At 43.5% G+C, this 56,167-nt stretch overlaps 1 protein-coding gene across 5 annotated transcripts; it reads right to left on the bottom strand.

Annotated features, from left to right (window-relative positions):
* Positions 1 to 23,987: 23,987 nt before the first annotated feature.
* Positions 23,988 to 55,083, bottom strand: LOC136848050 (myosin heavy chain, clone 203-like). 5 transcript variants are annotated; one of them, XM_067120175.1, is made up of 8 exons: positions 54,778 to 55,083; positions 44,713 to 44,821; positions 44,413 to 44,517; positions 42,763 to 42,907; positions 41,473 to 41,539; positions 40,979 to 41,121; positions 33,272 to 33,437; positions 25,264 to 25,406 (listed from the first exon to the last, which is right to left on the bottom strand). In XM_067120175.1, exons 1-8 carry the CDS (start codon positions 54,868 to 54,870, stop codon positions 25,401 to 25,403), a joined length of 834 nt encoding a protein of 277 aa, XP_066976276.1. In that variant the 5' UTR covers positions 54,871 to 55,083; the 3' UTR covers positions 25,264 to 25,400. The 5 variants fall into 5 exon arrangements, with proteins under 5 accessions (XP_066976277.1, XP_066976281.1, XP_066976276.1 ...); XM_067120179.1 differs by having other exon boundaries at positions 33,380 to 33,437; positions 54,778 to 55,080; XM_067120176.1 differs by lacking the exon at positions 33,272 to 33,437 and having other exon boundaries at positions 23,988 to 25,406; positions 54,778 to 55,078.
* Between the last annotated feature and the right edge of the window lie 1,084 nt (positions 55,084 to 56,167).

Consider the following 56,167-nt stretch of genomic DNA (forward strand, 5'->3'; position numbering starts at 1 on the left):
TCGGAGACACCTCGTGACCCAGGAATTCTGCTTTCTGGACGCCGAAGGTACACTTGTCGAAACGGACGACGAGGCCGTTCTCTTGGAGGCGCTGGAGGACTGCTTTGATGTGTCTCTGGTGTTCGCTGTGAGACCTGGAAAATATGAGAATGTCGCCGACGTAGCAGACGCAGAATTTTAGGTCCCCAGGATGCTGTCCATGAGCCGCTGGAAGGTGGCCCGGCGTTCCTCAGCCCGAAGGTGGAGAAGGCGAACACATAGGACCCGAAGGGCGTGATGATGGCTGTCTTTGGTATGTCCTCTGGCGCAACAGGTACCTGGAAATAAGATTTAAGAAGGTCCAATTTAGTGAATATTTTGGCCCCGTGAAAGGAGGCCGTGAGGTCTTGCATGTTGGGTAGAGGGTAGTGGTCGGGCTCTGTTGCAATGTTGAGCCGCCTGTAGTCGCCGCAGGGTCTCCAGGAGCCGTCCGGTTTCTGCACCATGTGGAGGGGGAGGCCCATGGACTGGAGGCTTTCCTGCAGATGCCCATCTGTTCCATCTCCTTGAACGCTTTTTTCGCCTCCTGAAGGCGCTGAGGGGGAAGCCTCATGAACTGCATGTGTCGGGGGCCCTTTAGTCACTATATGGTGGTATATGCCGTGCTTGGCTGGGGCCCCGGGACTTGGCGGCTCGGGCTTAAATACCTCAGGGAACTCCGACAGTAGGTGTGCATACTGGTGGGGCGACGGCGCTGATGGTGGGTCTGGGTCCCGCCGTTAACGGAGAGACCGGCAGGAGTCGGTATCGAGGAGGCGCTGCGCCCCACGCCGACTAGCAGGCCGGTGTGCCAGAAAATCGGCCCCAGGAGTGGGGTTCCTACGCCCGCGACGATGAAGTCCCAGGAGTAACTCTGGCCAAGGATGGAGATCGACAGGAGCCTGGTGCCGTGGGAGAGGATGGGGGTTCCGTTGGCGGCCGTCAGAAAGCGGCCGGGTCTGGTGTCTGGTTGCGGTCCTCTCTGGATGCTGGGAAGACCGATTTAAAGGCTCCTGTGTCGACCAGCATCATCCTGCCGGAGACGTTGTCGCGGACGTAAAAACCTACTGTTTTTGAGGCCCTGGGTTCTTCGGCTGCCATGGCAGCCTGTCCTGCTGGCTGGCCGCCACCCCCGTTTTTTGAACGGTTGAACGAGCAGGGCGGCAGGCAGTTTCGGGCGCCCTTTCCGAACCACTTGTGGTAGCGACAAAGCCCGGGGACCTCCATCTGCTGTGGTTCGGTGGACGTCTGTTGGCGATGGCGTTGACGGGCTGCTCTGCGTCCTCTTCAGGCTGGACGGAGCTGACCGGCTGTGTGGCCGGTTTTAGCCGCTGTGAAGCCTTGACGGAGTCTGTGAGGTGTTGCGCGCCGTCTCTGAGGTCCTCGACAGGCATGGTGTAGGGTGAGCGATCTGGTTGCGTGCCTCCGGGAGGAGTTGGCGAAGGTAGATTTCCGTGTGAGAAGCTTATCTCCTGCTGCTTGTTTGTGCCACCCAAGTCTGGTATTGACAGGAGATCTACGACCATGCCCCAAGCGTCTCTTGAATTGAGGTCGTGGCGTGGATTTATGGCAAGGTCGATAGCACAGGCGGCCCGCCGGCGATGGGCAGGGAGCAAGCTTCGAGGAGGAACTTTTTGTGGTGCTGTATGTGAGGGTGTGTGTTTCGGGTACTCGCGAGATGAGTTTTCTGTACACGTCCTCCGGAAGGGCGTTGAGCACTGTGTCGGCCTGTAGGATTTCGTCCGTGAGGTCCGCGATTCTGAAGTGGCTCTCCACCCTGCGCAGCCACATCGATGGGTTCCCCTGCGTAAACGGCGCAGCTTTACGGTAAGGGCGGCCCGCGATTGTGTTGCCCGGCCGCCGTGTGTTCGGGCGCTGGTGTGGAGTTGCGGGAGGGCCTCGGCGCGGGGGCGGTCGCGGCTGTGATGGGAGGTAGGTAAACCTCCGAGTCCGCTGGGTCCGCGTTTAACTGCATGAAGGAGGGGATATCCGCGTCCCATGCTCGCTCCCTTTGACCCCTTACTGGAGTGGGGTACTCGCGTCAGTACGCACTTTCGTGCGCCGTGTGGTTCCGCTAGTGACGCTGGTGGGGTACGCCGACGAGAGTCAGCACGCTCAAACGCTGGTTACAGCGCCGTGTTTAGGCCGCTAAGAGCGTTTTGGAGAAATCCTGGAGCCAAGACTGAGTCGCTGTGTGAGTCCGCTAATGGCTCCGGGATACTCCGGGGGTCACCACTGTAAGGTGTCAAAGAAACGAGCAGGTAAAAGTTACTGCTACTTTATTACAGATCCAGGCAGCTTATATTGCGGCCGACTGACGCCGGGCCGCGAGAGACAATGGAATTGACTGTGACCTGAGGTCGAAACAATAAACAATAATATGCAGTGAACGAGTACAAATTACAATACAAAACATACAGAGCTACAATATGGATACAGTCTTGATGCCTGTGAATGAAGAAACATGTGATACACAATGTGTGACATTCGTATAAATACCATAAAGTAAAAATGATTAAAATGCGTGACCTGGCACGTTTTAGGCGTGACTAATTGAGCTTGAAGAAAATGGAAGTCACCAAAGAAAACAAGCTCAGCGGAGACTTAATTAATGGCGCCACAAACACTATCCTGGCGCCGATGTGGTGACTTTACACTTGTGTTTAAACTATCAAAATGGGCAGTTCTCAGTGTTTTAGGTTTTTTTTTAAGTATTTGCAATTTTAGCTATTCGCGGGGGTGTGGTACGCATCCCCCGCGAATACGGGGGTTCACTTTAATTTTAAGTGTATGTGTAATAGTGCTTAAGTATCAGTCATCAGTTGTTTTGTTGGTTCAGTTGTTAGTCAGACTTTGGGTGTTGGTCAAATACTTTGTGAGAGGCAGTCGTGTTACAGCTCTGCTGCAGTTTAGCTGTACCTAGGAAGGACTCAGGAAATTCAGCCATAGTTGTGGGTGCCTCCAAATTCACTTGGGTATTCCTTTTCATTTTAAAGTTAATTTAGGGAGATTTCCTTTAGGAGATATGCATATCTAAATGTAAGGAGAATTTCTTGGAGGGTCCTTTGGATGAGGATTACGTAGTAAATATTGTTTTCATGCCTTTATGAAGTAAAAATTGTGCTCATGTAAATCTCAATTCAGGTTAAGAACATTGAATGCGCCATTTGAATCAACAGTAATTTTGTGCCATTTATGTCCTGGATAATATACACAATGTAATATGGTTTTGATTGTGAGTTAGAATAATATAGTTGAAGTAACCTGGGTGTCGTAGTGTAAAACTTAGGCTACAATTAGGAAGTACATTTCAAACTGTTTAGGCTATATGATTACTTAATGATTTGAAATGCTATACTTATTCTGGATGAGTCAGAATAAACTGGTGCCATGACCAGGATCGTAGTGATGGTTGTTATAGCAGTACTTATGAAAGTTTAAGGTTATTGACATTTGGCAATAAAGATAAAGTGTGGAAGGCTGATGGTGGCCATTTTTAGAACTAGCCACGTGTTAGCCTGAAATGAACAAGTAGTAAGATCAATCAGGTCAGTCACCACCTAGCTTAGGCAACAGATGCCTATGCTTTCAGTCAGGATTGGTAAATACCAGGTTGTGCTCACGCCAGCTCAGAAAATTAGGTTAGGTTAGGCGAATGATGGTTGACGCATTTCCACTTCGTGAATTGCTTATTTTTTCCTTCTTTGTAAATTGTAAGGTAATGAAGAGAGGAAATATTAACTTTTTTTTTTTTAATTTACGGTAAGTTAAGAGATACTTAAGTGAAATTTAATTTGAAGTGAAACTCTATGTTGTACATTGTATGTGTGTGCATGTGTGTGTAGTCAAGGGCACATAATATAATATAACATAACCGGTAATGATCTACCATTGATTAATTTGAAGAGGTATGGCCAACTTCTAAGTATTATATTTGCTAGTGCAGTATATATATTTTTATGGAGCTGGCAGTTTGTACACTTTTTTTAATATTAAGAAATTATACATTTTGGTGTTGGTAAATTATAGGCTAAGATGTCTGACATGGATGAATTAAAGAGATGATGTTGGTTGGGGGGTGGTTTGTCTGTGATAACTTAATGGTAAAAAAAGGTTGAAACCACTATTGATACTGGTGATATCAATAGTATTTCTTCATTAAGAGATTCCTTGAAGGAATATTTGCAGAAAATCCAGGAATTGGATAGTGAAATATTTTATCTAATGGATCCTGGAGGACAACCTGACCAAATTATGAATCAAGCAGAATATAGCTTAAATAGGCACTGAAGTTTATAAACTAAACTCCATCATGAGTCTTCTAGCTGTAAGGGGTGAACCTAGTGCACCGATATTACCTGTTAAAGCTAGTGTAAAGTTAAGTACATTAGACCTCAAAAATTTCGATGGTGATGTATCGGAACACCAATGTACTGATTTTTAGAAAATACAGAAGTTTTCCTATTTGAAGGACCTATTGGAAGGAGAGAGTCTGGAACTGATATCTGGTTTTAAATTAGGAGGTGATAAATATTTGCAAGCAGTGAACTTGTTAAAAGAAACCTATGGCAGAAAAGATGAAATCAAATTGTGTTTAGTTAGAAAACTCTTCCAAATTGAGACTCCTAAGGCAGATGCAGAATCACTGCAAGGTTTCAGAGCGCAATTTGAATGCTGCATAAGATCATTAGAAAGTGAACAGCTGGAATTGGGTGTATTGTATACTGTCTTGCTCTACACCAAACTACCTAGTAGTGTAAGTGAAATAGTAAAACAAAGGTGTGGAGACGATTGGCTTAAATTTGACACCTTTAAAAAATATCTTGAAGAAATTCACAATTTGAGGGCTTTTCCACAGATCGAACCAGTGAAAGCTAATACATTAACAACAGTATCTGCTTTCGCTGTAGAACAAGGGTAATCTGTGAAACCAAAAAAAAATCATCATTAAGGCCTACAGAAAATACAAGCAAAGCCAAGGTAAACCAGGTCAGAGGATGTGCACTTTGTGGAGGCAATCGTGTATGGACACATTGTAACTCCTATGTAACCAGAGGAGGAAAGATAGAACAACTTGGAACTCTGGGCGCCTTTCATATGTGCGTCCAATAAACATTTCAGTTCCGACTGTGACAGGCAAGGTTGTAACAACAGCTGCACTGTTAGACACCATGGTGCTATATGTAATCGAAACCAATCAAATAAGTTTAAGGTAGGTGGGGTACAAGCTGGCACGCTCTCGGTGACAAATACAGGACGGAAATAAGAGGACTAGGAAGTCAATTTTACCTACAGCCACAATAACCCTAAAAGGTAAATGAGGTCGCATTATGCAAAAGAGAGGGTTGTTGGATACCTGTGCTGAGAGATCGTTTATAAAGAAATCTGCTCTTGAGAGACTCCACTATAAGAGCAAGGGAGTTGAAAATGCATCATTGAGAGGTTATTTAACCTCTAAACCAGTTAAGGAGTATGAGATGGTGAACATCGCGGTAACTCACCGGGTTAGATTAATAAATATGAATTGTATGGGGGTAGACAAGCTACCAGAATATGCAAAGAAATTCAACGTTAAGAAGACCATAAGGTAATTGTGTAGAAAGAAAATTGGCTTGGCTGATAAAGATTTTGATCTACCCATAGAGAAACAATCGCGTATAGAATTGTTAATAAGGGTTGACAATGTGTACAACATTTTACAGCCTTGATTTGTTCCATTTCATTAGTAATTGAAAAGGGAGGTCATTACTTCCTACATCAGTGTAGATAGGTAGTTATTAAATAGTTTAATGAGGCACATTTCTTCTGATAGGCACACAAAGGATGTTCCTATTTGAGAGATGAAAATTAGAAGAGGCGGCAGAAGGGAGCTACTGAGAAGGAGGACAGAAAACTGTAAAGAACCTGAATTATCAGGGGGTGGAGAGAGTGACTTATGGCAAGAAGCAAGGTAGCTGAGAAAAAACTCATCAGTTGAATTATGTTAACAAGAGCAATGCAAAGAACAAGTTTGAAAATTTGGAACCAAAGGGCATCATGTAAGGATGATTCATGATCTGCAAGTCAATACATGGCACGTGGAAATTAGCACAGACACCCTCCCTTCAAAGATAAATTAGTGAAAGGTGTTGTGAGAAGCAAGGTCAGGGAAACCAACAGAGACAATTGGGTTTTGGAAACAAAATAATTGGGGTAGTTGAGATTTAAATTATCTTCAACAAAGTGGCGAATAGAAGTCAAGACTTGAAATGTTGGAGAAATGGAAGAAAAAACAAGGCCCACCACCAACTAAATTCTTGATAAAACTAGATTAATTCGCCCTCTCATTGCAGGTCGAATAAAAGGCTTCCACAGTACTTGTAAAGTATACAATAACCCTGGGGGTTGGGGATATGTGTGAAGAACATTTCCAAATGAATTGACATGAATGAAGGGTTCTGATGTAGAATTAGATATATATACCATATATTTCTGGGTCGGCCTGTGTCAGCCAGTGAAATTGGTTCCAATTAGCACATTTCTAGGTTTAAGACTGCTATATATACCAGAGAAAAAAGCTATGTACGATGCTGGAGTTACTACCTCCAGTTCGAACATCTCATACAGATGTCGGTATATACCAGGGGTGAGCTATTACGCTTCCACAGGCCTTCGTCCAATAGACTTCTCAATTCTCAAAGACCCAAATTGGATGAGCCGTTACAAACTTGTAACTCGGAATACTCACCTGACCGCCAAGTAGGCGTCATCACGAGACTGTCACGTCATTCCAAATTAGCCTTGTTTCTGAGAGAATCAAATGCTCATGAGATGACCACGAACTTAGCAATCTCTTTATTTAGGTCATTATTCGAGAAGGGTCTGGCTTCTAGTACTGTTACTACAACTAAATCTGCTTTAAAAAGAATATTTTTACGTGGCTTTAATATTAATCTTTCGGACTCATATTTTTCATCTATTCCTAGAGCATGTGCGCGCCTTAGACCAGCAACCCATCCACACATGGTCTCCTGGTACTTAAATGATGTTCTTAGGTTGGCATTAGACACTGATAATCTTTCATGTTCATATCCAAGTCTGCTAAGGAAAACTCTGTTCTTAGTAAGTCTAGCCTCAGGGGCTAGAATTTCTGAACTGTCTGCTCTTTCTAGAGAATCTAATCATGTTGATTTCCTCCCGTCAGGTGAAGTTCTGTTATCCCTAGATCCTAGTTTTTTAGCAAAGAACGAAGACCCGCAGAATAGGTGGTCTCCTTGGAAGATTATACCTCTTCCACAAGATTTATCTCTTTGCCCAGTCAATACTCTAAGGGCTTACTTAGATAGGACCTCTAATAGAACTTCGGGTCCCCTTTTTGTTAGGGAAGGGGGGGGCAATATCTCACTCAAAGCCATCAGACAACAAATTCTTTATTTTATTAAGCAAGCAAATCCTGAATCAGTACCTAAGGTCCATGATGTTCAAAAGTGGCCACTTCTACTAACTTTTTCATTATATGAATTTTGATGAACTTAAGAAATATACGGGTTGGAAATCACCAAGAGTATTTAAACGCCACTATCTTAAGTCTCTAGAGGCCCTTAAATTTTCCACAGTTGCAGTGGGTGGTGTGGTCCCCCTTGGTCCAACTCAAGTTTAGTTTATATGAATTTAATCCCTGACCCCCTATCTCACCTGCTTGCCCTGCGTCTTCCATTGGGTCAGCTCGGCCCCTTAGCCTAGCCCATTTATTTCCACAATACCTCATTGTCATTTATTTTGTTAGTCTTAAGTATACTAGTTGGATTAATATCTAGTATTCAAAATTTTTATCTGAGTACCTCAAATTTTACTGTGTATTTATGAATTTTTTCCCTTGGTCCTCTGAATCCTATTTTTGTGATAGTGTTTGAATTGTCTGTATTAAAACACAGTGAAGTTTTCTTTAAATGTTTTATTTTAGCTCCGTTTGTGTACTCTCTGAGGCGGACCACCAAGCTCTCGTATAGTTAATTCTCTGTTACTATTTCACTGGCTGACACAGGTCGACCCAGAAAAGGGATTTTGACAAAGGAAAAATCTATTTCTGGGGGAAGACCTGTGTCACCCAGTGACCCACCCCTCGTTTTTTCCCACTCGGGTGAAATACTCAGCTTGGTAGGGTCTAAATTTGGAATGACGTGTCAGTCTCGTGATGACGCCTACTTGGCAGTCGGGTGAGTATTCCGAGTTACAAGTTTGTAACGGCTCATCCAATTTGGGTCTTTGAGAATTGAGAAGTCTATTGGACGAAGGCCTGTGGAAGTGTAATAGCTCACCCCTGGTATATACCGACATCTGTATGAGATGTTCGAACTGGAGGTAGTAACTCCAGCATCCTACATAGCTTTTTTCTCTGGTATATATAGCAGTCTTAAACCTAGAAATGTGCTAATTGGAACCAATTTCACTGGGTGACACAGGTCTTCCCCCAGAAATAGATTTTTCCTTTGTCAAAATCCCTTTTATTATTACTAGACGGTCAGGGTGAATTATAGAAAAATTTAATTAGGCTAAATTAAAATTCTTTATTTTCACAAGGATGGCCAGGAAGGTTTGTTCTAAAAAAGAGAAGAAAGTGAGAGTGCAAGCCTCTTCTTTAGGTCTTGCAATAGTGTATTTTATCACTTAAATAAAAACTATTTGATCAACTGTCAGTGCTGAAGACTCACATTTGAAGAGATTTGTGACCTAGACTTATTTGCTGTTGTCTAAAATTAGTACAGTATCCTAAGATGGGTTAAAGTTTTAAATATTCTGCTTTTAGATAGGAACAGAATCACGGTGGGGTGGCAAATAAGCATCCATGCTTTGCATGACGATACCCAATTCTCAGGTTTATAATACTGTACGCAAGGTACTTCGTCATTGTTTTTCTATTAATGAGGGCCATAACCTTACTGTCAGTGTAATTTCCTGTAATCTGTTAGCCTCATTACACAAAGCTTGGCAATTTATTCTAATTGACAGCACATTTCCACTTTAGCATTATAAGAACTTTAATCATCATAAAGCAGTCCTACTCTATCTCCAAATTTTTTTTTATATCTAGTTATGGCTGTTATAGATTTGACCTTTTTCTGAATTTCATATTTTGACTTTTATGGCAGGGATCCAGCACATCATTTACGGAAAAAATATTTTGAGCTACTGGGCAAACACATTCATAGGACAATTTTCAAGCATGCCTATATCACTTCTAGGATTACTGTAAAATATTAAGCTTGCATGGTGCACTGTATTTTTAATAAAAAAAAAAAAACAAGCAGATAAAACTGCACATAAGCAGATAAGAATTTTGCTATTAACATTAGAGGCAATATTCTTATCTGTAGATGATGTAGCAAATCACTGTATAGTACAGTACAGTTTTTACTTTTTTTTTTACATGTTCTGTTACATGCTACTTAGGAAATTTTTGGACAGGGAATTATAAAAGTACACTTTAGGTTTCCTGCCTCATCCAGTGAGGAGAGGTAGTTACATTAGTTTCACCACTGTAAGTTCGTTAGCTGTAAGGAGAAACTAAACTCTCATTCATACTTTTTGAATCAGTAGATAGGTCTGTTTCATGATAGGAGGAATTTGTTACAAGTGTATTCTGATTTAATTTTGAATTAATCTAACATCTTAAGGCTGAGTTTGAAGCAAAAGAGGAAAATATGTAAAGAATATGCCAGACTAGTCTGTAAAGGTGCAGTTGTAAAAATGACCTAAAATCAGACTGCTGGCCAGTCATAGAGTTGTTTAATTCTTCTTGAAGGGTTGGGTATTTGGTGCCTTGACAATCCAACCTCATTAGTTAAATTTCGCATGAATGGAATATTTTTCTATCTAGCGGTATTGTCTTACTTTTGTTTTTGTTTTTTTAACCAGTAAAAAATTTGTTGGCTCAATAACTACAAGATACTTGCCAGACACTTTGTAATTAGTGTTATCCTTACAACTAACATATACAGTACATGGAAATATTTTAAAACAAATAAGATTTGATAAATACAAGACTTACTTTAACAAGATTTCATAACTTTTAAGTGTGATTTTGCTCCTTATGACTATTTATAAATCTTAAATTTACACTGTAACTGTTGTCCCTTGTACGTGCATTTGCCTCCTAAAGTACAAGTACTCTACAGTATGTGTGTGTAAACTTCCTAAATTACAAATAGTCAAATAACTGACAGTAGTAGATCTGTTAATAACAATTCGAGGTATACTTGACAGCTGGAACTCGGCTAACCTATTTAGTGGTAGATTGAACTTAAAAAAAAAAAATTTGAGTGCAGTACTGTACATTGAAAATTTTTTTAAGGAGTTTTACTGAATTATTTACATTGTTGGGTTTCATGATGACTTTTTCAGGTTTATCACCAACATTTGTAGAAGAAATTCTCTCTGCTTTTAAAGTTAATCAGTTTTAAAAATAGGGCAGTCTTTGTCTATGACCTTACCGTAAACTTACGCTGTTTAGATAGTGAACCTAAAGTTCCTCTTCATGAAAAGGAAAGAGGAATGTGAATTAAAAACTCTAAAGCTTTTAATTTATTGCCTGGAGGATGTTAGTTTTGTTTGATCAAACATGTTTTTCAGTGAAATTTTTGAAAAATAATTTAGAAATTATAAGGTTAAAGTATTTAAGGAAAGTCTTCCATTGCTTGTTTTGTAATGAGCTGGTATTTCAGGATCATTGGAAAACCACATGAAAATTGAATACTATTAGAAACTGCTTTGCAGTATTTAAAACCATGAGTTAACATTTAATAAACATTTCCTTACTCCTTTCATTTATATCTTACTTTTCATCTAACAACTTTTAGGCTACTTATTAGTCTCCTGCAAGTATGTTAGACTATACACATTGTATGAGTGAATTGTTGGTAATGAAAGAAAACTCCATTAATGTTTATAACTTTGTATTTTTCTTTGCAGTCCACCACTTATGTGAGCACCGATGATGGCCCATCTTCATTCAAATGTACACAGTGCGCTTATAGTACAACCACTCGGAAATATATGGAGCGACACATTGCTTGTCATGCAGAGAAGCTTAATTTTTTCCACTGTCCACACTGCCCATTTAAAGCAACTCACATGGGGAACTTGAAAACTCATATCAAGATTCACACTGGAGAAAGACCCTTTGCATGTCCTTACTGCCCATATTCAGCAGTTCAGAAAGAGAAACTGAATGCTCACGTCCGCACACACACTGGAGAGAAGCCTTTTGCATGCGAGTACTGTCCGTATCGTTCAACACGTAAGGATCACTTGAAAACTCATGTAAGACTAAGGCACATGCAAAGACTGATACAGCAGAGATAACTTAGGTAAAATATGTAAAGTGCAAATGGATCAAGTTATGCTGTAATAACTTTAGTTTTTATATATGTAACTTACCAAGTAATTACATAGCCATTAGTTTCTACTTTAAGAACAGCTTTAGAATTGAAATTCCCAATAGTGCTCTTTTGTTTTGGTGCAGTTAAGTGCCTCTGTCCACTTCCAGGGAAGTACAGGTACAACATACCTGAAGAGCTCATTTCGTTGTTCAGCAGCTTTGTTTTGAAGTTAAGGAGTTTCACCAGATGGTTTTGATTGTTTTCAAAGGATTTAGTAAATTAGTCTTTACTTTGGTAGCCTCTGCGCTATATTTTTCTAGCTTAGATAAGCTTAGTTTAGCTTTTGTGGATTTGACTTAGTATGTCACACTCAAGCGTGACTAGTAACCGCTATTGCAGCAAGGGCTGCAATACTAGGTTAACCTCTTCTAAATATGATGCGCATTTAATATACTTTCATTGCTGAAGACAAGTTTGTTCTCCTGACTTGACATGCGAGGAACGTGGAGACTGAGACGATGTTAAATGGGGAATTTTGACTACCCATTTAGATAAGTTAGAGAAGGCTGGGCATAGGAAGGCAGCTGCAAGAGCCAAAGGTAGAGCTTCTGTGTCTTCTGTAATCTTAGATCAGTCCTTTCGACACCTGTAACAACTCACTCACCTACTCCTACTTCTCTCGCACTCCCTACGACTCCATTACCTGGCTCCCTTCCCTCTGAACCTAGTGGCATTGCTAGTCTCAAAGCTCGGATAGACAAGAAATTTAACACATTAGTGAACACAGTCGCTCAAATAGGAGCTTAGTTAAGAGTGCTTTTAGATAAAGCAAGTGGTGATCCCTGTGTTAGTGTTAGTGCTACTGTTGTCAGTGGAGGGGGTGGCTTCTCGTCCCATTGATGCTTCTAGATGGCGGTCCCTGCCAAACTCCCCTGCACCTGGGAGGAGGCAAACTGTAAGTCCAAGGGAGGTAGGTGAGGTTTGCCCATGAGTAGTTGCTCCCTCAACCGAACTTGTTGCTATTTCCCAGGTTGCAGTACCTAAGTGCTGGAAAGGTGTACCAGTGGATCACACCTTATCCTCCAATGGTTCTGATTCTGAGCCCAAAGGACACGGTTGGCGGTTTCATGATTCCTCTAGGCCTTTGAAGAGGCACATTTCGGACAGTCGACCATTGATTCCTCTTAAGCACCAAAAGGACCAAGAGCCCTCTTGTAGCTATTGGGATGACAGAGAGCTCCCAGTGGCTTGTAAGCGCCCATGGGCTCCCCAGCACCAAATGGCTCACAAGCGTATCAAGGGATCAACTTCTCCCATGGGATTAGTTCTCCCAGTGGCTCATAAGCATGCAATGGGATCAGTACGCTCAGTGGCTTCCAGCTCTCATACAGTATTAGATTACGTGTCTGAGGGCTCTTCTTATTCAGACGTCCCTACTACAGCGGGTCAACCTGTTTCGGTACCTTCTGTTAAGCAAGTTTCAAAGACTGTGCCTGCTTCTCCTGTCGCTGAGCACCTGAAGGCGACTCTAGTACCACCACCTCAAGATCCTTCATTGTTACCCATTCATCAGCGATTGGACAACATTCTGGAGTTTCTGAAGAAACCTTCGTCTTCTCCTCAGAAACCAGAGGAACCGCAACAGGACGTAGCACTGTCTGCTATTTCTTCAGCAGAAGAGGAACCTGAGCAAGAGCAGCCTTCATCTTCGTATGCATCCTTGTTAAATTACATAATTTTTCTGTTCTGCTTCCCGTCGTACTTTACCACTGTGGCACTTTCTCCTGGGTCTTCCTTCATGTTACGGCAACCAGCAGGGTCTGCTAAGCTCCCAAAGATAGCCCTTGATTTACCACTGTGGCACTTTCTCCTGGGTCTTCCTTCATGTTACGGCAACCAGCAGGGTCTGCTAAGCTCCCGAAGATGGCTCTTGATTTCGTCCAAGAAGGCTTTGATAGGTATTGACTCTGGTTGGCTGAGAAGAGGGAGTTAGGTGGTTTTTGTTCTCCTCCTTCCCACCTGTCGAAAAGTATGTGTTTTATGCAACCAGAGAAGCACCCTCCATGGGGGTTTCTGCCTCCTCCCAAGGGGACTTTTCCAGCCTGATTGATCCTGCTCGAAGATCGGCCTTCGACTCAGTGAAGATTGTTTTCTTCCTCTGAACTCAATCGCTTGGTTAATGACACAAAGTCTCCGAAATCTTCAGTTTCCTCAACTGGATGATGGGCGCCTTGACGAAGAAGATTGAGGACTGTTCTTCGCTGCAGGACAATTTCACAGTAGACTGGCTCAGGGGTTCTGTCTTGCACCAATAAGGCCATTAGAGATGAGGCACAAGAATTAACTGCTCTCCTTTTAAACAGGCATGTTGAAAAAAAGGAAGCTGTGGTGTCCATTCACCACCAAAGATCTCTTCTTTTTGCACCACTGGACTAAAGTAGCCTTTTCCCTCGTGCGACAGTTGAACGAGTAGATAATGAGCTTCAGAAGAAGGCCACACACGATCTGCTAGCTCAATCAACCCAATGACCGACAGATTCAAGCCTTACCCCTGCTGTCTCTTTTTAATCCTCGACCATTCTCTCCCCTCCAACCATAGCCCTTTTGGGGTGGCAGAGGTAGAGGTTTTCCTCGACCATGCACGAACCCTAGATCTGTCTGTCCCGTGACGAAGAAATCAAGACCATCCTCTAGCAAGTGAGAATCCGGTCCTCCATCTCCCAGTGGGCACCAGATTCCTGCATTTTTGGAAGCAATGGGAAGCCAGATCTGTAGAACCATGGGTACTTCAAGTACTCAAAGGATATTCGATCCCCTTCAAGGAAAGACCTCCTTTGACATCTTCTTCCATCGCCTTAAAGGCACACTCAGAAGGCTCAGAAAGGTTTTCAGCCCTCTCAAAGGAAGTTGCAGCTCTTCTCTAGACAAGAGCGATAGAGAAGGTAGAAGACTTATCGTCGGAGGGGTTTTACAACTTCCTTTTTGTAGTCCCCAAGGCATCGGGGTTGGAGACCAGTCTTGGATGTAAGTGGTCTGAACTTTTTCGTCCAAACCACGAAGTTCAAGGTGCAGACGAACAGCTCGGTTCTCACTGCGATTCATCAAGGGGACTGGATGGTTACCACAGATATGAGAGACGCTTACTTTCATATCCCAATACACCGAGATTCCAAGAAATTCCTGAGATTTATATTCCATGGCAGGGTTTACAATTTGGGGCTCTGTGCTTCTGGTTGTCCACAGCCCCTCAAGTCTTCACCAGAGTACTCGCCCCTCAATCGCAATGGCTACTAATGGGCTTGAGAGTTTGCCTATAGTACTGTATCTGGACGACTGGCTCCTACGATCGTCATCCCAGAGGAAATGTGCGGAGGACCTTCTCAAAACTGCATAGCCCAGGATTTGGGCATTTTAATCAATCAAGAGAAATCCCAACTAGTCCCTTCTCAATTGATAGTCTATTTGGGAATGAGGATAGACTCTCAGACTTTTCAGGCATTTCCGTCAGACGAGAGTGCAGTCGTGCATTCAAAAGATCCGTCACTTTCTGAACCTACAATCCTGCTCTGCCAACAATTGGATGAGTGTTCTAGGAACCCTCTCCTCCATAGAGATGTTTGTACTGTTGGGGAGACTGCATGTGAGGCCTTTACAATTCTTCCTTAAGGCCAATTGGAGCAGGAAGACTGCCAGACTCCTTTGTCTTCCCCATCACTCAAGAAATAAAGGAAGATCTTCAGAGGTGGCTCAAAGAAGGGAGGTTTCTCACAGGAAAGTCTCTTTTTCATCCAAACCCAAGCCTAACATTGTTCTCCAACGCATCGGATCAGGGTTGGGGAGCAGTTGTAGGACGTTTGGAAGTATCAAGACGTGGTCTCTACAGGAGAAGAAACTACACACAAACCTGAAAGAACTGAAGGTGATTCACCTGGCACTTCAACATTTTGCTCTAGTGACTTGGGTTGCAGTGGTCGCAGTGCATTCCAACAGCAAGACTGCTCTTGCATATATTCGGAACAAGGGAGGCACTCACTCTTTTTCGCTATGCGAAGTAGCCAGAGATCTACTTCTATGGGCCCACAACAACAACACCCAGATTCTCACCCACTTTGTTCAGGGCAAGTCGAACGTATTAGCAGACAAGTTGAGCCGTTGCAAACAAGTTCTACCCACGGAATGGTCGCTGAATTGACAGGTGTGCACCAACCTGTGGAAATGGTGGGGAAAACCATGGGGAGATTGTTTGCAACGACCAGGAACCATTGCCTTCCCCTGTATTGCTCTCAGGTGCTGGACCCTCTAGTGTGGGCAACTGATGCGATGCTCCAGGACTGGTCAGACCTGGAGGTATATGCCTTTCCTCCGTTCAGTTTAGTGAAGGAAGTCATAAACTAGTTCAGGACTTCCCATCACACGTCGATGATTCTGGCCTCAAAGGAATGGTTACCGGACCTTCTGGAACTCCGTTGGACTATCCACAGCTCCTTCCACACAGGAAAGATCTGCTCAGACAACCTCATTTCACCTGGTTTCATCAAGGTTTGTCCACTCACTGAGAGGCTTCAGACTCGGGAAGCTTGTCAGAGCGAGAGCTTTTTCAAGAGAGGTTACGAATGATATTGCGAAATGTAGATGCGAATCATCTTCCAAGCTCTACCAAGCTAAGTGGGCAGTATTTCATGGATGGTGTAAGGAACATAACATCTCTTCTTCTGCCGCTGTAGTCCAACTAGCTGAATTTTTACTCTACCCGAGATCTTCCCGGGGTCTGTCAACATCTACGATCAAGGTCTACAGATCTATGCTGAACTCAGTGTTCAAGCATAGAGGTGTGGACCTCTTCTCAAACCCAGATATTTTGGACTTAAGTCCTTTGACATGATGAAATGGAAATCGCAATCTCCGGTTTCTTGGTTATCAGGCCCTCCTTTTGAACCAATTCACAAGTCTTCATTTAGGGATTTATCCAGGAAGACACTGTTTTTAATCACCTTAGCCACAGCAAAGTGAGTCAGTGAGTTGCAAGCTCTAGATAAACATGGTTTCTCCCAAGATAATGTAGTATGTACATACATCTTACGTATTTTAGCTAAGAATGAGAACCCTGCTAATCCATGGCCTCGTTCTTTTCCCATTTAGAGTCTTGTGGAACTGGTGGGACCTTCGGATCAAGAGAGAGTTGTGCCCAGTGAGAGCATTGAGACATTACCTTGAGAGAACCAAGAATATCAGAGGGGATTTTCATACCGCTGGTGCTCAGTTAAGGATCCTTTGTGTCCCCTCTCCAAGAATGCTATTTCATTCTTTTTGCGGGACATTATTGTGAAATCTCCCTTGGGGATTCAAGAAGATGGTTTACCTTTGTTAAAGGTAAAAGCCCATGAAGTGCGGGCAGTAGCCTCATCGTTGGCCTTTAAACACAATCTCTCTCTGTCTAATAATTATCCAGTTGACTGACTGGAAGTGTTGCTTAGTCTATGCCAACCATTATTTATGTGATGTTGAGACAGTTTTTGAGGGCTACAGTACGCTGGGTCCGTTCTCCGCTGCTGGCGTGGCACTAGGGGATGAGGGGTAGGAGTGATCCTTTTATTTTCCTCTGTCTCCTAGCCTTGTTTAAGTTTGTTGAGTTTTAGGAAGCCCTGGGGGTACTTGGTACCTGGAGTATCCTCCAGTCTTTTTCACACTCAGGGCAAGGGCAATTGTTTTGTTTAGTGTTGTCAAGTCATACAAGTACTCCCTAACCACAAAGCTCCCACTGAACTAGGGACAATTCCTGACATTACCGGTCATTTTTTGATAGTACATGTCCATGCTTCCCACCTCCTATCAATGTAGGATTCAGGTATGTAATTAGTTGGTAAATTATATATATAAAAATATTATTTAAAGATTTTTTATATACAGTATACTTACCAAGTAATTACATGATCAGAGCCTGTCCCTCCTCCTCGCACATGGACTTAGAGCATAAACCAACAGCTCTTCAGCTATGTTGTACCTGTACTACCCCAGAAGTGGGCGGGGCACTTACTTGCACCAAAACAAAAGAGTGCTACTGCGAATTTCAATTCTAAAGCTGCCGTTACAGTAGAAACTAATAGCTATGTAATTACTTGATAAGTACATATAAAACCTTATATTATTATTATAAGAATGTTATTCGGCCAGCCCTAGGAGAGTTGATATTAACTCAGTGGTCTGGTTAAACTAACGTAAAAAAAAAAAAAGAATGTTATTTTATCAGTGTACTATTTATTCTAGCAAGCTCAAAAATTCATAATGCTTTAAAAACTGAGGAACAAATTCATTGAATTACTGCTGTAACAATGTACAAAATAAATTTTGAAACCAAAGTTATATTGAAAAATTTAAAGTTTTCATCATACAAATCTATATTTTACTCTCTTATTATAAAAATGACAAAAATACTTGAGGCCCAATCAGCGGTTACTGGGGGAGTATGGATTATTTCTAAAGAATTGGAGTAGTCACCAGTACATTTGGCATGTCATTCTCCTGCTATAAGGTTAATTAGTCTACAGAACTGGAAGGCTGGCCCACAGGTACAGTATGAATGTGCAAAGTAATAGAGATAAATATTTTACTTGTGCTCCTACACTGTACAAACCCTGATGTCTTATTCACATTTGATTTTGTATTAAGGAAGAAGGTTACAGCACAGTGGGTCAGAGCAGGGAGAGGTGGGGGAATCCTCTGTAGGGATTATAATTAGTACAAGGTTTTGCAGATGACTTGAAGCTTTTCTCAATAAGTGGTTTGCTTTTAGAGATATAAATGCAAATGAACTTCAATGTGGTATGTAAGATGGATAACAAAGATCTTGTTATGTAAGATCTGAATTAAGCTGGTATTTCACGGTCAGTGGTGTTAACTCCAAATAGATTTGCTGCCTGCAAAACGTCCATTTTAATTAATTAGGTTTCAACTCTGGCAACCAATATTGCTGTTACCTTGACCACAAATGGGATTGGCATGTGTGGTACAGTTTACCTAAAATAGTTACATTAACCTTGGAACTATGTTGTTCCTCTGTTGGTCACCTGTTGCCACTGATTCCTACCTGTGGGTTTTCCTGTAATGGTTACAGTTTGAAGATGGACTGCATATGGGAAGAGACACAGCACTGATTACTCATTTAAGGAAGATCTCATACCAAGGACATAACTCAAAATATAACCTGGTAGTATGCCTCTCAAAATGTTCAATCAGGGACTTTATGAATACTGTATACTGTACAAGAAGGTTTGTGGGACAACGTTCTCTTAAGAACAGTGTTATCAACAACCTAACCAAAGGCCAGGTAGCATACGTCTAGCCTTGAAAAAGACTTGAAGCATGTGGTTTCTTGGACGATATAATTTTCTTGTGGACAGCAACTTACATGGTTGCAGAGCTGCAAGTGTAGAGTTAGAATGCAGTTTTTTATAAATCCTGTTTTTTGTTGGAGTAGCATTGTAACTAATTCTGAGTGTTAATCCAGGTTTTTATAATTTTCTTTGGGATGAGCTAATCTCAGAAATAGAACTATGCCATTCTGCCCTCTTCAGACAGAGTATTCTCTTCATAGATCAAGGTAGTTAACCTATTGTGGTTTTTACAATAGATACAAATCCTTCTTCCGTTCTTCTTGGCACATTGTGGAATCTTATTCCCTTCATGGCAAAAGCCCTGATGTCTGGCTACTATGAAAACCTTTTCTCCTCTATTGAGAGGCTTTCAACTCCTTTCTATAATCCAACAATGGTCAGGAAGGGAGCCCATGTGAGCCAGACCTACAATTAGTCATTACTTACTTTTCCTCCCACCAATAAGTAAGTCTCCCAATGTAAAGGCCAAAGGTTTGTATTCGGATGGGAACAAATCAAGAATTTTTAATCAATTTGTATTTTTCCTAACATACAAATCTGAGGCCTTTACATTAATGGCCCACCTCAGTCACCCTTCATTCAGTTTTCCCTGGGCCAGATCATTGGTTATGTCTCGGGATTCTTCTTGGGGGCAAGCAAGATGAGAATCTGCCCACTCGTTGGCCCCATTGTGTATTATGCAGGAGAATTTCCCTAATGTAAAGGCCTCAGGTTTTGTATACAGTATTAGGAAAAATGCAAATTGATTAAAAATTTGCAATAATAATGATAATTTCAACAAAACTGTTTTTATGTACTGTATGCAATTATATTTCATGCATTATTGTCATATCGTATTTATTTTACGAACATAGTGATCAGGCACCATTAGCATTCTGGTAATATTTATTCTTAAAATCAGCTGATTGACATCATCACAACCATTATATAATTGGTAAATGAAATGCTCTTCAGAGATTCGTTTTTTACCCAACTTATCAAAGCTGGGTTAAAAATGCAACTTAATTTATAAATGCATTAAATTAAATGAAGTTAAGGTGTGATTTCACCAGTATTGGATATTGCTTTTGCCTTTTCCAAAAAGTTTTGTGGACTGCACATTATTTGTTACTTAGCTGTTTGCTACAACCATAAATTTAGTGGCATACTTTCATAATTGTGTGAAGGATGAATAAATATTTAATTTTATTTATGGAATCACAATGAAAATTAGGAAATTCTTAATGCTGATAACTGTAATGCAACCTTTAATAAAAGTGTTAGTTACAGTAACAGATATCGGCAAACAGCTGATTCTCAATTAGATTTTTTGTCAGTACCTGCTGTTGTTTTTGCCAGTGTTGTGCATGCAGTAGTAAGTGATGGTTAACTATAAGAAATACAGTCCAGGCAGTCTTGATGGTTGTGACATTAGAAACATAAAAAAAATTATGAATCTGGAGTAAGCATAGCGCTTGGTAAAAAAATTCCATATGTTTTAGATGCATTGAATAAAAACCTACTTATTGGAGCATCAAAAATGACAAACTATTTCTTAGAGATTACCCAAGACCTTGATGTGGATTGTAAGAAAAGTGTAAGCTATAATTATTTCAAATTTACCAAGTACAGTAGGATACTTGCAAAAGAAGGTGGTTACGATTCAGAGGGAGATATTTCTCATTTTTCTAAACTTTCTATCCAGGTAAAGTCAAATATCAAGGCTCATATGCTTGGTCATATGAAGGTTAACCCTTAAACGCCGAGCCTCTATTTACAAAAACATCTCCCCATGCCGGCGTTCGGTGAGTTAGCCAGCTGCGGAAAAAGTTTTTTTCAAAAAATCACAGCACGCTTAGTTTTTAAGATTAAGAGTTAATTTTTGGCTCCTTTTTGTCATTGCCTGAAGTTTAGTATGCAACCATCAGAAATGAAAAAAATATCATTATCATATATAAATATTGGAATATATGACAGCAAAAAAAAAAAAAAAAACATAATTGTATACAAATCGCGCTGTAAGCACAACGGTTAAAGTTAATGAGTTAATTTTTTTTAGTTGTATTGTACACTAAATTGCGATGATTTTGGTGTATAACAAATTGTAAAACGATCAAAGCAACACAGAGAAAATATTATCACAAAATGATGCATGAATTCGTAACACGCGGACGTAAAAAAAATGTTTTTTTTCAAAAATTCACCATAAATCGAAATATTGTGCTAGAGACTTCCTGTTTGTTGAAAAATGAAGCCAATTGATTGAATATTACTAGACTGTAAGTGTTTCAGCTTACAATTGCAGTTTTCGACCATTTCAGTCGAGTTAAAGTTGACCGAAAGTCGAATTTTTTTCTATTTATCGTGATTTATATGAAAATATTTCAAAACTGATAAAAGCTACAACCATGAGTTATTTTCTGTTGTATTGTACATGAAATTGCGCACATTTTCATATATAAAACTTTATGTAACGACTAATATAAAACGGTGCAAATATTACGACGAGACGAAAGAATTTCCGAGATGTTCGGCTGAGTTACCGCGCAGACGTAAGGAAAATGTTTTTTTCAAAAATTCACCATAAATGGAAATATTGTGCTAGAGACTTCCAATTTATTGCAAAATGAAGGTAAACGATTGAATATTACTAGAATGTAAGAGTTCTAGCTTACAATTACGTTTTTTTACCATTTTGGTCGAGTTAAAGTTGACCGAAGGTTGAAATTTTGGCAGTTATCGTGATTTATGTGAAAATATTTCAAAACTGATAAAAGCTACAACCATGAGCTATCTTCTGTTGTATTCTACATGAAATTGCGCACATTTTCATATATAAAAGTTTATGTAACGACTAATGTAAAACGATGCAAACATTACGACATGACGAAAGAATTTCCGAGATGTTCGGCCAAGTTACCGCGCACAGACGTAAGGAAAAAGTTTTTTTTTTTTTCAGAAATTCACCATAAATCGAAATATTGTCCTAGAGACTTCCAGTTTGTTGCAAAATTAAGGTACATGATTGAATATTACTAGAATGTAAGAGTTTTAGCTTATAATTGCGTTTTTACCATTTCGGTCGAGTTAAAGTTGACCGAAGCTTGAAATTTTGGCAGTTATCATGATTTATATGAAAATATTTCAAAACTGATAAAAGCTACAACCATGAGTTATTTTCTGTTGTATTCTACATGAAATTGCGCGCATTTCCATATATAAAACTTTATGTAACGACTAATATAAAACAGTGCAAACATTACGACAACGTGATTTAAAGAATTTCTGGTGCGGACGTAAGGAAAACGTTTTTTTCAAAAATTCACCATAAATCGAAATATTGTGCTAGAGACTTCCAATTGGTTGCAAAATGAAGGTACATGATTGAATATTACTAGAATGTAAGAGTTTTAGCTTACAATTGCGTTTTTTGACCATTTCGGTCGAGTCAAAGTTGATGGAAGGTTGAAATTTTGGCAGTTATCGATTTATATGAAAATATTTCAAAACTGATAAAAAGCTACAACCATGAGTTATTTTCTGTTGTATTGTACATGAAATTGCGCACATTTTTATATATAAAACTTTATGTAACGGCTAATATAGAACAGTGCAAAATTACGACAAAATGACGAAAGAATTTCTGAAATTTTCGGCTAAGTTACAGCAGGCGTAAGAAAAAGTTTTTTTCAAAAATTCACCATAAATCAAAATATTGTGCTAGAGACTTCCAATTTGTTGCAAAATGAAGGTACATGATTGAATATTACTAGAATTTAAGAGTTTTAGCTTACAATTGCGTTTTTCGACCATTTCGGTCGAGTCAAAGTTGACCAAAGGTTGAAATTTTTTGTAGTCGACATACGGTACGTCCAGTAGGCGTTTAAGGGTTAATAACAATGAAATGGTGGCCGAGATAAAACTGCATTTAAACTTAAGTTATGGGAGAGTAATTATATATACCTACAAAATTTTACTGAGACTGAAATATTGAAAATGTGTGCCCAAGAAATGTATGGGAGGTACCCTGGCTCAAAAACCACATTCATCATAAATTTTGAGTTGACGACTATGATGTGCCTTCCTAAATAATGATTGAGAATGGCCCTACTGATCTGTCCATTTAAACCAAAGCCATTGCATGCTTTATAATTGCTTTTAAGTCTGGCCATCCCAACATGGATACGGTGAGTGTACTAATAACCTAAGCTTTCCCTGGCTTCCCAAACTTTCTGTGAAAATAAAATAACTTGTGAAGTGCTTCATTAGTGATTTAATTCTTTTAATTTCTGCAGTGCTTTGAAATTCCATTTCTTCCATTTCCCCTGACTCTTATAATCTTCCCCTTATCAAACAACTCTCTATTGTTTCAAATGGATTGAGACCCACTCTTTTCTTCCTTACATCATTTAGGTTATGAAGGTGAACATGACAAATGACCAACAACTGCCACAAGAGATAAAACTGTCTTATACAAAAATAACAGCAATTGAGCTACTGACAGAATTATATCCTTGCGATCTGGATCAAGGGATATACTGTATATCGTAAAGTCTGGACTGTCCTTATCATTCGGAGAGCCCACCTGTTAGGATATTCTTTGAGCCAAATTGCAAAGAAATAATTCTGTCAGTAGCTTAATTGCTGTTACTTTTGCAATGGCAGTATTATCTCCTGTGGCAGCAGTCTGCCATTTGTTATGTTCACCTTCATAATCCAAGAGATGAGATTAAGAAAAGAATGGGTAAAGAATGAGTGGGTCTGAATCCATTTGGAAACAATAAACAGGTTTTCTGATACGGGGAAGGTTACAAAAGTCAGGAAAAATGGAAGGAATGGAATTCTAAAGCTTTGCAGAAAATTGAAAGAATTAAATCACCTACTAAGGAAGATGAGGTTTGCAAGCTTCAGCTTATTAAAACTTTTCCAAGGTTGAGCATGATGCAGAATGGCTTCACTGCCTGCATCAATTACAGTGCCTGAGATCATCTCTCATAGAATGAGAAAATTATGACTTTGCATCAAGGAATGCCAAGAAGGTTACGTTAGTATAGCTCTAGAATTTCCAAGTTTGTCCAGCCAGTGTTTTTGTATATTAAGATTTACTATTTTCTTAAATATGTTTTGGGTTTATATGATTATTGTGGTGACGGGGGGGGGAGGCTTTCTACTGTGCACTCTTGCTTATGGGACCAAATATGCCAGGACAGCAATTTATTCATTTGTGAGAATGAAAAAAAACTTTTAACAAGTTTTATTCTCATCTATACTTCATATATGCATACCTGTTACTTTCATAAGTACTCTTACCACAATAAATGTTTTACTGATGTTATGACAAAAAAATTTTTCCTCAAATTAATTACCTTATCTGGTACCATAAAAAAAAAAAGATACACTCTAGCAGTGAAATACAAAACAGTTTACATTACGAAAGCAATATTCCTTAGGAAACAAGTCTATTACTCAAAGCTAACAGATGTAAATTATCTTGTATAACACAAGTACTACCATATTTTCATTTAAAAGATTGGTCTATATCAAGCATATGAGGGCTGTTCAAAAAATACGCGGATTGTTTGAATTGCGCGGCTCCAGTTGGTTCCAGGGGAATCTGCTTGGTGTCGCTAGGTTTGCACAGATCAGCTGATGACGACGCCATTTCCCGATTGCAAATATCATTTGTGTATTAGCTATGCGGTTTTTAGTGAAGTGCAATTTTTTCGTTTGGCGGATTTCAACTGACGACCCACACGTCGACAAAATCAACACCCTGGTGCAGGCAAATCGACATCTGACTGTCAGGGAGCTTGGTGAAAAGTGTGGGATATCAGTTGGATCTTGTTACGAGATTTTGACAAAAAGATTGAAGATCCCCATCACGATGGGCTTTTTGTTTGTCCGTCATCAGGCGTGGCACAAGTTTCGCAGCAGCAACGCGATGCATCTTCAATCTTTGTCAAAATCTCGTAACAAGATCCAACTGATATCCCACACTCTTCAGCAAGCTCCCTGACATTCAGATGTTGATTTGCCCGCACCAGGGAGTTGTTTTGTCGATGTGTGGGTCATCGGTTGAAATCCGCCAAACGAAAAAATCGCATTTCACTAAAAACCGCGTAACTAATACACAAATGAAGATATTTGCAATCAGGAAATGGCGTCATAATCAGCTGATCTGTGCAAACCTAGCGACACCAAGCGGATTCCCCTGGAACCAACTGGAGCCACGCAATTCAAACAGTCCACGTATTTTTTGAACAGCCCTCGTATAACGAATACATAAAATAATACTGCCTTTACTATCAAATGAGGGGCAATCACATGCTTGTGTGTGTGCATATATAGCTTGTTATTAAATCAATAAATAAATCAAAGACTAAAAGAAATGCATAGAAGTTTTACCTAGAGCAAAACATAAAAAGAATATTTAATTGTGTGCCTGCTTCTGTGAAGAGGTCAAGACAAACTGGGCACAAATCTTAATTCACCATATCATTCCCCTGAGCACACATTACCCTCTGCAATTGCTGAACCTTCATCAGCTAGAGCTGTCTTTTCACTATTTAACTGCTTCAGCTCTTCTTCCAATTTGGCTACTGTCCTCTTCAAGGCATTTCTTTCTTCAGTAACTGCTAAAACCGAGACATCTAATTCATTCCTTGTTAAAAAAAAAAAAATTAAAAAATAAGGCTTAAGAAAATATTGATTATACATACCCAAACCCACTCTGTTTCATGTCCCCTGACAAGTCAGCTCTGAACCTTTACCTACTGACAAGGTAGAGAGGATGAACAGTATGAAAAAGCACCATTGAGAACCAATGTTGTAGGTAAGAACTCATTATACAAAATGAAAAAGGGTCCATAGTACAAGAATGGAGGGATATGAGGAAGGCACTTTCATAAAAGATAGATGGACTTGCATGAAAAATATGCATAGTTATGAAAACTCATCCCCTAAATCACCACTGAGGTTGGAGGTTGAACACAGGAGTATCCCATGCAACAGTTGACCAGTGGATAAGATCTTGGTATTCTCACTATTAGTACCTGAAAGCCACAGTACAACAATGGATTGTTATACTAACATTATAAAGAAAACTGATATACAATATAGGTGCATGTACCATAAACTACATCATGAGGTTGAATATGCTTAAGGAGATAATCAAAAGGATGAAAAAGAAGAGGGTAGATCATCTTTACCATCTACTAGACAAGACCAATTGTGCTTATGGCTGTATCGAATACAAACCCAACACTTTATGTAAAAAGTCATTAAGGCAGAAGAGAGGCAAACTGGCATCTCTCTTATTAGCCAGCATTTATGAGCTAGTATATCAACGTTCTTTTTAATCTGAGAGCTACTATACTAATGTTCCTTTTAGATTCCAATTAAGTAATTTTGGCTCTAATCTCAAACTCTTACTAGTTTGTTCCTAGATGTATACAAACCCCTGGTCTTTGCATATGAGAATCACTTTCAACACAAGCTGGAGCTGCCCATTTAACTTAAAACAAGGTGGATATTGGTAGCTAGCTACTGGCAGAAAGGGAGGAATCCCTCCCATCCAGATGATGAGCATTCAATTTTCTTTTTGGCTGTGTCTTGAGACAGACATGTCTCTTCTGATCGACTTAATTCTTATTCTTTTCGTTGTTTTAATATAATTTTTGTTTTGAGATACTGTATATTGCCTATACTGAAATGATGCAACAAGTTCTAGTCAGTTACTTTTGTTATTTTTGCTCTTTCTTGCTGCATAGTTATTCCTACACAGTTATGCTACGTAGTTGTTTTCAACTCATTTTAGCCTATGAGCCTTTTCCTTTAATTACCTCTAACTTGGTCTTGCCTCTATGATATATAATGCAAACCCAGCTTGGTCTTAGCCTTGGTGTTTGCTCTTTTATTGTTATATCTTTTTTCTATTATGCACCCCAGTAGAGAGGCCTGTCACTTGCCACCAACCATTCTATTTTTAGATGTCTTCTCAACCTCATTACTGTACATCGAACACCCTTATTCTACATCTTTTTCCTGTTCTGAAATGTTTTCTCTCTGAAGAAGCATAGTTTTTCTTTCGACTACACAATTACTTGGAATGTTGTAATGTTTTAGTCTTTCAGATGATGTAGAGATTGAGGAACCTCAAGATGGAGGATGGTTCTTTTGCTACAGTGTGGTGGTTTTTTAACAGTCGTATGAGACCTCTGCTTGCCTTCCGGCATGGATCCCCTTCTCTTGTCAAGAGGAAGAGGCGAAAGTTGATGTTGCAGGACCTTTGGACGAGTTTCTGATTTCGACAAGTTGCTTTCCTTAATGAAGTTCCTTCGCCTCCTTTGCTCTTTTTATCGTTGTATGCCGTATTGCAGTTCCTGTGTCCTCTCTCTTCCCTTCCAGAGACGTTATGTAGAAGAATACATTGTGACTGAAGGAAGACAACTTCCTATCGTAGCTGCAGCCAACGAGCCTTGTTCAGCCAGTTGTTTTAGTTTGGGGGTGTGTGCGCGTGCTTCGTTGCTGTGTGTCATAGCATCAAGAGCTACTCCCCCCGCCCCAAGCTTTTGCGTGTTCAATTTGCAGAAGTCAGTCCTTCTCCTTTGAAGTTGGATTTGCGGAAATCGAGCCTTCTCCTTCATCTTTGCTGTAGGCCACAACCATGTCTTCCCTGGATGTACCTCCCCCACTATACGTCTGGCATCAGTGCTGCTCCCACCCAGATCGTCACTTTTCCCTTCCTTCCATTGTCCTTTGGGACACGAGTGAGCATTTCTTCAGTGCCAGAGTAGTTCCTAGTGTACTAAGACTTCTCTTCCCTGCTTTTTCCTTCTAGAATAGTTCCTGGTTGCTATTTTCAGCAATGCCGCTGCAGTTTCTGGATGTCTAAGCTAAAGATATGCTCTCCAAGGAAGGAAGAATATGTAGCCACCAATGTTGCATGGCCTTGTTTTTTACTTCACATTGTGCAAAGAAGAAGAGAAAGGCCTGGGGTAGGCAGATGTAGCCTTGCCATTGTCACAGTGTCACATGGCCATGACTTTTTTTGACGTTATTGCAGTTTTCCGATCGTCCTTAGCCACAGATTCACTTTGCAAAGATGATGCATGTCCGTCAAAATGTTGCGCTGCCATGTCATTTCTACAATTGTTGCATGACAGATGCAACACACTTTGGTTGTTTTTGCTGTTTTCTTCCATCCTGTCTATGGACATAGACTTGGCCGCTCTAAGAAATTGCTGTCAAAGTCCCCTTGAATGAACACTGTTTCACTCGGACATGATTGCAAACTCATGTTCATGAGTGGGGGAGGGAAGGCAATACACTACATGCCCACTAGTCACACAAACATGGATGGATGCTGTGTTCCAGATGTTCACGGGAGTCCCACCAATGACCTTCACAGAATCACTGTTGATGTCATTTGCCCAACCATGGAGGTAGAGTTGCTCTCAGAAGGGTGATCTCATTTGCCAGGGGACTCTTCTTAAAAGGTAGAGCTGAGGCACAGCCCCACAGAGCCATGGAGATGTTGATGATCTTGATCGCAACCTAATGTATATGGGGTGGGGTGGCTGTTACAGACATCCCATGGATGTCAGGCAACCGTCCACGCAATGGTTGTAGTGGGAAACATTCTCTGAAGAACAATCCATCCACTACGAAACCTTCACATAAACAGGGGAAAAAACTCTCAGAAGAGCTGTCACACTCTTCTCTAAACCTCCACATGAACGAGGATAGGAGCATGGCCTGGACTTGCCCTGCAGTGGCAACGTTTTCGAGCGGGAATGTGAAGGAATGAAGAAACATCCACATACTTGACACTCACACAGGCTAAATAGAAGAAACTCCAAGTCTATGTCCATAGACAGGGGATGGAAGAAAACAGCGAAAACAACCAAAGAGGGTTGTATCTCAGTCATGACACAATTGTAGAAATGACATGGCAGTGCAACATCTTGACAGACATGCATCATCTTTGCACAGTGAATCTGTGGCTAAGGACGATTGGAAAACTGCAATAACATCAAAAAAAGGCATGGCCGTGTGACACAGTGACAATGGCAAGGCTACATCTGCCTACCCCAGGCCTCTCTCTTCTTCCTAGTACAATGTGAAGCAAAAAACAAGGCCATGCAACATTGACGGCTACATATTCTTTCTAAATAACATTCCATTTTTATATAAGTAACTTACCAAGTAATTACAGCTATTAGTTTCATTTATTTGCAGTAGCTTAAATTCAAATTTCGCGATAGCGATACCAATGTTCTGTGTAGGTGACTAGTCTCGCCCCCTAATGAGATAGGAATGACTTGGCAGAGAACCCTTAGTCTGTTTCTGCAACGTCTGGTGTTAACATCAGGTGACGGCAGCAGCTTTTCTTTTTTCGCCAGTTATTTAACCAGACTTTGGTGTTCAAGCCGAATGTCGAGTAGCTTCAGCCGAAAACTTTCATGATGAGTTTTTTTTTTTTTGTTTTGTTGTTACTAAATGGAGTCTGATATATGAATTTTTTGCTTTTACAGTGAAAATTGCAGTTAATTTTTTAACTACTTTGCCGAGTGGCGTACTATAATGTAAACACTGGTTCATTGTCGAACCAATTCTATGTTAACTACTGAACTGATTTTTTCGATGCTACAATAGTGAAGTTATATCTTTGGTTTTACTCACCTATACGAGGAGTACTGTAATAATATAGTGTTGCCGAGTAACGTGATAAAGTAAACTTTGCATTCACTAGGATGAGTAATGTAATAATGTAAAGTGTTGCAGAGTAATGTGATAAAGTAAACTTTGCATTCGCTTCCATATTTATTGAGTAGCTTAATAAAACGTAAACATTGCGTTGTCTACAGGACCGATAATGATATACTATATCCCCATAAGTCTCAAATAATGTTTGTTAGGAGCTGAGATTTGTCTGTATGATGGTACTCTGTGTACTTCAAGAATTAATTAAAATCATCTTATTACACTTTCCTTTGCAGAGAACTGAAAAAGTGTAAGGCCAGAACATACAGGAAAGAATTGTGGGAATGCTCACCAGCTCCCAATTTCTTAGCTTACAAGCTACTAGCTTGTTTGACACCCAGTTGCCTGACGCCATTTACACCTGGGAGCACCCAGTGCCCGCCGAGATCTGAGGGATCACTGGGATCCGAGCCCCCAGCAGATCCAAGCGGCCAGTGGATCCGAGCAGCCCAGGGATCCAAGTGTAGTTGGGTGCCTACTACCCATCAATTTTTCTCTCATACTACTAGCCCTCTAATTGTTTTTGTATTGCTCCCGTGCCTGGCTCCCTCGCTTCCTTCCCATGCCACTGCCAGTCTTGTCTTTGGGGTAACAGAAGTTAACATTGGAATAGTGAAGTGTTGTGCAGTGGAGGTGGTGTCTACTCGTCCCCCGATGCTCCTAGATGGAGAGTCCCTGTCAAACTCCCCTAAACCTGGGAGGAGGCATACTGTAAGTCCCAGGGAGGTCGGGGGGTTACACACAGGTAGTCGCCCCCCCAGGTCGAGCCTGTTGCCGGTCCCAAGTATTGACAGACAGCCACTGGAAAGACGTTTTACTGGATGTGTAGTGGAGGATGTAGCTATCCGCCCCATCGGATCTCCTAAACCCAGTCCCTGTCTGAATCCCCTAAACCTGGGAGGAGGCATACTGTCGGTCCATGGGAATCCGAAGGGTTTTTTTCCCCCGGGTAGTTGCTCCTCAGTCGATCCTGCTGTCCACAGGTCTCAGTGGATAGCCATTGGAAAGGCATCCATAGGGATGTGCTTTCTTTGTCCTCTAGTGATAGGGATCCAATCCTCTAGTGATACGGATCCAAATATATGCAAGAGGCATCAGCGGTGTTGTTCCAGGATCCTAGTGTGGACAAACTTGGATCCGTGTAGACGGGGTGTTGATGACTTTTTTGGGCGTATCTTGGCTTTTGAAGGGGCTTATCTTCCAGTTGTGGAGTTCCAGTAATTGGCACCAAACGCTCTTTCAATCTGAGTGCCTAGCAGTGTCAGAGCGGATGGAGTCTGAGCGCCCAGTGTCTTAAAGTGTCCGCCGAGATCAAAGCATACAGAGGGATCTGATGGCTCCAAGCATCCAGAGGGGTCTGATGGATCCAAGTGGCCAGTGGGATCTGATGAATCAAAGCATCCAGCAGGATCTGATGGATCCAATTGTACAGTGGGATCAAGGTCCCAGTGGGACCAGATGGATCCAAGTGTCCAGTGGGACCAGATGGATCCAAGTGTCCAGTGGGACCAGATGGATCCAAGTGTCCAGTGGGACCAGATGGATCCAAGTGTCCAGTGGGATCTGATGGATCCAAATGTCCAGTGGGATCCGAGGGATCCAAGTGTCCAATGGGATCCGAGTGTACAGTGGGATCTTAGGGTTCCAAGTGCCAACCTGCTGTGTCCGGTGCTAGTTCCTCTTTGGTTCAGTGCCTGAATTTTAAGAACACGCTGTGGTCCTGTCTTGTGCACCAGTTTCCATTGAGAGGGACCAAGTCTACCTCCAGACAAGACTTCTGGGTCAGAGTTGTTGAGCTGCTGAAGGAAGCTCCCTCTTTGAGTTATTTCCTCGTCATCCAAGCATCTGTCATGATTGGAAAATTGGCTTTAAAATTGCTTTCATTTAAAAGAAGCAAGACAAGTGTCTTTTGTCTTCCCTCACTCTAGTGCCTTGTCAGATCTAGACTTCCCTGTCAAGATTGTTGGAAGTCATATTTTTCTGTGCTGACCTCAGGAACACTGGCCAGAGTCCTCCTGTCAACTTTCAGAATTTCTCAGATTTTCTCTGCCAAGAATTGTTTTCAGGTTTTTTACCCTCTTTTCCCTGTGCCAGGAATCTGTTTTCAGACTGGCCCCACAAAACGCTGAGTTTGGACCCTAAATTCCCCCTTTTTACTGCCCAGGGACATTAGTAATGTGAGCTTTTGGCTCTTCACTCTGAAGATCTCTGTTGCAGTTTTTTTTTTTTTTACGTTAGTTTAACAAAATATTAACTCTCCTAGGCCAGATTGGACAGAAACCTAAAATTTAATTAAACCTAGCGACCTGTTTATCTAAGAACTAATTAAGTTAATTAGAATTTTACTTATTCAGTCCCAAGGTTTTTAAATTTAAGGAATTTTAAAATATTAAAAAGTGAAAATTTGTCATTTTCTGAAGACTTTAAAGAAATAAAATGTCTGTTTGGATTCTATATTTTTCTTTTAAAATATGCTCTTCACTCCGCTGAAGATCTTACATGTTGACAGTTGCTGTTATATGCTTCCTGTCAACAGTTAAAGCTATCTTCTTCTCACGGTCTTCTTGCAGTTTTGTTCTTGGTCGAATGACCTTTTCTATAAGTTGCCAATTCCAATTTTCCTGGACCCTTTCCTGAGCTCCTGGCACCACTTCCTAGTGCCTGGAGCATTCGCCGAGTGCCCAACACCTGCACTAGAGTGCTCATCAATATATCTCTAGTATTCAGCAGCCGTCTCCATTCGCCTGGCGTAAGCTCACAGGGCCCAGGTTCTTACGGGTATGGAATTTTTCTCAGCGTACAGTTCTGCACGTCTTTGTTATTGTACGAGAGTATCGTTGAGTCCATGCTAAGTGTTATCAAGTTCAGTTTTTGTTGAATCTGCAAGGATTTCGATGTCTTCTCCTGGCTGTCATAAAGTCTGCAGAGTTAGCAGCTTGTTTGTACGGTTGTCTGTGGTTCTGCACGTCCTTCTACTACCTTGCTTTTTTGGCTGCGAGTGCATGATCACCAATGCGAAATAAGCCCACAGCGGACAGAGGATGAACCAGATGGCCTCTTCCTTTAATCTTTATGGCTACTGAATGGATTTTGGAGATGCAGGAAGCACCCTTCCTCAGCTGCCAGGATACTGATTGTCTGCATAATATCCAGTAGCAAGTGACTTGTTCATTTGTTTTAGATTAAGCCAACCTTGTGTAGGCACAGGCTCTTACTGTAGGGCAATCTGAGAAACTCAGTGTGTAATCGTGGCAAATGTTCCTGCGCTGTCTGGCCAATAATTGCGACATGTCGTGTGTTGAATACTGCCATGTACCTTTTGTCTGAAAAATTACAGGAACTGATGCAATATTTTGTATCCTAATTGTACCTTACTATCCCAGCTTTATATAAGTGATGGATATCAATGTCTAATTATTCCTCTCTGCCTTCCCACCTCCCTACTCTCCTTGCCCTCCCTATACCCTCTTGGATTTTCACATTTTATTCATGGCTCTTGAATTTAGGTAACCAGTTATATATCATATAGTATATACTGTACTGTGAAATAAAAATAAACCATTTTTTACTTTTCATTTCAAACCTCTAATGTTCTACACGGTATATTTTAGGTCAATAGTTAAAGTTAATGCTGTGTAAATAGAAACCCCTCTTAGTAACATTCCCAAATGTAGTGGCACCTCAACTTAGCAGATTCTGTTATTTAAAAGACTTGCCCTAGTTCAATAAAAAATATAAAAATGTTTTAAAAATATTATGTACCAGAGAAATCTTGTAAGTATGATAAGAGTTACTGGATAGTAGCTGACGCTTTCTTGTTTGTTTGTAAGGGTGGAGAGTGAATAAATCAACAAATGCATTCATGTTTACCGATGCTTTCATGGTTTGTTGGTTTCCTTCTATCAATGGCTTGTTGCAAGTTCTTACTCTGAAAAAGAAATTTCTTTGTCAATAGTAAAGCACTTCACATTAAAACTATACACAGGACAGAGTACCAACACTCAATAAATGATAAGGGATGAAATATAAGGTAGTGCTCGAGTTACGATAATTCGACTTACGATAATTCGCTTTTACGATGGGGTTAGCAATTAATATTGATACGACAATATTTTGAAAATAAGTATTTTTAAATTTCGCGGGTGACTGGCGCAGGCAACAATGTACAATCAGGCAGCGTATGGTGTACGATATGTTGGCCCGAGAGGCTGGAATAGGTACATTAATTCAATGAGCTGACCTCGCTTGCTCTCGTTGTGTCGGAAGTTAAAATAGGCCGGTGTTCGTTTGCAATTTTTGTGCGTTTGTAAATACAGGTAGTGCACGTGTGACGATGATTCGTCTTACGATAATTCAAGTTTACGATGGAGTTAGCAATTAATACCGGTATGACAATATTTAGAAAATATTTTTAAATTTCGAGCGGGCACAGGCAACAGCGTACACTACAGTTGCCGTAGAATCAGGCAACAATAAAGACCAACTTCTTTTTCTCCATCTCTTTATTCCATCTTCTAGTTAAAAAAGTAAGAGAATGATAAAAGTATAGTAACCGTATACTCTTGCGAAAATGCGTACAGCCATAAACAACTGAACGAGACTCTGTTGTTTTGCTAATAACCGAATCGGATAACAACTGTTTTGCTTGTATTTCAACCATCGTACAGTTAAACAATTATTGTAGTTATGTTAAAAATGACGTTAAGTACTGATATGCTTTTACACTACCCTTATCCGCTTTGGAGAAAAGATCGGCAAGGAAATGTGTAAAGTCTCCGCTAAGCAAGTTTTCTGTGGCGATGTCCCATTTTCTTCGCCTGTACAATTGGTCACGCCTAACGTGCCAGGTCACACAAATTCAATCATTTAAACTGTGTATATATTTGTTCACCTGTTGTCAATTGTGTATCTTGTATTTCTTCGTTCACAGACATCAAGATTATATCCATTTTGAGTTCTGTCTATTTTTACATTGTAAAGTGTACTCGTTCTCTGTATATTGTTAATTATTATCGACCTCAGGTCAGTCATGATCTCATTGTCTTTCGCGGCTCGGCGCCAGTCTGCCGCTATATAAACTGCCTGGATCTTGAATAAAGTAGCAGTTCTCTTTTACCTGCTCGTTTTATTTGCACCTCTTACAGTGGTGACCCCCGGAGTAGTCCCGAAGCCATTAGCGGACCCATATGCGACTCAGTCTTGGCTCCAGGAACTTACTAACTCCCTTAGCGGACTAACGATGGCACTGTATCCAGCGTTTGGGCGTGCTGACTCTCGTCGGCAAAATCACCAGCGTCATTAACGGGCTCACACAGCGCGCTTCCGAGTGCGTTTTGACGCGAGTACCCAACTCCAGTAAGAGGGCAAAGAGCGAGCATGGACGTGGACATCCCCTCCCTCGTGCAGTTAACCACTAACCTTGCAGATTCGGATGTCTACCTTCTTCCCATCTCTCCCGCACCCGCCCCCGCCCCGAGGCTCTCACGCTCCTCCACACCCATGCACGCACGCTCACCGGCCAGGCAGCACAATCACGGGCCGCCATGTCCATAAAGCTGCTGCCGTTCACACAGGAGAACCCAACGTCGTGGCTGTATAGAGTTGAGAGCCAGTTCAGGATGGCGGACCTAAACAATGAGGTGCTGCAGGCTGACACAGTCCTTCACGCCCTGCCAGAGGAAGTCTATAAGAAACTCGTCCCGTGGGTGTCTGCTGCACGCCCCCTCACATACCACTTCCTGAAGAAGTCCCTCCTCGAGACGTGCTCCCTACCAATCGCCGAGTGGTCCGCCCGCGCCATCGACCTTGCCATCAACCCGCGGCAGGATCTAAGCGCGATGGAGTCATGGGGCATGACTGAAGGCCTGCTCACACTCCCAGACTTCGACGGTAGCAGAAAGCAGCAGGAAGTAAACCTGTCGCGGGAGATCTTCCTTCGTCAGCTCCTCCCAGAGGTCCGTACACAGATTCCCGCACAGCGCAGCACCTGATGGACTGTGTGAAGGCAACGAAGCAGTTAACAGCGCCCACATTGCCAGTGAACTCCATCCAGCAGGAAGAAGGCGTGGAGCAGGAGGTCAACGTCATCACCAGGAGGCGCCCACCGCCCCAGAGCAAGTGGAGTTATCCAGGTCTGTGCCACTACCACAGGCGGTTTGGCAAAGATGCCCGGAACTGCCTGCAACCCTGTTCATTTGCCCGTTCAAAAACCGGGGGGGAGGCGGCAGCCAGCAGGACAGACCGCTATGGCAGCCGAAAAACCCACAGGCCCCGAATTATTAGGCTTCTACGTCCGTGACACCATCTCCAGCAGGATGATGCTGGTCGACACAGGGGCCGTTAGATCGATCTTCCCGGCATCCAGAGAGAACCTCAAGCGTGAACCGGATCCGGCTGCATCTCTGACGGCTGCCAACAGATCCCCCATCCTCTCCTACGACACCAGGCCCCTGTCGATCTCCATCCTTAGCCGGAGTTATTCCTGGGACTTCGTCGTCGTGGACGTAGGGACCCCGCTCCTGGGTGCTGACTTCCTTGCTCACTTCGGGCTGGCAGTCAACGTTGGGCGGAAGCGCCTCCTTGACACCGACTCCTGCCGGTCCCTCCCATTGGCAACGGGACCCAGGGTGCCCACCATCTGCTCCGCTGCCCCCCACCAGTACGCACAGCTGCTGACGGAGTTCCCGGACGTGTTCAGGCCCGAGCTCCAGCAAGTCCCTGGGGCCCCAGCCAAACATGGCATCTACCATCATATAAAGACTAAGGGCCTCCCTACACATGTGAAGTTCCGGAGGCTTCCAGCACAGCGCCTTCAGGAGGCCAAAAATGCATTCGCTGCAATGGAGCGGATGGGAATCTGCAAGAAAGCCTCCAGCCTGTGGGCCTCCCCACTCCACATGGTGCAGAAACCGGATGGCTCCTGGAGACCCTGCGGCGACTACAGGCGCCTTAACATCGCAACGGAACCCGACCACTACCCCCTGCCGAACATGCAGGACCTCACGGCCTCCTTTCACGGGGCCAAAATATTCACTAAATTAGATCTTTTAAAATCCTATTTTCACGTACCGGTTGCACCAGAGGATATACCAAAGACCGCCATCATCATGCTCTTCGGATCCTACGTGTTCGCCTTCTCCACCTTTGGCCTGAGGAATGCCGGGGCAACTTTCCAGCGGCTCGTGGACAGCATCCTGGGGGACCTGAAGTTCTGCGTCTGCTACGTAGATGATATCCTCATATTTTCCAGGTCCCACAGTGAGCACCAGAGACACATCCGGGCAGTACTGCAGCACCTGCAGGAGAACGGCCTCGTCATACATTTTGACAAGTGCACCTTCAGGGTCCAGAAAGCTGACTTCCTGGGCCACAAGATATCCCTGGCAGGTGTCCGCCCGCTCACATCAAAGGTCGCAGCCATCACCAGGTTCCCCATCCCCACCTCCGTCAAGGCCGTCCAGGAGTTCCTCGGGATGGTGAACTACTACAGGCGGTTCATCCCCGGGATCGCGCACACCACGGCCCCCCTGACGGAAGTTCTCAAAGGCCAACCAAAGTCCTTGTTGTGGGGACCCAACCAGCAGCAGGCCTTCTCCGACGAAGGCCGCCCTTGCCGAGGCAACCGCCTTGGCACCCCAGGATCCCAGCGCCCCCCTCCAACTGACAACGGACGTCAGCAACGTCGCCTGTGGTGCTGTCCTGGAGCAGGTCATCGTCGTCCCCAGCCCATCGCCTTCTAACCACATCAGCAAAGAAGTTCAACCCTGCAGAGGCCGTAGCACCTTCAGGGGAACTCTGCGCTGTGTACCGAGCAGTCCGGCACTTCAAGTTCCTCCTGGAGGGCACACCATTCACAGTCTTCACGGACCACCAGCCGCTGGTTCATGCCTTCATCAAGCAGGGGGACGCGTGGTCTTCCAGACAGCAGCGTCATCTCTCAGCCATCGCCAAATTCACTTGCTCCGTTAAGTACCTCCCTGGCAAGAAAAACCCCGTGGCGGACGCCCTCTCCAGAGTCGCTGAATGCGGTGCAGCTCGGGGTGGAGGGAACAGATCGTCCCCAGCCTACCGCACCGCCGTCACGTCCCTAAAGTGGAGGGACGTGCCCCTCACACCAGGGGCCCAATGTCAGTACCGGCCAGCCCGCCCCCTTGGTTCCAGCCTCCCGCCACAAGTATTCGACATCATTCACAGCCTCACATCCCTCTGGCAGGACAACGCCAAGCTGCTATCAGGGAAGTTTGTCTGACATGGGGTGCAGAAAGACGCGGACCTGGGCAAACAGTGCCTGCAGTGCCAAAGCAGCAAGGTGGGCGGCACACAGTCCGGGGTAGGCAAGTTCCTGCAACAGGGCGCTTCTTCACATCGACGTCTTCGGGCCCCCTTCCCCCATCAGGCGGTCCAGGTATCTCCTGACGGTGGTAGATCATTCAACGAGGTGGCCTAAAGCCACACCAATGCAAGAGCCACCGCCAGCGCATGTGCCGAGGCCCTGCTCTCCAGTTGGGTCAGCCGCTTACACACAACCAACATCCCCGCTCACCCTGGCTAGGCTGCTGGGGACAACGTCACACCACCGTGGCTTACAACCCAGCGGCCAATGGCTTGGTCGAGCAGTTTCACAGGTCCCTGAAGGCGTCTCTCCACCAGCCGAGGACTGGAAATATCAGGTGCCGTGGGTCCTCCTCAGCTTGAGGACCGCCCCCAGGGCCGACGGCGCCCCATCCGCAGCTGAGAAAACCTATGGCGAGTCCCTCGTGGTCCCGGGCGAACTCGTGACAGAAGATCGCCACAACCCATCTGTGCAGAGGCTCCGCGACGTGGTCGGCAAGTTCGCCCCTTGCAGCGGACATATACACAGGTCGGCCACCTTCACACTGCCAGGGCTGGCTCCACCACTCAGCCAGGGGATGACGCCATCCGCCCGCCCGACCAAACCCTCAGGGGCCCCCTTCCGCGTGCTGGAGCGGAACAACAAGTTCCTCTTGCACTGCCCGGGAGAATGATTGGGTATCCATAGACCGGGTCAAGCCTGCCCTCCTGGAGGAGGACACAGATGCCACCGCAGCGCAACCCCTGCCTGGTCATCCTTCGCCACAGCCAGACCCCCGCATGGAGGGCGCGCCTGCCCCGAAAAAGCCCGCCCTCGCCCTCACCCACAGCCACACAGCCTCACGCACGGGGTGCTCCCCCATTGTCCTCCCGCAGCTGTGGCACCCTTCGGCGCCCCAGCAGATACGCAGACTGATCAGACGCATCCCACGTCTTGGGGGGAGAGTATTTGTAAAGTCTCCGCTGAGCAAGTTTTCTGTGGCAATGTCCCATTTTCTTCACCTGTACAATTGGTCACGCCTAACGTGCCAGGTCACATGAATTCAATCATTTAAACTGTGTATATATTTATTCACCTGTTGTCAATTCTGTATCTTGTATTTCTTCGTTCACAGGCATCAAGATTATATCCATTTTGAGTTCTGTCTATTTTTACATTGTAAAGTGTACTCGTTTCGCTGTATATTATTGTTAATTATTATCGACCTCAGGTCACTCATGATATTATTCGACCTCAGGTCACTCATGATATTATTGTCTTTCGCAGCTCGGCGCCAGTCTGCCGCTATATAAACTGCCTGGATCTTGAATAAAGTAGCAGTTCTCTTTTACCTGCTCATTTTTTTTGCACCTCTTACAAATATACTGCTACAGTAAATTTAAGCTGCAAGTTGTAGTTGAAGCTGAGAAAAGAATGTTCAAGCTGCTAATGACTATATATTATCATGCATTGGCAACATGGATGAAACTCGACAGCAAATAAAATTGGAAAGTATTTCAATCAAAACTACTGGGCATGAAAGAACACATATTACTGCTGTTTTCACGCCGATAAAAGATAAATACGAAAAGCTCGTAGTATGATGATGAAATCAAGAGAAAATAGCAAATGGAATCTTGATTTTTTTTTACACAAAACAAACGGCCAGCCGCCAACATCATCTATTAACGAAAAAATGGCTAAATTAATTTCACAATGAGACATATTTAAGCTATATTTCGACTTAAAAACAAAATATATATGTCCCTTTATTTATAAGTACCTAGAGATTCATTTACGCTAACTAGAAGCAAGAAATGCCCTCTGAACCGAGTTAAATGCGGCGAAATAAAGACCGCGTGATCGATTCCCAAATCAAAACATTTGATTGCTATGATCGGAATTTATAATGCAAAAGCAATATAAGAATATTTACGATTGGATACAGTGTAGTAAAGCATAACTTTTCCATGGATCTTTTAAATTAAAAGATGCACATTCGTTATTTCGATGTTGGTATAATACGGACGTTTGTATAATACGGTGTTATGTGAAAATAGAATACAGTATAATGTAGGCTAGGCTACCGTATATGATATACGAAAGTGCAGGCTAGGCCTTGTTTGTTATTCAATTTCTCTTTATACTGACTTATCATGTCAATCTGCATTGAACCTGCAGAATTAGCTGACACTAATAATTACTATACCATATATGTATAAATTATACTGTGTAGTGTAGGCTAGGCTACCATATATGTATAGATGGTACTGATTACCCTAGTGTAGGCTAGGCCATATTCAAGTTACGATTTTTCAACAAACAATGGGTTTTTTGAAACCTAACCCCATCATAAGTAGGGGAATACCTGTACAGTAGAATTTAGGCCAGAGGCCAAGCACTGGGACCTATGAGGTCATTCAATACTAAATGGAAACTGATCATGAACAAGTTTGAAAAGTGTAACAGGAGGAAACATCTCACAGTTGCACTATGAATCAATTGTCCTCAGAGGGTAGAAAGAACATGGAAGAGAATATGAACAGAGGTACAGTAAAGGGAATGAAATGGGTTGCAGCTAGAGGAAGGAGGGATGCTGCATTTTCCTCCTCTAGCCCAGATTCTGCCTCCTCTCCCAGGTCAGGTAGGATAGGGCTGAAAGGGACGCTGCTGAGTTGTCTTCCTAGCCCAGGACATTTCCTCTTAGATGATTCATGGGTTTGCATCTTGAATGCAAATACATACTGATAATCACAATATATCACAAACACACACACACAAAACAGAAAGAAAAACCCAGAACGCCAAGGCAAAGAAAGAACAGGTGCGTAAAAAACTGGCTTCTATGCTAGAAAGGGCGGCACACATCTTGCTCGAAGACGGTTTGAGAGATAACTGGTGAGTCACAGCATAAACGAAGGGAAGAGGAGGTCAGACTCCACCTACTCTCTCTCTCTCTCCATTATGCACTCATGCCAACAAACCTTGTTCTATTTTTAACCTGATCCACCTATGATTTGAGACTTTTCCCCATACGTAAAGACCTATGGTTTGTTCTGTATATGAACAATAAATTTTTTCTTCATGGAAACTGCTATATCATAAATGAAAAAATCTAGTTGTCAAGATTACTTCACATTTACAGGTACAACACTTACAAAATTAGCTTTAGTTCATCAACTTTAAGACGGTCATCCATTTTTTGCAGAAGAGAAATTTTTTCCTGTTGAATTACAGAAATCTCATTTTCTAATGAAATTATATCTTCATCGATCTTTGACTCATCTTCCTCGTCTTGGCACTGAATCACCAAAAAAGATATAAAAAAGTCACATAAGTTAAAAACAGTGTCACATAATACCTTGTAAAATTTTAAAAACACAACTGATGTAAGAGCTCATTCAATTACCAATTAATTATATTCAATAAAATACTCTACAAAAATTAAATGTACATAATATAAACAACACAGTATAATTCTCTAGGTTTCAATTACTGAAACAATATTCTAAGAGGACAACTAATTTTTTCATTTAAAGGTACATCTCTCTCTTTCAACCACACATTTCAAAAATAAAAGAAGTGACCATAAAGATCCCATATATAATTCCTTTATAAGAAAATGAATGTTGTTTTTATCGCTACTACTTACAGTATCTCTGAGTTTCAAATTCCGAAATTTGAAGAGGATATCTCTGCTGACACCTTCAATCTCACTCCTGAGTAAAGATGGGAAAGAAAATGAAATAACTGTATATAAACACTGATAATTTACTCAGCAAATTTAACAGCAATAAACTAAAAAACAAAAAAGGACAGTGTCACATTTGATTGTTTCTACCTAACAAATTTTAATTGTGGATATTGTGGTTATGTATTATAAAACACTGACAAATGACAAGTGCCTCTACTGTGCATACACCACAGTATAGGTGAAAGAATTTACTTTCTCCACTGTCACTGGATGGCACATGAATTGAGTACAATGAAAAGTCACTTCAATCTGAATATAGGATGGATGGATGGATAGAATCAAACCAGACTTCACAGATTATGCAAGCATGAGAGAATTTTTTGTATAACTGACATCTGATATAGTTTCTTGTAAAAATGCTCTCTAACCTTTACAGGCCAGGTTAAAATATATATCAAGAACATCCCCAGACCGGGCAAAACTTTAATGTTGGCCAGTTAAAAAAAACACAACAATGGAAAGAAGGTATGTAAATGCACATGGTATAAGAAAAGAAACTCTTAAAATATTTTTTGTACCTTCCATGGGAAGTTGAAAGTGAATATGACATTTATGATAAATCATAAATCCAATACTGTACTTAGAATTTAAAGGTGATGGCAATACTGTACTTAAGAATTTAAAGGTGATGCTCTCTTAGCAAGAAGAATCAACTGGTTGTTATTACTTGCAACTTATTGTAGAATCAACCATTGGATAGAATATAAAAATAAATTAACTCTTCATCAGGCTAAACACTGGGCCTGGCTGGAACCTATGAGGTCATTCAGTGCTGAAACAGAAATTTACAGTAAAAAGGTTTGAAACATTTAACAGGAGGAAAACCTCGCAGTTCCACTATGAATCAATTGTTAGGAGAGGGTGGAAGGTAAGATGGAAGAGAATATGAACATAGGTACAGTAAAAGGAATGACAGTGGTTGCAGTTGGGGACTAAATGAAAATTCTTCATTTGGGTGAAGTATACAATTACTCTTGAGTCAAAACAAGTCACCAGTGTATGGACCTTGTGATTTGGGGCCTTCAGTGAACAAGCACATTTAATATTCTGCAAAAGATACTGACTTAAAACTGGTAACTACACACAAACGTATTTGAAAATGAAAACAGGTCAAACAAAACATCAAAATACATGTACCAATACCAATGAAAAATAAATAAAATACTGTCAGTTACTAAGTTAACTTACACTTTTGCATCAAGTTGCTCCCTGAGTTCTCTCTCTCTTGTAAGTTTCTGGTCGAGTGCACTCCTAACTCTATCAGCTGTTGCCTTCATTTCATTCAAAACTGTTTCCTGGCATTTTTCACGCTCCTCATGCTCTTTCAATACACCTGTGGAATATGCGTTTCTATGAAGTATTTAACTTTTTTTAAAATGACAATATATTGCATCTGAATGAATCATACAATAACAAATGAGGTGTAACACACATTTTCTTTATTGTTCATTTCAGCCATATACTATATATTTTTTAATCATCAACTCCAGTTTAAAGACTCTTCTACACCCCCACTCATCTTATTGCTACATGTCTGAGACTTTAGGCAATGCATGCAAAAGCCAAAACTTCAGTGATCTAACTTTTCCTTCATGCAAAATAGCTTTTGTCTGAGCTTGTTAACTTTATAATTTTAAGCACAAACTTAATCAGTCTCCATGGGATCAGGGGATGAGGAGTCAAGTACTACTGACATACACAAACAAATAGTACAGTACCATTGCTCTCAAAAATGACTAAAATCTACCTTTATAAGATAGTGTGGCTACCACTCATAATGCACAAGAGACTTTCATAAGACAAGCTGCAATGCTATTAACTCAACCTGCAAGATCTCAAAAAATTACATTTTTATGATAAAATTAAGTTCTATATATACTTACCAAGTAATTGCATTGCTTTAATTCCAACCTGCATGGCAGTTTAAATTTTGAAATTCGTGGTAGCGCTTCTTTTGTTTTGTGTACATGAATAGCTCCGCCCACTTTCAGGGGAGGAGGGATGGCTCCGATTCTGTAATTACTTGACAAGTACCTAAAAAACTTAATTCTACCAAAAATATTTTTATATACGTGAACTTACCAAGTAATTACGTACATTGCTGAATCCCACACTGACAGGAGGTAGGACACATGGACATACTTCTACCCCAAAACATTAGTAATGGTAATGAATCTCAGAATACAGGCAGTCCCTGGTTATCGGTGGGGGTTCTGTTCCCGACAGCTTGACAACAACCAAAAAATCCAATTAGTATTGTTGTCGCTAGACAAGCACCGTAAAACCGGATTGGTAATAACCGAGGCCGCCGATAACTGGGGACTGCCTGTAGAAAAATGACATTTTTATAATAAAATAAATTTTTATATATACTTATCAAATAATTACATAGCTATAGTTTGTACTTTACGCGGCAGCTCAAAATTCAAAATTCATGGTAGCACCGTTTTGTTTTGGGTGTAGGTATACTGCCGTGCCCACTATCAGGGAAGAATAAGTACAAGGTAGCTAAAGAGCTCAATTTGTTTATGCTCTATGTCCATGAGAGGGGAGGAGGGACGGCTCCGATCATGTAATTATTTGGTAAGTATATACAAAAATTTATTTTATATACTGTAATTATTTGATAAGTATATACAAAAATTTATTTTATTATAAAAACGTCATTTTTATATAAGTAACTTACCATATAATTACATGGCTGAATCCCACATTGATTGGAGGTGGGATGAATGGACATATACTAACCCTCCCTCCCCCCCCAAAAAAAAAACTGATATGGAGAAGAATTTGGAATAGAACATTAGCTAGCATCTGAAATGCTTGTTGTAACCTTACCTGGCGAAGGAGCAACAGCAGACAGGTACTGCCTCTGGCTGTAGCTCCTCTTGACCTGTAGCAGCGTGGCGGTAGGGCCAAGGGTTGCCTCTACTTGAGTGGGTGCTTTGCAATGTAGGAGGTTAATCACAGGTTGCCAAAGCTAACAATCCCAAAAGGTCACAAATAATATGTGGATATGCCCTTGCCCTGGGCACAGTACAGTACAATAGAACAACAAAGACCAGATAAAATTAACCTACACCACATGAAAATTTTAGCCAAACCATAAACTAGAGATTGGTGACACTCAAAACTCACCTTTAAGAACCTCAAGTTGAACCTTAGCCTGAGAAGTTAGCTTTTTTTCTTTCAATAACTTTTCTTGCAATGACTTCCTTCTATCAATGGCTTGTTGCAAGTTCTTACTCTGAAAAAGAAATTTCTTTGTCAATAGTAAAGCACTTCACATTAAAACTATACGCAGGACAGAGTACCAACACTCAATAAATGATAAGAGATGAAATAAAAAATTTAGGCCAGAAGCCAAGCACTGGGACCTATGAGGTCATTCAGTACTAAATGGAAACTGATCATGAACAAGTTTGAAAAGTGTAACAGGAGGAAACACCTCAGAGTTGCACCATGAATCAACTGTCCTCAGCAGGTGGAAAGAACATGGAAGAGAATATGAACAGAGGTACAGTAAAGGGAATGAATTGGGTTGCAGCTAGAGGAAGGAGGGATGCTGCAAAGAATCTTAAGTAATGCCTATAGTGTACCGTACGAGATTGGACTGACAGCACTACACCCCCTCCCCAAGGTAGAGAGAAGGAGAGAATAAGAAAAATAATAGATATAGAAATACCACAAAATTTGGAAAAGATAGTGACACTGTATGAAGCTAGAGGCAATAAAATGTCAACAGGATAACAGACGGTTTAAGTATGAATTGTTTTGAGGATACAGCTAACAGGAAGAAACATGAGATTAATTTGAAAGAGGAACTAGAAGAGGTAGGGCTCTTTCATAATGGGCATGAAAGTATTGTATGTTTGTGACCAAAGTATAGATTTAAAACAAGGAAGATGCTTGGAAATGTGATGTTCCTAGTCTGGAAATCAAAGCTATATTCCAAAGATTTAGTGATAAAAACAAGAGAAAACCATAGTTACAGTAATAGTAGATGCAGAGGCAGCAGGACTAAGAACAAGAGTAGGCCAAGGGATACGAGGCACTTGAAAAGCCAACTGTCTGAGAAAGATTTTAATAGCCACATAAAAATCATCTGAGAATCTACCAATCCTATCTGATAAACTAAGTTTACACCGTCAGAGGTTTTACTACATACTAGTAAACAAAGCTTGCTTCCTCAGGTTACAAAAAATAATTTTTAAAGTAAATTGTATTTTTCCTAACTATACAAACCCGAGGTTCTTTACATTAGGAATTACTTTCAGGCGTAGGCTGGAAACGGCCGTTGAACTTCAAACAAGGTGGTTAGACAGTTAACTACTGTCCGGGACTACTGTCCGGGAGACGGGAGTACCGCCTACCCGGATGTAAACATTCCAATTTGCCTTTCAGGCCAGGTATCAGATTGAGGTGGGCATAAAGTATAAAGGACCTCGGGTTTGTATAGTTAGGAAAAATACAATTTACTTTAAAAATTGTTATTTGTTCCGACACAATATACAAACCCTCGGTCCTTTACATTAGGAGACTCACTGATTGGAGGGAGGAATCTGATAAAGTCTCTCTGAACTGACTGGAGTTCATCACCTTGTCTTCCCTTCCTGGTCGTGAGAGCGAGGAAGGGAAAACTGCCTCTGACAAAAGATCGGGTTGTAAGAAACGCAGGATCAGTTGTCACACTTCTGGGTCCCTTTGCATGAAAGAGGAGACGTCAGTTCATGCAAAGTAGGCTAGGAAGAATTTGACGTCGGATGACAATAAGGCAAATACAAGCATTGGGTTTGTCTCATAGTCATGGTCTCCTTCCTCCCCTTGCAAGAGGAAGGAGTGGGGTTGCTTCTATTAACCAGAACGGAAATAGAACGGGAGCTCCCGTTATGTGCTTACCTGCCTTGATCGCCAGATCCAGCTTGTAACGGCACATCCGCTCCCTGCCCATGGGAAGAGAGCCAGGACGGGAGAAAGAAGAGAGGCCAGTCACTCCACATTCAATTTCCCAATCACAACCATACAACATAGGTGAGATGCAACCTGTCCTGTTAGAGGAGCTGGATAAGGTACACAACTTGTTAAGCAGCCACCACAGGACCCAAGGAAAAAGTGTCCAAGGACTTGTGTGCAACATCCCGGAGGTAGAAGGAGGTGAAGGTAGTCTGCTGGGACCACACACCCGCCTTCAGCACTTGTGACACCGACATATTCTTCCGGAATGCGAGGGACAGACCAATGCTGCGGACCTCGTGAGCTCTCGGACGAAGCGTACCAGTGTCGTCTTCTCCTGCAGCAGAGTACGCTCTCCTTATTGTCTCACGAAGCCAGAAAGAGATGGTGTTCTTGGACACTTCTTTCTTGGTCAAGCCAGAGTCGTCGACACTCAGGCCGGAGGCGCCAAGTTCTCTTCAGATAGCGCCGCAGCACTCTAACAGGACACAGTAGCATCTCGTCTGGTTCATTACCTACAAAGTCCTCTAGGGAGGGGATTGTGAAGGACTCGAACCGTGCGTCAGGGACCGAAGGGTTCTGAGTCTTCGCTACGAAATCCGGGACGAAATCGAGCGTAACTGATCCCCATCCCCTCAAGTGTTTAACATCAAAGGAAAATCCGTGAAGCTCGCCAGCTCTCTTCGCCGATGACAGGGCTAGCAAGAAGACGGTCTTGAGGGTCAGATCCCTGTCTGACGACTCTCATAAAGGCTCATACGGTGCACGAGTCAGGCTCCTTAGGACGAGAGTCACATCCCACGCAGAGAGCCTGAGATCCCTGGGTGGGCAAGACTGTTCGAAGCTTCTCATGAGTAGAGAAATCTCGAAGGAGGAGGAGATGTCTATTCCTTTCAGCCGTAAGACTTGGCTGAGTGCAGTGCGGTAGCCTTTCACAGCTGAAACAGAGAGAAGCTTCTCTCGGCGAAGGAAGACGAGGAAGTCCGCGACCCGCTGAACAGTAGCTCCGACCGGAGAGATACCCCTTCGACGACACCAACCACAGAAGACGGACCACTTTTCCTGGTATACTGCTGCAGAGGATATTCTGAGGTATCCTGCCATCTCTGTTGCTGCGCGGCGCAAAAAGCCTCTCGCTCGCAAGAGATGGTGGATAACCTCCAGCCGTGAAGACACAGGGAATGCACTGCCAGGTGGAACCGCTCTGCGTGAGGTTGACGCAGGAGGTTGGGCCAGGGGGGAATCTCTCTCGGCGCCTCGGAGAGGAGAGCTAGCAGGTCCGGGTACCAAACGGCCTGGGGCCATTTGGGTGCCACCAGAGTCATTCTGAGATTCGGGGTGATCATCACTCGGCTAATCACTCAGCGAATCAGACAGAACGGGGGAAAGGCATATGCGTCGAGATTGTCCCACGGGTGTTGGAACGCGTCCTCTGCAGCGGCCCATGGGTCCGGCACGACACAACAGAAGACCTGGAGCTTTCTGTTGTGCCGGGTGGCGAACAGATCGATGGCTGGACGCCCCCACAGGTCGAACAGCCTTTCCGCTACTTCCTGATGGAGGGACCATTTGGTCCCTACCACTTGGCCCTGGCGGCTGAGCTTGTCTGCCACGACATTCCTCTTGCCTGGAATGTACCTGGCTGACAGCTCTACCGAGTGAGCCATAGCCCACTCGTGCACCTGCATCGTCAACTGATGAAGCTGGTGGGACACCAGTCCCCCCTGCTTGTTGATGTATGCCACTACCGTGGTATTGTCACCCATCAGTACCACGGAGTGTCCCATCACTTGATCCCGGAACTCTTGGAGGGCCAGGAAGGCCGCCTTGAGTTCTAGGATGTTGATGTGAAGGTGCTCGTCATCTCGGTGCCACACTCCCGAAGTCAGCAACTCCTCCAGGTGTGCGCCCCATCCCTCGGTCGATGCGTCCGAGAACAGAAGCATGTCCGGAGGGGGAGTATGCAGGGATACTCCTATCAAGAGGTTCCTGTCGTCTAACCACCAGCGAAGGTCCTTCCTCACCTCCTCGGAAAGAGGGGGTCTTGGGACTGGGACCAATACTCCTTCAGTCTCCACTGGAGAGACTGCAGGTGAAGACGCCCGTGAGGTACTAGCTTCTCCAAAGACGACAGGTGACCGATGACGACTTGCCATTGCCGAGCTGGCTGCTCCCGCCGTGACAGGAACAGCTGTGCTGCCTGCCTGAACTTGATGATACGAGAGTCTGAGGGAAAGACTTTCGCTGCCACCATATCTATCAGCATGCCCAGGTACTTTATCCTCTGCTTGGGGGTGAGATCTGACTTCTCCAGATTTACCATGATCCCTAGATCTCGGCAAAACTCAAGGAGCCGATCCCTGTCCTGTAGCAACTGCGAGCGAGAGCTTGCCAGGACTAGCCAGTCGTCGAGATACCTCAGAAGACGTATCCCGTGCGAGTGGGCCTAAGCTGACATGAGGGAGAATACTCTCGTGAACACCTGGGGAGTGGTCGAGAGCCCGAAGCAGTGCCCTGAATTGGAAGACCGACTCCCCGAGGACAAAGCGGAGGTACTTGCGAGAGGACAGATGGATGGGTATTTGGAAATATGCATCCTTCAGGTCCACCGTAAGCATGAAGTCATTCTCCCTGATGGAGGCCAGCACAGTTTGTGCTGTTTCCATCGTGAACAGAGTCTGGCGAATGAAATGGTTCAAGGGAGAGAGGCCTATGACCGGTCTCCATCCCCCTGAGGCTTTCTCTACAAGAAAGACACGGCTGTAAAAGCCTGGAGACTGGTCCGACACGACTTCTACAGCACCCTTGCTCAGCATGGCTTGCACTTCTTGCTGTAGTGTGGTGTCCTTCAACGAACCTGGAACATATGTCTGGGGATGGACCGGAGAGTAGGTGAGGGGAGGCCGAGACTCGAAGGGTAGTAGATATCCCTCCCGAAGGACATCCACTATCCAGGTCTCAGCTCCATGTCACTGCCAAGTTGCCCAATGGCTCGACAGGCATCCCCCACCTTCAGCAGCTTTTGGGGGGGAACGCCGCCCATAGCGTTTCCCCTTCTTCTTCTTACCCTTGCCCCCTTTAGCGGCTTGGAAAGTGGGCTGAAAAGGGCGGGAGGGGCACCCCCTTCTCGAGGAAGAAGAAGGCTGGGTGTTTCCTCGGGACCCCTTCGAAGACTGGGACTTCTTAGGGGCCGAGGAAGTGCCAGCCTGGCCCGAAGACTTGGCCACAGTGGAATGCGAAGACCTGGAGGTCTTGGCCACTGCCTGGTGGACAAGCCGGTCGCTGTCATCGGCATGGCGCTTGTCCACCGCGGCGTCCACCAGCTCTCTGGGGAAGAGAGTGGAGGAACCCAGCAACGGTCCATTCCGCAGGGCGATAGCTGACTCAGGACCTACAGACCTGGCAAGGCGAGAGAGAACGGCATCCCTTCGCTTTAGCACAAGGTTCGCCCACAGGTTTGCAGTCTGGTGGGCGAGGTAGGAGATAGCCCTACCCCCAGACTGGCACAATCTCCCAAAGGCGGAGTCCTCCCCAGGTACAATAGTGCCTGAGGAAGCAGCTACCTTCGATACTGTGAAGGACCACAGATTGAGCCAGGAGACTGCTTGGAAGGCAGCCATGGCAGTGGCTTCCAGGGTTGCAGCTTCTTGCTGAGAGAGGGAGATACTCTCTGCAGTCAATTGCTGCAACGACAGACCCGGATCCAAACGAGTCAGGTCCGGTTCAATCTGCTTAGTCAGCAACGCCCCTTCCACTGGAGTGTAGAAGCGGTTCTGTCGAGGCAGAGGAGGAGGAAGAAGCTTGTCCGAGCAGCTCGAACGAAGCGAACTGTCTTGCCCAGACACAAAATGGTCGAGTACCCCCTCGGCAAGCGTGGACCACGGCGGCCCCACCAAAGCCTTGGGTTCCTTCTTGGGTCCCCAGAAGGATTCGAAGCATGACAGACGATCAACAGATGAGGCCGTGGTCCCTTCCCCGAGGTCATTGTGCTGACGAATCAGCGCGATAACCTCAGCAAAAGTCCTCTGTATTTCGGGGGTGTCCGCATCCTGGGGCAGACAACCCTCGAGTCCTTCCAGAGTGCAGTCCTCCCGAACTACTCTCCCCGCAGGTGGGAGAACCTCGGCAGAACCCCGTGGACCTTCCTGAACCACGCGGGCGTAGGACCTGGTCGAGCCGAGAACCGAGCCAGGTTTGTACCCCCACGCAGTAGAACTCTGAAGAGAACACTCCCCAGAGTTCCTCCTCTCCGCCTCACGCCCCTGGAAGAAACCGAAGGGGCGGAGGGGACAGGTGAGGAAGATCGGGCGCTCCCACTGGCTTTACTGGCCGAACCAGCAGAGGCAGTGGGCCGAGGGCGGTCACCAACCCACGGTGATGACGAGCCCCCCGGGTCGAGGAGACTGCTTTCGCCCAGGCGAAGCAATCTCCTGAGGAGAGCAGAGCGACTTGTAAGAGCCGAGCCGCGCACTCGCCTCCTCCAAGCCAGGCTGGCTGCGCGGACGTGGCCAGGGACTGGGAGGAGTCGAGCGCGCGGCTGGCTGCCGCGAGCTTGTGCTGTCCTCTGGACGCGCCCCAGTCTTCTTCGAGGCCAGATCCTCTCGGGAAGACTGAGCAGGGGACCTCTTCTCCACCTCCCCTTGCGTTCGGCCCTGAGGGTCTGAAGCACTATCCCGGGAACCTGACTTGGCACCTGAAGGAGTGCCAGCATGAAGAGACGGAGCACCTGCATGCCCTAGCTCTTTCTCTCGCCCCACGCCCTGGTCTGTATGGTGAGAAGTTTCTCCCGTATCAAGAGTGGGGTACCTGGGTCTCCTTGGGGACCCAGGTACTCGGAGCAACTTCGCGAACGAGTGTCCGATGCGAACTCACTGGCCTTCGACGCAGGAAGTTTCTTAGGTGCAGCGGGGGGGGTGCAGGCCTTGGTCTGCACTCCCTTGGCTCCCGGTGCCACTGCTCCGGAGGCCAGGGCAGCGGTTCCCTGATCCGAGGATCGGGAAGAGCCGACGAGAGATCCCACTGCCTTCCCTGTGGAAGGAAGCAGACCCTTAGAAGCCTCAGTGCGAGAAGCAGACTTCTTCTTCTTGGCTGCGGCCTCGGAAGGAGAAGACAAGAAGAGCAGGCGAAGAAGATGATGATGAAGAAGAAGATGAAGGAAGACGACGACACCTTCCTAGACCTCTTCTTCTTCAACATCTGCTTCAGGAACGCCGTCAAGTCCCCAGGCCAGGAGAGCAAGAACGCAGACTCAGGAACAGCAGGAGGGGCTGCAGCAGAAGGCACATCCCGGGCAGAGACCGAGGAGCTCGAGCCAGCATTTGCCTGGGTGGAGAGCCGCGTGTCGACCAGGAACAAAAGTGGGCGGGGCCGGGAATGCAGGCGCCGCCCCTCCCGCATGGATATTCAAGTCAGGCCGTGCCAGGGTCGATGGGATGGGGACTGGAACAGACGAAGGGCCGGGCTGGAAAGTCAGACAGGGAACAGAAGTCGTGGACAGGCCAGGGTCAGCAATGGGGGCAGCGACAGTCACATACGGGTATGATGACGTCACCATGTAGGCAGGGCCAGCATGCGTGAAAGGAGCCAGGAAGCCAGGAGGCAGCGGAACAGCGTGTTGCAACGCAGGTGACGCCGACACTTGGGTGTCTAGATGCGATGCAACTGACACCAGGAGCTGAGCAAACCTCGACATGGTGACGGTCGTAGTAGTGACTGTCGTTGCCGAGTGAGTCGTAACTGGAGCGGGGGGCAGAGGAGCCAATCCCTCCAGTGACGTGCCAAGTAGGCCCAGGTGTAGCCAGGATGAACTTGGAATTGATGCCTGGCTATCCAGCCCGAGACCTGAAGCGAGAGTCGGGTTAGTACAGGAAGCCCCTACCCGCTCCGGAGGAAAAAACTCCCCTCCGGAACGGGAAGAGACCTCAGAGAGGATGTCCCGGTCCAACTCTTCCCGCCCTTCCACAAACGATGAAACGTAAGAGGAAGGGGAGGGGGAGTCCTCACCCGAGGGAGAGGGAGCAAGCAGGGGAAGTTCGCCGGGAGGGAGAAACGAGCCCGACACATTCGCCACCACTGGAGTCGTCGGGGGCGTGTTTCCCTCGGATGACTCCTTGGTAAGCTTATGATGGTAACGTCTCCTCCCCTCGAACTTCCCCCATTGCTCGGAGGACCAAGAACAACACTCACTACAGGGGTCGTCGCGTGAACACACGCCCCCTGCAAGATGTACAGAGGGCGTGTGGGTCCGCGTCGACTCTAGATCTAAAAGAGTTGCACTTTTTACCCCCCTACCCCAGGACACAGCGTGTTAAGTAGAAAAAGAAAGCTGTCAGGCAGAGAGCGGCGAAGAACAACGTCCGTGCGCTACGACGGTCGAAAGCAAATTGGAATGTTTACATCCGGGCAGGCGGTACTCCCGCCTCCCGGACAGTAGTTAACTGCCTAACCACCTTGTTTGAAGTTCAACGGCCGTTTCCAGCCTACGCCTGAAAGTAATCCCTAATGTAAAGGACCGAGGGTTTGTATATTGTCGGAACAAGCTGAAAATTATTTCTTTGTAAACAGTTCACTAATGCGTTGTCTGCTCTCGGATGTTCTGCCACCCATGTGTCTCATGCCCCATTGTTTTACCCTAGGAAAAATCAATTTCCAGGGTAATAGTCCATGCGGAGCTCTTGCTTAGAAATACCGTTGTGTGTATCCTAACCTAATTAATGTGGCCCAAGTACACAAATATATGTCAATAAATAACAAAAAAGATAGGAAAACGCGAAAAATAAGCTACATCATGAAGTCCACAGCAAAAGCGTTGAAATTTGTCTCAGGAATCTGGATTGCTCCAACAACCAATATTTTCAAATGAATTATAATGAACACCTAATATTTACTCAATTTATAACCTTATTCTGGTGTTTAGCTACCTAGTTATTTAAATATTATCTAGCGCTCTGGCGTCACGAAAATTCGCTAGTTTCCTGTCCAAGCCTCATAGGTGCCAACGTTTACCACTGATATCAAGGAAGCGGTGTCAGCGTCTATGGGTACAAATATTTTGCAGATTTAACACAAGAAACGGGCAGTTCGTTTACACAGGTGACTTGGCAAATATCGAGATGGCATCGCTAATCCATTTTTAAAGTGTTTTAAGTAAAAGTTTCGAGAGCGTCATGGCCAGTAAGTTAGCACCGTGCACGGCTAAAGCTTAACGAACATCTATTTAATCAGAAATATGCCATTATTTCATAATTTAGGAGAAACTGTTACTTTGATAGGAAAGTAGAGGTCTCGGCATGTTGTGTAGAGGGGGCAAAAGTCTCACTGATGCTGATGGGGGCACGTTTGAATGCATTTTCTGGAAGTGTCCAAACAGTGGAGGAATGTCGCAGTGTGCCATGCCCCAAGCGTTTACCCTATACTTTTAGTGTTGCTGATGAAGGCGGTGTTGTTTATTGTCCGTCTATTATTATTAACCTTGTATCTACCTAACATGGTTGGGGAACCTTTGGAAATAAGGGGTTTTGGAAACGGGAGATAGACCGGAAGGCCATGTTGCTGTTCTGGGATGGTTCGGTGCATGCGCAAGTCATCAGGGAGCCATATGTTTGAGAAAAGGTTGGCTTAGGAAACCTATTAATCTATAATAGGGACTATACTAACATAATGTACCCCAACCCAACCTGGCAAGCCGTCTTACTTCGTCAGGGGGATCCACTCACAACCCCATGGTGAAGGACCGCCACTATTTACCAAAAGCTCCCCTGTAACACTGCGCATACATGATGGCATTCCAGGATGGCCAGCATACAACTTCTGTGGTTAATTACAGTCGACCAACAAAAAAAATAACTGAATTCTTGATAAACCAAAATACTATGGCTAGGAAAAATCAATATCCAAAGTAATAGCCTACCTGGTGCAGTGATACTGGTTTAGCCTAGTTCTACCCACACAACTAAGATTTCACCATGATAACCCTCCCACATGGATAATCCACGTGGGGGGAGCATGAGGGGAAGTGCGAATTTAGGCGTGGTTTGGTTAGCCTACATAAAGAAGCAGAGTAGCCTAGGCCTAGCCTTGCCAAGCTACCATTCACCCTAAGCTACATGGGATAGACCATTCTAACGCTGTTGACCAGTATGGACTCACACCCATATAATCAACAAACGACCTCAAGGGATAATATTTCAAACCAAAATATTAACAAAATTATTTGACAAAGATCGAAAGGAAATTTTACACTAAACTTACAAAACGCGCCATGCCCTCTCCATACTCTGCCACTGTATTCTTCAGACCGTCCATTCTAAGGTTTGGGTTTACTAGGCACTTTTTCGGTGGCATGATTCCACTGAAGACAAGCAACGGTCTATACCTGTTAGGAAGCAAAAAAAATTCTAGATTTGCTCCTGCTTGAGAGTTGAACAAATTTTCAATAGGATGTTCGGCCCAATGATCAAATTTAATCTAGGCGTCTTCTGACAACTGATCTGAAATTGTGGGTAGAGCGCTTTTCCGGTTCGGGAAGAGGAAATACTGGTAGTGTCGGGCGTAATCGACTATTTGTAATCGATTATTTCGATTACTCCCCTGAAATGTATTGTAATCGATTATTTTTCAATAATCGATTATTTGAAACGATTACTATATCTACATATATACATGAAATTAGGTGTGTACAATAATTCCAAGGAAAAACAATAATTTTTTTAGCTCCTGTATGATATCCATGGAAAAAGTTCATGGCAACACTGGACTATTGTGTTGCATGTGCATACTGCACTGTGCAGACGACACGATAGGGTACAAACATCTTCAAGCTCTCAAACAGAGGATTCGTCGATCTTATTATATGAGTCTAATAATCGATTATTATTCGATTACTTTGCTGAAAGTAATCAGTAATAGCGATTACTAAAATTTGGTGGATTCGCCCATCACTAGGAAATAGACAATTTGGAAATTTGCAGTGTTGCCACTGATATTTCAGAAAAGCCAAAATGTGGCCTCAAGAAAAGCAAAGATCAGCCACAAAAAGCCAAGGTTAAAATAATTACCATAGTACCAATATTAGATTATCATACTAATGAAAAAATATATCAAGAACCATTTCAACTTACCTATGATGTTAAATAATCTACAAAAGCAACACTTGTGCAGGTTTTGCCATATCACTTCGATCACCATAGGCTCCTCCTCCAGCTGGATGAATGTTAACTTCAGCATATTTTTTTTTTTTTATCTTTCCTGATATCGTTGATGACAATTGCCTGTTTTCTGTTGATTTATGAGAAAACTGGAAGGCTTCTAGCTATAACAAGAAACGTCCAGTCTAGCAATGGCTTGTTTTACATGCAGTCGATATTATAGTAACCTGATTGTTTATTTATTTCTTAATTAGATTGGCTTGAGAGAAAATTCTTTCTGCTACTGTTGACGAATGAGGGAGAGCTAAAACATCACACATGAAATTTGAAAGAATATCAAACTTACCTTTGTTTGTACCATCCTTGATATTACTTACCTAATTCTGCCCAAAATGCGCATGGTGATTGATCTAATTTCTCTGTGCATGAGCTTGCATGCAAAAGACTTTGCCACTGATCTTTAGATCATCAAGGTCTTCATCTTCAACTAATTT

This window comes from Macrobrachium rosenbergii, chromosome 18 (genome assembly GCF_040412425.1).
Source record: "Macrobrachium rosenbergii isolate ZJJX-2024 chromosome 18, ASM4041242v1, whole genome shotgun sequence".
Taxonomy (NCBI): domain Eukaryota; kingdom Metazoa; phylum Arthropoda; class Malacostraca; order Decapoda; family Palaemonidae; genus Macrobrachium; species Macrobrachium rosenbergii.

What these genes read in the sequence shown, in the direction of transcription:
- LOC136848050 (XM_067120175.1), bottom strand. Translation starts at nt 54,870, where the DNA reads ATGCCACCGAAAAAGTGCCTAGTAAACCCAAACCTTAGAATGGACGGT. An exon ending in GAGAGGGCATGGCGCGTTTT is followed by an intron (nt 44,822 to 54,777) that starts GTAAGTTTAGTG and finishes TTTCTTTTTCAG; the next exon opens with AGTAAGAACTTGCAACAAGC. An exon ending in TCAACTTGAGGTTCTTAAAG is followed by an intron (nt 44,518 to 44,712) that starts GTGAGTTTTGAG and finishes TACATTGCAAAG; the next exon opens with CACCCACTCAAGTAGAGGCA.